This window comes from Eutrema salsugineum, unplaced genomic scaffold, assembly GCF_000478725.1.
Source record: "Eutrema salsugineum unplaced genomic scaffold, Eutsalg1_0 scaffold_8, whole genome shotgun sequence".
Lineage (NCBI taxonomy): Eukaryota > Viridiplantae > Streptophyta > Magnoliopsida > Brassicales > Brassicaceae > Eutrema > Eutrema salsugineum.
Window position 1 is genome coordinate 2,750,105 of NW_006256414.1, and position 58,565 is coordinate 2,808,669.

Genomic DNA, 58,565 nt, shown 5'->3' on the forward strand with positions numbered 1-58,565 from the left:
CACACGATTAAGCCTCCAGAAATCGGTTAATCAAATCGACGAAGAGGAACACACAATTAAGCCTCCACGATCAAGCTTGCCAGACTTGGAGAAGACGATGACGCGGCAACCTCAGCATTGCAAAGAGTAGATAGCTCGCGAGCCTTCTTAAACAACCCAGAACGCCTCTTCGAAAAGGTAACTTGCCTGCTATTCACATGATCGAGCCTCTTTATCACGATTTTTGCACAACCCATCTTAATTTGACTATCGCATAGAACATCATATAAGAGCAAGGTGCAATCTTTCGTTCGTCTTCAAATCGAAAAAATAGGCATACTTAGAGGGAGATATTGAATTTATAGTCGGCGTGAGAGAAGGAATTCCAGTCCATAGAGAGAGTGATTGATAGAGGGAGTAGGGATTAATTACAGTCGATGAGAAAACGGTCGAAGCGAGGAAGACGGTTGAGCTACGGATTGGTATTCAATTTCTGGCTTTTACTATTAGGAGCTTAACCTCACATACTCTTCTCCCTTATAAGAAATTATAATATATTTTTTCTATCTTTATATTTTGTTTTTAATTTTCTTTTTAATACAAAAGGTATAAAAAAACCAAAAAACCATTAATGAATAACCAAATTACATATTCAATTCAGAATACCGAACTCAAACCAAAATCCAATTTAAATAACCAACTTAACCGAAATGATTAAACTAAATCAATTTAATTATTTTAAACCAACCTTTAAACCATCCAATTTAATTAAACCAGAAAGCAAACCTAAACCTAAACCCTACCCCCTAAAAATCGGATCTATTCCCGCCTCCTTCGTCTCCCCTCTTCGATTCCATTATCTCCATACTCCATCATTTTCGGACTCTTCGATTCCATCATCTTCTTCCATCATTTTCGTCATCATCTTCTTCCTCTTCGATTAAATCCTCACACTCTTCGCTCACCGCCACTCACTCGCACTCACTCTCCACTCTTCACCCTTCTGATTTAGGGTCGTCGCCGTCGCCGTTTTAGGCTTGCCACCACCGCCGTTTCACACTTCCGTCATCGCCGAACAGGTATCTACTAGGCTTAAGAGTAATTAAAACCTTAATTTATGATTTTCTTCCCTCAACCCTAAACCCCAACTGATTTCTGATTTTTTGTTTCAGAATTTTTGGAGGATGTCGACTAAGAGTTCACCTTCTCAACCAGAGAGATCTGAGGCTGAGTATGCTACTGCATCAGAAGAAGGATTGGGTTCAAACTCAAATGTTGATCCATTACAACCGGTATGTAGTTTAGTACAACTAGAATTATCGTGTACAATTGAGTTTTGCTTGTGGTCTACCGGTATGTAGTTTAGTACAACTGGAATTATCGCGTACAACTGATTTTTGCTTGTGGTTGAACGAAATGTAGTTTAGTACAACTGGAATTATCGCGTACAACTGATTTTTGCTTGTGGTTGAACGAAATGTAGTTTAGTACAACTGGAATTATCGCGTACAACTTATTTTTTGGTTTTGCTTGTACCAAGAATACTAGTTGTACCAAGAATACTAGTTGTACCAATACACTTATATTCACTTATCCTATGCGTTTTGATTGCAGCAAGAGGACGTCTCAATACCGATGGAACCTCGATGTTTATTCTTCAAGCAAAGCGAGTATCGGTTATACCCGAAGCTTCAATCAAGGTGTGAAACCTTTAATTTCATGGAAGTCTTCAAGAGGCTTGATATCTCAGAGAGAAACTGGTTTGAGAACCACCCACAATTCAAGCATATTGTCCACATGTTTATCCAGAAGAATAGAATGTTAATGGGAATGTGGATGTTGCTTCTCCGAACAGCAGTGACAGACAAGCAGCGGCAGTGTTGGTTTGTTGTGAATGGTGTGCCTGTTCGGTATTCAATCAGAGAACACGGCCTTCTTTCAGGATTATTCTGCCACCATTATCCAGCCAACTATGAGCAGTTAGGGAGTATGTATTTTGTGGAGGAGCAGTTTGGAAAGACTAATATTGAGGTGAAAGAGGTGCGTGAGAAGCTGGAATCAATGGATTTCATTGAAGGTGGTACTGATCGGTTGAAGATGGTTGTACTTTTCTTCTTAGCAACTGTCATCAAAGGAAAGTCCAAGAAATATGGTGGATCCATAGACCCATTCATTCTCTGAGTGGTGGATGATCTGGATCTGTGTGAAATGTTTCCCTGGGGTCGTTTCACTTTTGATGACGTCTTAGCTGAGGTTGCACATCTGGTGGATCATTTTGGAGGATCTGTTCGAGGGAATTGGACTTTTCCGGGGTTCATATTGCCTTTAGAGGTAATGTTATATGTTTTAAATTCAGTATAACTTGTACAACTAAAAATCGTAGTATTAGTATAATTAGTATTCTTGGTTCAACTTGATATAGTGTATAGGTAGTAGTATTGGTACAACTCGTGTTTCGGGTACAACTAGTTGAACTGGTATTATTGGTAGAACTGGCATAACTAGTACGTTTATATGTGCAGATTTTGGCGTTTGAATCTATCCCGGTTCTAAAAGCAGCATTTCAAGAAAAAGTTGGGAATGCAGATGGTGATTGTCCAAAAATGTGCAAGTGGAAGTTTAAGAGAACAGGCAAAACAGGATTTTCTTTAGCTGATATTTATGAAGTGCTTGGAGATACAAAGGTTTAGGAGTCTCCTTTAATTTTATATTTATACATTATTAGAGATTTAGTTTAATTTAATTTTTGTTTTTCGTTAAACAGGATATTATTAGTATCTTGGTACCTGAAGACGGAGAAGCCAAACTCTTGCTTGACATCCTAGACAAGCATGTATGGGATGACTTCGAAGTAGGAGAGGATGATGCTGTTTCTGACCCTGTTGTTGATAGTTGGCACACGATTTTAGTCCAACAAAAGAAGAAGATACACTTGAAGGATCTGTACCTATTAGATGTTAAATCCCTAGAAGACCAGCCATTGCCCAAACCGACAGATACTGAAGCGGTAGGAAGTGAGGATGTGTTGAAGAAGATGGAAGAAGGGTTTATAAAGATTAACGAGAAAATGGAAGAAGGGTTTAGCAAAGAAACCACGCTACAAAATATGTATGCGGAAGAGTGCTGAGGCTAAAAGGACGGCTGAGCTCATTAGGAATAGGAGAAAGGGTAAACCATCGAGGCATATATCCACTCCTTATGAAAATGATGCACCAGGAGAAAGGAAAAAACGAGAGGCTGCAAAAAAAAAGTAGAAGAAACAAGTTTTTTTTGGTTTTTGTTGAAACTAGTTATTGGTTTTTGGTGAAACTAGTAGATGGTTTAGGTTGAAACTAGTAGGAGGTTTTTTATGTTTGGTGAAACAGGTTTTAGTGGTATGTTAAAACTACTAAGAGGTTTACTGTTTTAATTAAATTATGTTTTCAGATTTTTTAGTACAACTGGTATTATTGCGTACAACTATTGTTGTTGAAACTAGAACAAAATGAAATTTTCAGGCCCAAAAACCACATGTGCGCCGTCAAATTACACGAGCGCCGTCAAATTACACGAGCGCCGTCAAACTACACGAGCGCCGGCAAAATAATTATAAAAATAATTAATTACTTTTTTCGCACCGTCAAATAATATACAAAGTTGTACCCAAGTAGGTAAGTTGTACTCTCTTTTTTTTTATTACACAGAGTTGTACTTTCATAGATAAAACGATTTTATTAGTTATATCGTACTAGAAATTACATTTTTATTGTTGTACTTTTGAAAATAGTTAATAATAAGACATTTAAGACACATATAGATAATTAAATGTATAAAATTATGTTTTTTTGTTAATTTCTTATAACTATATAGCATTAGTTGTAATAGTTGTCATAGAAGTATAAGGTATATGTTATGAAAATATGATTTTTGTGTTCTCAATATTCAAAAATGCACCAAGTTGGATTTACATCATCAAAATAGATATGAAACTAAATCCTTAAACACATACTGCTTTCCGAAATGCGGTATTTTAAATAAAATAAAAAAAAGAAAGAAAAAAAAAGATCCAGTACCTGATAGTTGTACTAGTTGTACCCGATAGTTATACTAGTTGTACCTGAATAGTTATACTAGTTGTACCCGATAGTTGTACTAGTTGTACAGCGATTACTATTCTCCTTCCTCTTGCTCTGGTACATTAGGATCATTAAACAACCATGCTCCTAGTCCTCTTCCTCTTCCTCCTCCTCTTCCTCCTCTTCTTCCTCTTCCTCTCCCTCGATGTTCTCCAACTGATGGATGCCTAGTTGTGTTGATGCGTCCTTTTTTCTTAATTATTTCTGGAGGAAATATACATTTTGCTCGGATATTGTTAGGAACAACCCAGTCATCTTTATGGGGGATTGGATAGATTGTCCTGCAGTAAGCCAAACGACCAATGTTCCATCCAATAATAGTGGGAGCAAAATTCACGTAGATGGAGCTCTCTATCCCCGCTCATAAAGATAGCAGCTGCTATTGCATGCACACACGGATACTTATCGATATCAAACCTCTTGCAACTGCAACTTTTATTTCTCATATCAACCAGATAAACCTTGCCATCATGCCCAATCACATTGTACTCAAGGTGGTAGCTGTTTAACTCATGCACCGTCAAAGTATTTGCTTCCACACATCTCACATGCATTTCGTTCTCCACATATGGCACAAGCTTATGTGCCGTAGAAACTTCATTAGACGCCTTCCTATACTTGTTAAACCATTCAGCTAATTTTGCAATAATCACATCAATCATTGGTAACAGCGAGTATTTCCTTGCTTCTACAAAAAAGCCATTGATAGATTCTGCACAATTGGTGGTGTCTATGTTATACCTGTCTCCGGGAAAATAGCATCTTGCCCATTTCTCCTCACCAACAGTTCTGTCCAGATAGTCGGCTGCATCTGGATACATTTTCCTAAAAGCACTATATAGTGTCAAGAATTCATTCTCTCTATAAGCATGAGCACAAGCTCGGAACTTCTTCGCACAAGTCGCTCTATTGACTCCACTGACATTCCCTTTCACGTTTTGAGACAAATGATATATACAAACACCATTCTGAGACAATGGAAAGACCTCACGTATTGACTTGAGGAGACTTACGTTTCTATCAGAAAGAAAAACCAGGTCAGGAACATCTGGTACAACTGATCTCAACTTGCTCATAAACCACATCCAACTTGCCTCTTTCTCACCATCAACTACACCAAAAGCAATTGGATAATGATGATGGTCAGGATCCTGAGCTGTAGCAACAATTAAAACACCACCATATGCATTTTTAAGGTGGGTAGCATCCACAGCAATCACTTTTCTCATGACTCGAAAACCCTCAAGGCAAGCTCCCAAGGCAAAGAATAGATACTTAAACCTGTTTCCCTCATCCAATTCCACATAAGTGCGTGTACCAGGGTTCATGTACTCTAGCATATACAAATAAGAGTGCAACAACTGATAACTCTCCTCTGGACTTCCCCGCACATCATTAGCAGCTGCTCTTTTACCTCTCCATGCAGTAGAGTATGATACTTTAACACCAAATGCGTTTTGAACCAAACCAATCAGTTCTTGTGGTGCTGGAGTTTTAAGTTTGCCTGGATAATCAGAATGGCAAATAGACCTGACCAACTGTGGTGTGCCTTTCCTTCGATTTTTGCTTGTAACTGTAGTAGCTCGAGAACATGTATGAATCTTGATGTACGTTCTAACTGAGAAAAGATCTGAATTCTTCGTCTTTGCAGCTCGTAAATACCACTTACACCCATCTTTTGCTCCACGACATTTTAACACATATCGACGTGTATTTGACTGGATGATATCAAACTCAAAACCATTTTTACGGGAGGCTACAAACACTAATTCTTGTAATGACTCCTTTTTGCCAAATTCTTGTCCTACAACTAAATCAATACCATCTTCCCATGTATGATTCACGTACACATCTCCTTCTACAGCAGGTGCCACCTCAATATCATCATACATACCAAAGTCTTCATGCACATTATTTCCAACATCTTCACCATCTTCACCATCTTCAGCATCTTCACTAACAACATCTTCTTTCTGCGGTTCTGATGGTTCACCTTTGTAAAAAGTATCCATACCATCATTAACATCATCACCATGTTGTGGCTCTGACGGTTGCACAAATCCCTCATTTTGCTCAACATCTGTGATGAGCTCCACATGCAAAACCCTTCTACAATGATTATTATTCACTTGCATTAGATAACCAAATACATCTTCATCATTCCGAACATATGATGGCTTCTTGGGATCCAATATCAGTGGAAAGTAGCTAAGTCTAAGCTGCATCATAGCTCCATCTACCATAAGCTTTTTGCAAATTTTATCAACCAGCCCATTGTAAGTGATCTCTTCCATAGATGTCTTAATCACTAAAGTATGAATTTCAACCTCTTCTGAGTTCCACCTCATGTATTCACCGTCATTTGAATAACATCCCCCCGAATCAAAACATATGATTGTGCATCGAGTGTTACTCATCATTCTGTTAAAAGAAAAAATAAAAACTGTTAGAATATATTTATAGTTGTACACCAGTAGTACTAGTTGCACCAGTTGTCTAAGGAAAACCAGTTGTACTAAAAGCTTATGGTTACAGATCGACGCTTCTGAAGATTCATACGTATTCTAGTACTCTAGTATACTTAAATAACCAATGTAAAGCCCGAACAAACGTATACATAAGTTTACTAACAGAAAAAAAAACCACAAATATAATTTCTAAACCCTAAATGCATAAACTCGTTTTTTTGTTGAAAAAAGAAGAATTTACCTTCAAATCACGTTCTGGGTCGTCGAGATCAGCTGAAGAAATGCTGCAGGATATGTATTTGTCAAGGGTTGAAGATCGCTGAAGCTTCCAGAGTTTCGAAGGAAGATCGCTGAAGCTTCAAGGGAGCTGTAAAATTTTTGTTTTCTGGTTTCACGTACGAAGAAGAAAGAAAGAAGAAGAAGAGAGTGGGTCCCATTAACATTAGTTGTTGTTAGATGGTTGGGCTGGGTAGGTTCAAAGTAAAACCAAAATTAATTGGTGTGGGATGGGTGGGAGGTGAGAGATTGGTTTGGTTTAAAGGGAGTGGGGTCCTTCTTTAAATAAAGGGTAAAGTAAAAAGGGGGAGGTGAAAAATAGAGAGGAGTATGTAGAATAAAAGGGGAGTATATAGAATTTTTTAAACTCATTAAGAGTATTTGAGATTAAAGTCCTTACTATTACTGGTCCAATTAAAATTCTTTTATATGTGGGGTTTTAATGGGCTGATACTCAAGTTGTAATTTAAAGAGGCTTCTAAGTTTTTAAGGCTTGCCATGCATTTAGCAGAAAATCCTTTATGCATAAGCAAGTTGGGTGAAAAATATAAAGAAACATACAAAAAATGGAGGAAAATTAAATGAAAGCATTGAAAGATGGACAGATGTCATTCTTATAAATGTTGATGTGGCAGCAGGATGGAGAAAGTTCACCTAAAATCATATATATGATTATCCCGCACAATATGCAGGTTAATTCCTAGTAGTAATTATTTACGAAGAGACTATCACTAGTTCACTACCATGTTGTTATACGTCTAAGTCGAGTTTTATGAAAGATAACAAAATTTGATCTTTTTCCTTTGAAATTGCTGAAATAAATCCCAATTCAGTTTTGAAATTATTATGTTTAATTATTGGTTTATCATCTTTATCATGGTGTCTGCCATTTGCCTTTCCAACAAGTAAATAATTGCTTTCACCAATAAACATCAAAAACTAAAAAAAAAAATTCTTCTAAAAGATTCATATTAATTTTCTTGGAATATAACAAAATGAATACACATGGCTTTCCAGACGAAACCACTATAGTCACGTGTTGAAAATAACACAATGACAGCTACAATAATAATACACAACTATTTTGACAACTTAAACATGAGGTCATTTTTACTTAATCTGTTTTATATAACTAGTAGGGGTCAAATAAAACAAGATTTAAGTTTATGTGAATAAAGTAATGCAGAATCTTGAAAGATGGGCATTGAGGTCAACAGTTTTAGACGTTCTTGAGAATCAATTTCATAGCTTATTTCCTCTCGTATACATGTTCTCTTCTTCCACTAATCTAAAGAGATAATTCTTGGAGACACAAGAAGGCACATGAGGATAACGAAATTTGCCTGTTTGCTCTTGTTTACCATGCTCTTAAATTTTATCTATGCAGCTATAACGCCAACAAGTCCTTTGTCAATAGGACAAACTCTCAGCTCCTCTACGGAGGTTTATGAATTGGGGTTCTTCAGTCCTAATAACACCCAAGATCAATATGTTGGAATCTGGTTGAAAGGTATTATTCCACAGGTGGTTGTAGGCTGGCAAATAAAGAAATCCATGTTACAGACTCCACGGAAAATTTAAGTATCAGCAGCAATGGAAGTCTTCTCTTATTGAATGGCAAACATGGCGTTGTCTGGTCCAGTGGAGAGACTTTCGCATCTAACGGGTCTCGAGCATAGCTTTTAGACACCGGGAATCTTATTGTCATAGACAAAGTTTTGGGAAGAAATCTATGGCAAAGCTTTGACCATCTTGTTGATTCTATGCTCCCTTTCTCAACCCTGATGTATAATCTAGCTACTGGTGAGAACTGATCTTCTCAAAGTTTAATCCTTAAGCTACTCTGTAAGAGCACAGATGTGCAGTTGTAGTATCTAGGGGTCGAACCACAGAGACAAGAGATCACTCAATAAACCTTGTAGAGATAGAATTACACTAAGCAGAAATATATGAAATAAATGGCAATGCGACAGAAACAAATTAAGCAGCAGTAAAACGGTTTGTAAGTTCGATTGGATAAGGATTAGGTCTAAGGTGTTTTTCAGGAGATCGATGAATGCAGATCAACTTAACTAATCAGAGTTCAGTTATTAAGCATGGTTCTTGAACTCGAATCACAGAATTATAATTAACCAACTTCCGTTGTGAGAATTATCTAAGTTAAAATCCTAGAATTCCAAATTCCTTTGCAAACCCTAAAGATTTAAACCAGCTTTAATGCACAAGTTTGATATGTTCACAAAGTATCTAAACCAAATTCCTTTGTGAATAGCTACTTTGCTCACCCTAGGTTCTTTCCAGTTATTCAATTACACTTCTGTGTCAATTAAGCAACCTAAGATCTAAGTTCCAGGTGATCAATCTAGAATTAGCTTTAAGAACAACCTAAGATGAAGAACTAATAGATATGAACCCTAACAAGCAAGTTAATCAATCTTCCAAAGAAAACCCTAATTAACCCTAACAGGTGATCTACTTAGACATGGTTATTGGAACAACAAACATGATGAATAGAAAGCAATAGATTAAATCGAATTAGATAAAAGGGTTTAAAATCTTCTCTCTAAACGGACAGAGTTCAGACTTGTCTCCCCAAGCTCTCAAAAATCGTTAAAGCAAAAACTCAGAGTATCTCTCTCTCAAAAATCTCAGGTCATCGTAAAAAGAGAATAAAAATCCTATATATATCTCTAAAACACGTTTTGGGCTTCCTTGGAAACGTTTAGGCCCAACTCCTTCTTCAAATAGGAAACAAAATAGCCTTTTCCTTATTTCTTTGACAAGTGTCGAGCGTCACTCTCCATGGTATCGAGCGACACTGAAGCACACTTCCATACAAAACGAATTTGATCCTGATTAAGCTCCAAAGTGCTCCAAAGTCTCCAGTTAAGCTCCAAACGTACCTATGACATGTAAAGACTCCAAAAGACTCGAAAGACACTAAAAAGACTCTATAAATAAGACCTATACCATGGTTAAAAACCATAAAAACCATGATATATCAAGAACCGAGTGTTGACTTCTTGGAAAAGTAATACTGATCCATCACCAGGTGACTTTGTAGTTCAGATTACACCGCAAGTGCCATCACAGGCGTTTACTATTAGAGGCTCAACGCCTTATTGGAGAAGCGGTCCATGGGCTAAAACAAGGTTCCCTGGAATACCACAAATGGATGAAACATATACAAGTCCATTCATGAATCAGCGTTCAGCAAGATGCAAACGGGTAAGGATCCTTCACTTATTTACATAGAAACTTCAAACTTCCACGTATAGTGATAAGATATATCCGAGGGGTCATTGAAGATTGTTCGGCATAATGGGACCGGCTGGGAATTGAACTTTGACGCTCCAACAAACTCATTTGATTACTATGGTGTATGTGGACCTTTTGGGTTGTGTGTGATGTCTGTTCCTCCAAAATGTAATTGCTTCAAAGGCAGAGGTGTCAAAATGGGTGGGCGACCCATGGGCTATCCATGTCCAATACATTTTGGACCGGTCACGGACAAGCCCATTTTTAAACGGGCCTATTTGGACTTCGTCCAATTTCGCCCATGGACAAAACGGGCTGGACATGTTGGACATTGATCCGCCCATGGACAAAAAGTTTGTCCCACATCGACAAACTTGAAAAATTGAGAAAGGAAGCTACACCACTACAAGATCGCGTTTTACGTCGGCAGATATCGATGTAAAATCGACGTACGTAATAGGCCATTTACATTGAATTAGCGACGAATGAAAAATCGTCGTAAAACAATCGTCGTAAAATAGAAATCATCGTAAAATCGTCGTAAAATTACCAACTCAGGAAAATCGTCGTAATATCGTCGGAAACTATTCGTCGTAAAGACGACGTAAATTTTTCAACGAAAGTACAACGACATAAGTCTATCATAACAACGACGTAAAATCGATGTAAAATTACATCGATTTAACAACGATTAGGAGACGACCTATTTCAATTAAGGGAAATAAATTTATTATTGGTCAATGTTAATTCGTCGTAAATGTTCGACGTAGATTCGACGTAAAACGAATCGACGTTAATTCGTCGTAAACTATTTGACGTTAATTCGACGTAAAGTTACGACGAATTTACGTCGATTTAGAAATTAATTATTTAAATTCGATTTAATTTAATTATTGAATTTTTAAAATAATCAAATAATTGAAAATTAGATAAAAAAACATTTTAAATTAAAATTTAAACATGTAAATTAAGAAAATTTGTAGTAGTTAAATGATCAAATAAACATTTAGAAAATTAAAAGAATTAAATTTTTTAGTAAGAGAAACAAAAGTCAATATATCAAATAAAAAGTCAACAAAATAATATGAACGGTCCACGGAAGACCATCTGGACATGGTCCAATTTGGGCGTGGACACTTTTTAGCCCAATGTCCATTACAACCAGTCCAGTTATGTCCGCTAAATTAAATGGAAGACGGACGTGGACGGGCGTGGACGGCCACTTGACAGCTCTACTCAAAGGGTTTACACCAAAACACATTGAGGAGTGGAAAAAGGAAATTAGACTGGTTGTTGTGTGAGGCGTACAGAACTAGATTGTCAGGGGAAGTATACTGGAAAAGATGGAAACGTATTCCAGCGAGTTGCCAACATAAAGCCTCCAGACTTTTACTAATTTGCAAGTTCTGAGAGTACTGAAGAATGCTACCAAAGTTGCCTCTACAATTGTTCTTGCTTGACCTTTGCTTTTGTTCATGGAATAGGCTGCTTAATGTGGAACCGGGAGCTAATGGACACTGGGAATTTTTTTGCGGGAGGAGAAATTTTTTCCATTCGTCTTGCACGTCTGAACTAGGTAAGGCTTAAAAGATAACACGAAAGAGCTACTTCGTCATATACATCTTTATCTTAAAGTCCATGAATACTGTTGTTTTCTGGTAGCAACATGGGTTATTGTTAACAAAAACTTTGTCTTAATATATCTCAGGTGGAAATAAGCGTAAGAAAACCATTGTTGCGAGTACTTTGAGCCTTTCTCTTTTTGTATTGTTGGGTTCTGCTGCATTTGGTTTCTGGAGATACTGTATCTCAGATACAGAGTGAAACGCAACAGTGACACACTTGACACTACTATTTCTTTAAAGATATTTTGTTGTTTATCTGTTTCATTTGCTTGCTAACGGGTAACACAGTGATGACCTTAATATCTATCTATTTTAGTTTCAGCTATTATATCAAAGGATGAATGATCTGGAACCACAAGATGTCACAGGTCTAAATTTCTTTGACTTGCATACCGAAACTGCCACCAATAATTTCAGTATGTCAAATAAACTTGGACAAGGTGGATTTGGTTCAGTTTTCAAGGTAAGAGAATTTGTATCCTTTTTTCTCTTTTCTATCCTCTGCTTGTTCTCTCCATATGACATTCTGCAATCTGTTTGAGGGAAAGCTCCAGCCTCCAAGATGGGAAAGAAATTGCAGTAAAACGGCTTTCTAGCAGCTCGGGGCAGGGAAAAGAGGAGTTCATGAATGAAATAGTACTCATCTCAAAACTACAACACAGGAACTTAGTTCGAATTTTGGGATGCTGCGTTGAAGGAGAAGAGAGGCTACTGATTTATGAGTTCATGGTGAACAAAAGCCTTGATACTTTTATCTTTGGTGGGTCTTTTCTTGCCTCTTTCCTTTTCTTTACAGCTTCTTCTACCTAGAGCTGTTAATCTGATAAATTTATAGACTGTAATATTGTTTAGATTCAAGAAGAAAACTTGAGATTAATTGGCCAAAGAGATTCAATATCATTCAAAGTGTTGCGCGTGGACTTCTCTATCTTCACCGTGACTCAGGGTCATTCACCGAGACCTGAAGGTTAGCAATATTCTTCTAGACGAGGAGATGAACCCGAAGATATTAGATTTTGGATTGGCAGGGTTTGAGTGAACACAATATCCGGACAACACTGGCAGGGTTGTAGGAACTCTGTAAGGACATTTCTTCAAAAACAGGCTTAACAAGATTCATTATTTGATTATTTGATTGTTTGTACAGAGGATACATGTCTCCTGAGTATGCGTGGACTGGGGTGTTCTCTGAGAAGTCTGACATTTATAGCTTTGGAGTTTTGATGTTAGAAACCATCAGTGGAGAGAAGATCTCAAGGTTTAGTTATGATGAAGAGTGAAAAAGCCTTCTTGAATATGTAAGACTTCATCAGGTTTCAAAAACCTTTTCTTGCTCTTATATATTTGGCTGATATTCTGAAATTACAACAGGCATGGGAATCTTGGTGTGAAACTAGAGGTGTTGATTTTTTGGACCGAGATGTTGCTGATTCATGTCACCACTCTGAAGTTGGAAGATGTGTTCAGATTGGTCTGCTGTGTGTCCTTACAGTGGTTATGGCTGTAAGGAAGTGGAAGCATTATCTGTTAGGACGAAAGTTTGTAGTCCATACGGACCAAAAGAGTTTAAAATTCTTGCTCGAGCAGAGAGAGGTCAACATGGAATACCAAAAATGGCTTACCAAGTTATTGGGATATGACTTTGAGATTTTGTTTAAACCAGGAATTGAGAACAAGGCTGCAGACGGCTCAAGGATGGATACTCCAGTGCATTCTCAGGTTGCTACTTCGCTGTTGTCTTTAACTGTACCTACCTCTATTCAACTACAAGATTTGTATAGAGAAATTGAAGCTGCCACAGAGATACAAGAGATGATTAATCAATGGAAAGCTGGGTCACTATCACGGGAAGGTTATACAGTCGTCGATGACAAGCTATGGTACAAGATTCGATTGGTTATTCCTAAGTCTTCGATTTTTATTCCTCTCATCTTACATGAATGTCATGATGGAGTCATGGGGGGTCATTCGGGTGTGCTCAAAACGGTGAAAAGAGTGCAACAGCTGTTTCAGTGGGACGGATTGTTTAAGTGTGTCCAGAAATATGTTTCTGAGTGTCAGATTTGTCAAACTCACAAATATTCTACACTATCTCCAGCTGGGCTACTGCAACCATTGCCTCTTCCTACTCTGATTTGGGAAGATATTTCTTTAGATTTTGTAGAAGGGTTGCCAACGTCTCATGGTCATAATGTTATTTTGGTGGTCGTGGACCGACTGAGCAAGTTTGCTCATTTTATAGGATTACGACATCCATTTACTGTCAAAGATGTGGCGAACAAGTTCATCACTGAAGTGATACGTCTCCATGGCTTTCCGAAATCTATAGTTTCAGATCGGGACAGGATCTTCCTTAGCTCTTTTTGGAAGGAGCTATTTCGTCTTGCAGAGACAAAGTTGAGATTTAGTACAGCTTTTCATCCCCAAACTGATGGCCAAACAGAAGTATTAAATCGGTGTTTGGAAACATACTGGTGTTTTGCTTCGAGTCACCCGCGCACTTGGTTTAAGTATTTGGCTTGGGCAGAATTGTGGTACAACTCATCATATCACACTTCACTGAAGACAACTCCTTTTAAAGTTGTTTACGGCAGAGACCCACCCGGAATACTTCGTTATGAGCACGGCTCTACTGGAAACGTTGATTTGGAAGCTATGCTTTTGGAGAGAGATGCAATGTTACTCCAGATTAAGTCTCACCTATCTCATGCGCAGCAATTAATGAAGAATAATGCTGATAAGCATCGGCGAGATGTTGAATTTGAAGTCGGTTCGTTAGTGTTCTTGAAGCTACGCCCTTATCGGCAGAAATCTGTAGTTCGAAGAGTGTGTCAGAAACTTTCAGCAAAGTATTTCGGACCTTTTGAAGTATTGGAGCGCATTGGGAAGACTGCTTATCGTCTTAAGTTACCAGAAGATTCAAAAATTCATCCGGTGTTTCATGTTTCTCAGTTGAAAGGGGTCTTTGGTAAAGATCACAAAGTTTTTCCTCTTACTCCGTCTGGTCCTGTGATGGAAGAAGATTTGTTGGTTCCTGAGTTGTTGGTAGATGATCGATATAATGATGATGGCTATTTGGAGGTTTTGATTAAATGGCAGTGATTATCGGATGAAGACAACACCTGGGTTTTGGCGAAGTCATTTCGAGCTGCATTTCCTGAATTCAAGCTTGAGGACAAGCTTCGTGTTAAAGGGGGCGGTATTGATAAGCTTGATTCAAGATTCATCCGTAAAAAGAAGAATGAAGCTTAGAAATTTTCTATTTTTCTTTCTTAGAAATTTTCCTTTTTCAGAATGACTTTTGTGCTTTTAAATATCGTGTCTTGCTTTGAGGTTCTTTAGGCTTTGATTTTGGAATTGATTAGAGAGACGTGAGTCTTGAGGCGATACTCTTATTGAGGATTCGTGAGAAAGAGTTGTTAGTTCTCTAAGTTTAGGAGTTCTGATATCTCTTGAGTGATTTCAGATTCAAAGCTGTAATTCTATTCTATTTATTAATAAGAAGCACTATTCGGGAAAATCAGAAAGAGTTGAGTTTGCCTTACAGGTGTATCGAGGTGCAAACTTAACAGAAACATAATGGTAAATATCTCTCTATCGACCTATTGTTACTTATCTATTCATTTGCTTGCTAATGGTAACACACTGATGACTTTACTATCTATTTAACTCTGAATTTAGCTATTATATCAAAGAAAGCCTCACAAGATGTGTGGAGGAATGGTCTTAAACCACAAGATGTCTCAGGTTTAAATTTCTTTGAGATGAATACCATTGAAACTGCCACCAATAGTTTTAGTCTGTCAAATAAACTCGGACAAGGTGGATTTGGTTCAGTTTACAAGGTAAGAGAATGTTTGTCCTCTTTACTCTTTTGTATTCTCTGTTTATGCTCTCAAGATGACCAAGACCAATGTGTTTCAGGGAAAGCTACAAGATGGGAAAGAAATTGCAGTAAAAAGGCTTTCTAGCAGCTCGGGGCAGGGCAAAGAAGAGTTCATGAATGAAATAGTACTCATCTCAAAACTACAGCACAAAAACTTAGTTCGTATTTTGGGATGTTGCATTGAAGGAGAAGAGAGGCTATTGATTTATGAGTTCATGTTGAACAAAAGCCTTGATACTTTTCTCTTTGGTGAGTCATTTCTTGCCTCAGATCGTTTCCTATTAGCAGTTTTTTATCTCTGTGTAGAACAGTTTATCTGATACCTTTTCACTGTACTATTGCCTAGATTCAAGAAAAAGGCTTGAGATTGACTGGCCTAAGAGATTCAGTATAATCCAAGGTATTGCGCGTGGACTTATCTATCTCCACCATGACTCACGCCTCAGGGTCATTCACCGAGATCTTAAGGTAATCAATCTTCTCCTGGATGAGAAGATGAACCCAAAAATATCAGATTTTGGATTGGCTCGGACGTATCAGGGAACTGGATATCTGGACAACACTCGCAGGGTTGCAGGAACTCTGTAAGAACCTATTTTCAAAAACATGCCTAACAAGAGTCATAGCCATATTCATATATTAAACATGCATTCATATATTAAACATGCCTAACATGGTTTAAAACTAAAAGACTCTTAGTCATAACCATATATAAAATTTTTGCTATATATGCAGAGGATATATGTCTCCCGAGTATGCTTGGACTGGGATGTTCTCTGAGAAATCAGACATCTACAGCTTTGGAGATCTGCTGTTAGAAATCATCAGCGGAGAAAGGATATCAAGATTCAGCTATGGTGAAGAAGGAAAAACTCTTCTTGCATATGTAAGTTAGACTTTTAGGTTCTCATATACTTGCAAAATTTCCTGCTCTTACATTCTTGAGATATGTAAACTAAACAACAGGCGTGGGAATCTTGGTGTGAAAATGGAGGAATTGATTTGCTGGACCAAGATGTTGCTTGTTCAAGTCATCCATCTGAGGTTGGAAGGTGTGTGCAGATTGGTCTTCTCTGTGTTCAACACCAACCTGTAGATAGACCCAACACACTTGAGTTGCTGTCTATGCTCACCACAACATCAGATCTTCCATCACCAAAACAACCCACTTTTGTATTGCACTCGAGAGAAGAAGAATCCCTGTCTAAGGGTTTGAGCACTTTCAATGAGATCACAGAGTCTGTGATCCTTGGGCGTTAAAAGAAACAATTTGTGAAGGAAGTTGTTCAATTGAAGTGTGTTAGATTCTTCTCCATTTTTAAATGTTGATAACTTCAGCATTATCTCATTCATCATTTCTTTAATTTTCTTTAGTATACAACGATTGATGATTGATCAAAAGGTAAGCCTTGGTATTGGACCAATTAAAACTTGTTTTCTTCTTCTTTAATTAATTCTCACTAAAAAGACTTTTCAAGAAATCTGCTAAGTTAATCTGTGTTTTGCTTTCTTCTTTTACTGTGAGACGACGTGCATTCAACATATCTTGCAGAGAACACAATGCCAACGTACATATTTTAGCTTCTTGTGTTTTTATACAATAAGTCAATAAGAAACAAGCCAAAATACAGAGAAGCATAATAAGCTAAGCCAACTAATTAGTCTCCACTGGCACCACGCTCCATCTTTGTCTTTGCTTCACAGAATCGATACCAAGAATCTCAATTGATTGAGTGAGATAGGACTCTTGAAACCAATCAGATTGTTTTTTTTTTGGGTTAAAACCAATCAGATTGTTGTGTCTCACCAATTGGTGGCTCCACATTTCCTCCTTCACTAGCGTCTTCACCCTTTTTAGGGTTAGGTGAAGAGTCCTGCTTCTTTGTTTCGATTCTCTGATAAATTGATGAGAATAAAAACACAAAAGTGTTTAGGAAGAATTATATTAGACTCTCATATAAATAATATTACAAGATGTATTCTCTTATATAGAGATAAGCTAAACCTAACTTTTCTAATTTAAGATAAACATAAATGTAAATAATATATTTAGAGATCAAGGTAAATTTCCTAAACTAAGATCTTCCATAATCTTCTGGATCCTTATCAGTATGGTCGATCTCATCGATCTCCCAATACCCTCCCGCAAGCTCATATGTGATAACACGTATGAGATTGGACATGTTTTCAAAATATCGGTGTTATACTCCACCGTCGAGTCAATTGGCTTCAACACCCAGCCGTTAGGTCATTAACGACGTTTATACCCGGTCGTAGGGTTCTTCAAATAGTAGAAAGGACAAAACTCGCAACTGCGATGTCCAAAAATAATTCGCGATTGCGAAATAACAACTCACGAGTAAAAGAAGTTGAATCAAAAGAATGTCTTTGAGAGGGCAGAAAACATCATCAAATATGAACGAACCAAAATCAAAGGTCCATGCTCATAAAAAATCGTCATACATGTAATATATGGGATCATGAAATCATAAAGAGAAACACCATCTTCAGAACGTGTTCTCCAAAAAACTAGCAATTGTGCTAGCCAATTAAAAATTCAAATTGCCTTGACATGACTATTTATTGGCCGAAATAATAAAATAAGCCACAAACAGAGTTCAACTTTGGTGTCTTCAGCACCACCACATACGTGAAGAAGATAGAAAGAAAAACAAAAAACCACAATCCATGAGAATTGGATCTAGGCTCTGATACCATGATAAATTGATGAGAATAAGAACACAAAAGTGTTTAGGAAGAATTATATTAGACTCTCATAAAAATAATATTACAAGATGCATTCTCTTATATAGAGATAAGTTAAACCTAACTTTCCTAATTTAAGATAAACATGAATGTAAATAATATATTTAGAGATAAAGGTAAATTTCCTAAACTAAGATCTTCCATAATCTTCTGGATCCTTATCAGTATGGTCGATCTTATCGATCTCCCAATATTCTCTCACTCTTCATTGCCTTAACATCATCAGGAGATTTAAGAGCCATCTCTTCACCTCCCCAAATAGCCTTGGACAATTTGAAATGCTCCTCCTCATTATTATCCTTCGAAAATGGTGGTACTAGACCCTTCGCCACTTTCTTCAAATATTTCTTCCGTAAGTGCCTAATCTTGTCCATGAACTGATTCAAGTTAGCCTCGAAGCTAACAAGATTCTTGGATGATTTGTAAAATCCTTGCCTGTCTTCAAACGGACTCTTCCCTGTTTTGGTTTTGAAATCAATGATTCCACGTAGCAAAGCGAGCTCGTCTTCCTCAGACCACACTCTTGAAAAATAATGTCTTTTTTCTTCCTTCTTGGCCCGCTTAAAGCTCACGTCCGCTGATTCCTTACTCAACGGCTTCGTCCCTGATGTTGATGGCGTTGGCTTCACGGCTTTGGCTTCAGGTTCGGCTTCTTCCGAAGAACTTAATATCATTTACCTTTCTTCATCTTCTCCAGATGAACTTTCCATTCCCAACAATGCTTGTTTGTAAGCTAGAGGGTAAATGAAGTTAAAAGTTTTAACGAAAATAAAAAAAAACTTCAGATAAAGAACTTGCTGTTTATGGATGAATATAAGGGTTAAATATGAGTGGATATAATACAGTAAGACCATGTCCATCAAAGGATTAAGAAGGGTTTATGATACAATTTTTGAGATAAAAAAGCTTAATATTAAAGAGACGGTATCATCCTGACGAACCTGAAGAGACGGTATCATCTCGAAATAGAGCATCCTGATTGAAAATTATAATTTTCGAATTTAAAAAAACAAAAAATCAAAACCAAAAAAAAAATTATTATATTTTAATGAACCGCTCTTTTAAAGGTTTACTGATAGACATGTAGAAGAATGACTAGGGTAATATTTTTCATAATTGCTGGAATCTCACTGACGTAAAATAGTGGATAAGTACTATTACTTTTTGCTGGATTTGGTTAATTATATTCAAATTCCACACCCTCTTAGATGTCTGAAACGGGAAAAAGAAAAAAAAAAAAAAAGCGAATATGCACAGAGTTTGTCAGAAGAAAATCCAGTAATTATGAAAAGGAAAAATTCAACAGTTTTAATCATTTCACGTTATTATTAATCAGAACATAAAGAAAAGATATAAAACCAAAATTAATAAAACACAATAAAAAAACAAATATCACCAATACAATAAACATTATATTAACTATCTTAAGAACTTAAACATGTTGTCTTTACATAATTACAAAAAGAAGAGAAAAACGTATATAATATTTAAAATTTCATTTATTACTTTTTAAATAAAACTATTTAAATTTTTAAAAAGACTACTTTACAAATAAAAAAGTTCACCTCTATTATAGAACAAAAAATAGAATCCTTCTATATTTTGAAACAAAAATAGTAATCTCTATATTAGAAGTAAAAATAAAGGTGGGATGAAACATATTTTTTTTTAAACTATATTTTCATCTCTAAAAAGACTGAATCTATTAGCACACCAGCAAGGACTTCGAAATCCAGGAGTAAAGGTAAAGAAGTAGCAGCTGATGAACCTCAACAAGAAACCAAGAGGAGTCAAGGTGGATCTTCTAATTTCAAATCTCTCCAGAAAGCTGATGGACGCAGGAGAGGAGCGAGAGAAAGACTACAATGGCAGGCCTCTTCCTCTCGTTCAAAAGAACTACCCAAAAACCAGGTGTGGAAGAGGAAGGATTCCCAGACTAATCGGTCGCGTGAAGGTGGTAGCTCGGCCAGCGTTGGAAAGTCAGTCTTCTCCTCGCAGACGAAAAGCAAGTCCAGTGAAAGTGAAGCCCGAAAGGAGATTATACCTGGGGGAGCTAGCTTGCCCAAGAATCCATCAATCCTCATCATCGGTGTTTGAAAGGCTTGGAGATGCGGGTAAGGATTCGAATGAAAAAAGAAGCACTCTCTCACCTGCTGGCTTGGGGGTAAAGCTGGAAATGAACAAAGAAGGGCTAACTCCGGTGATGATAGTCCCAATCAATCGTCTGTCTTTGAGAGGCTGGGTTCAGGGAGCTCAGGGAAAAAAAGTGATGGATGGTATCTCAGAAAAGAAGAAGATTGAGCTCAAGTGATGAAAAGAGGTCTAAAAGGACTAAAATTGAAGATCGGAAGAACAGCTCTCCAAACCTCTCAGTTTTTGAAAGACTTGGGGATGGTTCCTCGGAATTGAAGAAGAAGAATTGTGGAGACGAATCCTCTGAGGGGAAGAAAAAAGACATGGTGAAAAATCTCATTCTGTCTCAATGACAGCTTCGGTCTCGAATCATTTTGCTTCGTATAAGGCTGGTGAGGATGGAAATAATTTGAAAGAAGGGTTGATGATTAATACCAACCCTTCAAACCCACAATGAGGATATTGAGTTTGAACTGTCAGGGGTGAGGAATACCCTTACAGTTCGTCAACTCAGGGAAATACGTAGAAAGTTTTTCCCTGAAATAATATTCCTTTGTGAGACGATGAATAAGAGATGTTATTTAGAGAATGTTGTTGGTCATCTTGGTTATCATGATTTATGTACTGTGCAACCTGTTGGGAAAAGTGGTGGTTTAGCACTTATGTGGAAAGATGTTGTTTCGGTTTTTATTTTGCAATCTAATAATCGTTGGATTGATTCCAAAGTTCAATGGGAGGACAAAAAATTCTATCTAACCTGCGTTTATGGTGATCCAGTGAAAAAAGATTGAGGATATGTTTGGAAGAAACTCTCTAGAATTGGTGTTGATCGTAAAGGACCATGGATACTTACAGGTGACTTCAATGAGCTTGTAGATCCATTGGAGAAACTTGGAGGCGCGGAAAGATTGGATCACTCTTGTATGGAATTTAGGCAAATAATGACTGTGTGTGGACTCTGGGAGATTAAGCATATTGGTCATCAATTTTCCTGTTTGTAATTCGTAATGATGAGCTTATCCAATGCCGTCTGGATAGAACTATTGCTAATAAAGCTTGGTGTGACATCTTTGACCAAGCACAAGCGATTTACCTTCAACGTGCAAGCTCTGATCACAGTCCTCTCATCACTTGTCTCCTTGAAGACCATCAAAGCAGAAAAACTGGTTTTAAGTATGACCATAGATGTTTCCACAAAGATGGTTTTAAGGAGGAAATTGCTCGGGCCTGGAAAAAGGAAAGATCGGATCATAAGGTAGACCTTATGGCTCGAATCAGTGAAAGTAGAAGGGCCATATCTAATTGGAAAAGGAAAAACAAACCCAATTCTGCAGGATACAAGAGCATTACTTCCAAATTGACCCAGTCACTAAGCAGCAGGACATCAACATGGATGAAATCAGAAGACTGAAGAAAGAGCTGCATCAGAAATACTCTTGGAGGCGCGGAAAGATCGGATCACTCTTGTATGGAATTTAGGCAAATAATGACTGTGTGTGGACTCTGGGAGATTAAGCATATTGGTCATCAATTTTCCTGGTTTGTAATTCGTAATGATGAGCTTGTCCAATGCCGTCTGGATAGAACTATTGCTAATAAAGCTTGGTGTGACATCTTTGACCAAGCACAAGTGATTTACCTTCAACGTGCAAGCTCTGATCACAGTCCTCTCATCACTTGTCTCCTTGAAGACCATCAAAGAAGAAAAGCTGGTTTTAAGTATGACCATAGATATTTCCACAAAGATGGTTTTAAGGAGGAAATTGCTCGGGCCTGGAAAAAGGAAAGATCGGATCATAAGGTAGACCTTATGGCTCGAATCAGTGAAAGTAGAAGGGCCATATCTAATTGGAAAAGGAAAAAAAAAAACAATTCTGCAGGATACAAGAGCTTTACTTCCAAATTGACCTAGTCACTAAGCAGGAGGACATCAACATGGATGAAATCAGAAGACTGAAGAAATAGCTGCATCAGGAATACCGAAATAAGGAAGAGTTCTGGAAAATGAAAAGCAGAGTCACGTGACTAAACTCGGGAGATGGGAACACCAGATTCTTCCATGCAGCAACAAAAAACAGGAGACCCCAAAACAAAATTCGTACTCTAATGGACAACCAAGGGAAGGAATAGTTTGCTACTTCTGATTTGGGATGAGTGGCTGAGGAGTATTTCAGGCACCTTTTCGCCTCTAAGGATATCAGTTATCTTAGTGAGACTCTCGAGAGGCTTTTTCTGAACCAGAATTGTATCTCTGCAGCTCAGAATGGGAGTCTCATGGCACCTGTAACCATTGACAAGGTTAGAAGAGCTGTTTTTGATATTAACCCCTCCAAATGTTCCGGTCCCGATGGTATGAGTGGTCACTTCTATCAACAATTTTGGGACAGTATAAGTGGGGACATTCTGGATTTGGTTAAGGACTTCTTTGCTACTGCGACTCTTGGGATTGATATTAACAAGATGAACATATGCTTGATTCCCAAGAAGATGAACGCAAATAAAATTTCTGATTATCGGCCCATAAGCCTCAGCAATGTTGTTTATAAAATCATTGCAAATGTCCTGGCTACAAGACTCAAGAGGACACTTCCCAGTATCATTTCCGAGACACAAGCAGCGTTTGTTAAGGGCAGGCTCATAACAGATAATATCCTGGTGGCTCATGAGTTACTCCATGCTCTAATATCAAATAACAAATGCGCTGAAGAATATGTTGTGATCAAGATTAATTTATCTAAGGCGTTTGATCAAATTGAATGGTCCTTCCTCCATAAGGCAATGCAGGTTTTGGGTTTTTGTGAGGAATGGATAATGTTATTAATGGGCTGTGTGACCTCTGTCTCTTATCAAGTTCTGATTAATGGCCAACCTTATGGGAATATTCATCTTTCGCGTGGTATTAGGCAGGGTGATCCCTTGTCCCCATATCTTTTTGTTATTTGCACTGAGATATTGGTGAAGATGATGAAAAAAGCATAGGAATATGGCAGAATATCTGGGCTGAAAGTCTGCTCCACCGGTGACGCACTTACTATTCGCTGACGACAGCATGTTCAATTGTAAAGTGGATGACACAGAGCTCTCTCAGGTTATCAGAATTCTGGATGAGTATTGCCTCGCCTCCGGACAAAGGATCAACTTCCAAAAATCTAGTTTATGCTTTGGTAAGAATATCCCTGAAGAGATAAGAGAAGGTGCGAAGAGGAGATTGGGAATCACACAAGAGGGAGGTGAAGGTGTTTATTTGGGTTTGCCAGAGTCTTTTGGAGGATCTAAAGTCTTTATCCTCAGCTACCTCAAGAAAAACATTTGCACCAAAGTTTCTGGATGGCAAAATAACTTCCTCTCCTTTGCAGGTAAGGAGATCCTTCTGAAAGCTGTTGCTCTTGCCTTACCCACTTACACTATGGGCTGCTTCCTTCTGCCGAAGACAGTCTGCAAAGAGATAGTGAAAATAATGGCTGATTTCTGGTGGAAGACGGACAAAGACAAAAGAGAAATACATTGGAAGACCTGGGAGCACATGTGCAGGGCAAAAGAAAAGGGGAAACTCAGTTTTAAGGACCTTGAGGATTTCAACATTGCTCTCTTGGGTAAGCAACTTTGGGGATTGCTCACTCATAAGGATTCGCTCCTGGCACGAGTCTTTAAGGCTAGATATTACCAGAAATCGAACCCTCTTAATGCCACTCTTGGGTCAAGGCCTTTTTACGCATGGAAATGCATTATGGCAGCCCAAGACCTGATAAAGAGTGGAGCTAGAGCCATTATAGGTAATGGTCTCAATACCTACATTTGGAGTGACCTCTTGATTAGAAGGAAACCGGCGAGTGTTGTTAATCATATGAGGTGGGCTCCTCAAACATTTCATCAGGATCCTGCAAAAATAAATACGGTGAGCGATCTCCTCTCTTCTGAATCAAGAGAGTGGAATTGGGAACTTCTAACCGCTGTTTTTAGTGATGAAGATGTCCGCCATATCATGCGCATTAGACCTGGAGGAACTTTATGTGCAGACTCTTACAGTTGAGATTTTACTAAAGATGGGAGATACACGGTTAAGTCTGATTACTGGGTGTTGATAAATGTGGTTAAGCAGAAATGGGCTCCATTAGAAGCAAATCAACCAAGTATTGACCCCCTTTTCCAAATTTCTTGGAATGCCGATGCTAGTCCAAAGGTTCAACATTTTTTATGGAAATGTCTGAGCAATGCTGTATTGGTTGCTGCAATCCTGAAGCACCGACATGTTGCTAAAGGCTCATCTTGCTTAAGATGTCATGATGGGGAGAAAACTATTAATCATATGTTATTCACCTGTCCTTTTGCTTGTTTGGTCTGAGCTGTATCTCCCGTCCTTTCGCCTTGGCATGGGGAAATGTCTGAGTCTTTCTTTGTCAACTTTCACAGAGTTTTCACAATAGCAAAAGAACATCCTTCCGAGGCCAAAGCTGTGAAAGTGGTGTCGTGGATCATATGGAGACTTTGGAAAAATTGAAATAACCTTCTATTTAAAGGTTTGGAATTTGATGCACGGGAATTGGTGAAAAAGGCTTCAGATGATGCGGAAGAATGGCATTCCAGGTTGGATGTTGAAAGTGTGCGACTGAGGGCAATCTCACCAACGGCTCCTATTTCGAAATGGTTACCACCACCATTGAATTGGTACAAGTGCAATGTGGATGCTGCTTGGAGGAAGGATGGCGATAGATGTGGAATTGGATGGATCCTTAGAGATGTTCATGGAAATGCAGTTTGGATGGGAGGAAAAGCTCTTCACCAGCTTGGTTCAGCTCTTGAAACTGAGGCTGAGGCACTTAGATGGGCGATAATTATGATCACAAACCTGAACTACTCCAGAGTTATTTTTGAATCTGATTCTAAGACTATTGTCGATGTGATGAAGGAGGAGCAGGTATGACCTTGTCTAAGTATGTTCCGGCAGGATATAAAAAGACTATTATCTAGATTTCAAGATCACCGACTTGCTTTCTTCCCAAGAGAAGGTAATTGTGTGGCTCATAGGATAGCTCAGGAGACTTACACTTTTGTTGTTAATGTCCCTAAGTTGTATTATATTATGCCTTGTTGGATAAGTCCCTTAATTGAGGCTGATAAGAGTGCTTTGTAAAAACATTTGTGGATTAGTAAATGAGAAGTTGAGCCAAAAAAAAAAATAGAGGTGAGTTGAAGATGCTATAAAATTCTAAAAATTTGTCTATTTGAAGACTATGCCTAGTTAAGACGCCCATAAAGATCTAAGTGCTGCGATTCTAAGAACCGGTGAAACAAATCGGAAACCAATCCAGACCGTCTAGAATCGACATTAATTGGCTAACTCGATCAAATCGCTCCTATAGATCTCGTAAGATGAATTCTTCTTACTTATGGCATTAAGAAGGAAGTTTCCAGAAGGAATTAAAACAACATCAATTATGTAAAAACTAGTTAACTTTCCCGTGCCTTGCGCGGGCTGATATAATTTTCATTTGATTGTTTAAAAATCTAATAGTAGTTTGAATTCATTTGTTTTTTATTCTTCAGTATATTTGTTTGTTAGATTTTCTTGCATTTTAATATTGAAAGACATGATCGTGAAAACATTATAGAATAGAAGAGAGTAAATAAAAACATTGTACTATCCAAATAATTTAGTTTAAATAGTTTTTAGATCTTTTGATCATTGTTCTATGTATTTTAAACGTAATTTTTTAAAGTACCGTATAAACTTATTCGATTTTGATCACTTTTATGTGTTTTAAACATCACAAATACTGTCATTCCATTAGTTAGTTATCTATATTTTCCTTTTTTTTAACTTTTTAGTTAGAGTTTTTTTTTTTTTAATTTTAGTGTTTTTTAACAACATTCCATTACTTTTTGAATAGTTTCTATATTTTTTTTTTTTTTGACATTTTTGTTATATTTTTTCTAAATTTTGGAAACATAAGAAATGATAAACATTAAGAGATACAGATTCTATTTTTTTATTAAAGGAAACGTTTTTGTTAATTTTTTAAAAAAATTTCGGTCATATATAATTTCTAAAACGGTTTGATTGATTATAAAATTAAACATTAAACCATAATGATTTAAACTGATTTATTTTAAATTTTTTTATAGACATCATTAGATAAGAACCAATACAAAAATAACATGTAATTGCAAAATAGGGCTTAACAGTTTTTTTACAGCCGAAATTCATTTTGGAGCTGACACGTAAATGAAAAGTTGTGAAAATCGCTGTGAGCGTGACACATCAGCAGATCACTACACAAATAAGTATATAGATTAATATGATAGATTAGTTGATACATACACTCATTTATTTTGGTATATGCTAGATTACGTTTCATAGAAGAAACCATAATAACTCTGATTAGCACAAACGGCTCGTTGGAAGGGACGATTTGAGAAATACTGCCAATTATTATCTTTCTTATTCCCAAGTAGGCCTGGGCAAAAAACCCGGATCCGAATATCCGAACCGGAACCGAACCGAAATGGAGGTACCGAATCCGAACCGAAATTTTTAAAAATATCCGATGGATCTTAAACTCTTATACCCGAAGAATCGGAACCGAACTAGTACCGAACCGAGAACCGATTGGGTACCGGAATTATCCAAAGTATAATTATATATCCTTCTAAATATTAGTTTTTTTTTGATATTTTTGATATTTGATATATATTTCTGGCTTTACAGATATATTTTCTTTATTTTTGGGACTTTTGGATATATTTTTAAGTCTTGATATATATATTTTTGAATTTTTTTTATTAAAAAAGTATGAGTCGAATTAAAAATTTGAGGCAAAAGATCCGGATCCGATTATCCGAACCGGAACCGAACCGAAATAAAGATACCGAACCCGAACCGAAATTTATAAAAATATCCGATGGATCCTAACTTCCTCTACCCGAAATATCCGGAACCGATTGGTTCCGAACCGAAACCGAACCGAATATCCGAATGGCCAGGCCTATTCCCAAGTACTTACTAGATCTTCTATCAGCGGAACTGGAATGTGCACTGGAAGTTGCACATGATTCACATTTCGAAACAGCACATCTTGATTACCTACTCTGGCTTGTCGAAACACATTAAGTACAGAGTACACATACATACTTTGAAACATATATTTTTACTCTATAAGATGCGAGTTTGATGAATTTGTTAGTAACTTTAAAAAACAACTAATTTTTTAAAAAATACAAAACCAAACTTAAACTAATTGTTGTAGTGATTGAATATGTGCTTCCTCAAATAGTAAGATCCTCTGTTTTAATTTAATCTTTCCAATAATTAGTAACTAGTTCATTTTTCTTATTTTGATAAAGCAAATATCTCTCTTTTTATATCACTTTTTGAGTTAGTAATAATCGTTCCAGTGGCGGTAATTGGACGATTGGGTTAAAAGACTTGATTAAACTAATCTCGGTTGTAGGGTCGATCTCAATGGTTAATCATATTCTCTAGTGACTAATGATTACCCTTTATAATAACAAAAATGCGCTTACTTAAATAAGTAGATGATTCGTCTCGTTAGGCTATGCAACCACAACTCTCACAATCATTACTACCCATAGATTTTTTAAAAAATCATTGGATTATTTTTGTTGTTAAAGAAATATCATTGGATTATGAATTAAGCCATAGATTTTTGAAAAATCATTGGATTATTTTTGTTGCTAAAGAAACATTATTGAATTATGAATTAAGTATGCTCTTGAAAACTAAATATGGTACGAAGGTTCCTCGGGAAGAAACATTGAGCCGTCTATGAGCTGTTGCTTCTCTTGTGCGTTTTGATCTTTGTTTTTGAAACATGGGCATGTGAGTTTGTTTCGTGGGCATGTAATTCAATCACAATTTAGTTAATCAGCGGCCATAGTTCTGTCGGTCTCGATCGAGATTTCAGCTCAGACATTTAGCAAGACATTGAAAAGGTATGTCTTTTGGAGGTTTGGATTACGCTGTGTAAGTGTTCGGTGATATGTCTGAACGAGATGATAAGGTTTCAACTGCTGGCCACAAAGATTACAGTGTTTCAGGTAAGCTTATTCTCGGTTTTTGAATAATCACTTTGTCTATCAATATGCACTATAGAAGCTTTATAACGTTTTCAAAGCAATTTTTAAAACCTGTATAGTTTGACTTATGATGAGACTAGATTCTATCATAACCCATAAGTCACCAGAATGAGAAAAAAAAAAAAAAAAAACTGGTCATTTTACTAGATTCTATGAAGAAACATGGAAATTTCTTGGCCAACGATGCCACATGGGTTATTTGATGTTTATGTTTAGATTATACTTATAACTATTCTCGTTGACAAAACAAAAGAATATAATCTACTATTGTTAATGCATACGATGTCCGGATAAGACGGACGTCTTTGTTCATCAAACGTTAAAACTTTTCTTTATATGTTCAAATCTTAACTAAGAAATGCATACGATGTCCGGATAAGACGGAAGTCCTTGTTCATCAAACGTTAAAACTTTTCTTTATATGTTCAAATCTTAACTAAGAAATCGTGTAAACAAATAAGACTAGAGTACACTTGAGAGAGATGGGTGTGGTGTTCTTTGTTTGCTCACTCTTGCTAATTATATTCTCAACTCGTGGCAATGCAGATATAAACACATCAAGTCCTTTGTCAATAGGACAAACTCTAAGCTCCCCTGGTGGATCTTATGAGTTGGGGTTCTTCAGTCCTAACAATTCTCGGAATCAGTATGTTGGGATCTGGTTCAAGAACATCACTCCTCAGGTCGTTGTCTGGGTGGCTAACAGAGATAAGCCAGTCACAAAAACCGCGGCGAATCTCACTATCAGCAGCAACGGGAGCCTGAACTTGCTTGATGAGAAACAAGATGTTATTTGGTCAACAGGAGAGGCTTTCACATCCAACAAGTGTCATGCGGAGCTTTTAGACACAGGAAATCTTGTTGTGATTGATGATGTTTCAGGGAAAACATTATGGCAAAGCTTCGAGAATCTTGGTAATACTATGCTGCCTCAGTCTTCCGTGGCTTATGATATTCCCCGTGGGAAGAATCGTGTATTGACTCCATGGAAAAGTTACAACGATCCATCGCCTGGGGAATTCTCACTGGAGTTCACCCCACAAGTCCCACCACAAGGCCTCATAAGGAGAGGCTCAGAGCCTCACTGGAGAAGTGGTCCATGGGCAAAAACAAGATTCTCTGGGATACCTGGAATTGATGCATCATACGTAAGTCCATTCACTGTTGTCCAAGATGTAGAAAAAGGCACCGCGTCTTTTTCTTATTCTCAGTTGAGAAACTACAAACTGTCGTATGTTACGCTAACAACAGAGGGGAAAATGAAGATCCTCTGGAATGATGGTAAAAATTGGACGCTTCACTTTGTGGCTCCATCTAGCCCATGTGATCTATATGGTTCTTGCGGCCCTTTTGGTTTGTGCGTGCGAACCAGTACCCCGAAGTGCAAATGCTTGAAAGGGTTTGTACCAAAGTCAGATGAAGAGTGGAGAAAAAGGAATTGGACAAGTGGGTGTGTGAGGCGTACACAATTATCTTGCCAGGCGGATTTTTCTACAAAAACGCGAGGCAAAGACGCAGACATCTTCTATCGTATGAGTCATGTAAAGACTCCGGATCTGTACCAATTTGCAGGCTTTCTCGATGCAGAACAATGCTACGAGGGTTGTCTAGGCAACTGTTCTTGCACAGCCTTTGCCTATATTAGTGGAATTGGATGCTTGGTATGGAACCGGGAGCTAGTAGACACAGTTCAGTTTTTGTCTGATGGAGAGTCTCTTTCCCTTCGTCTTGCAAGTTCAGAATTAGGTAGGGATAAAAAGCGGTTATTATGATGAACATCGATTATTGTCGGTGCTACTGCCAGCATTTCCATTTTCGTGATCTTGGTTTTTGCCGCATATACGTTCTGGAGATACAGAGCAAACAAAAATGGTGAGACACTACAACTTTTGGTCTCTTCTTTCCTTGTCTTTTATTATTCTTCATATTACTCTGTAACCAAAACCAAAGCAAAAGAGGCTTACGCTGAATCTCTCAGATATACACTAGATTGCTAGAATTCTTATGTTGTGTACGGCCTTACGTCCCCTGGGACAGTCTCAGGTAGACAGTTTCTATGCAGAGTTTATATCATCTGTTAAAGATTGATGTCCTCCTAAGGGTTGATTTGATCACTTATGTTGAGTGTTCAACCTTGGATGCTAAAGTGATACAAAGTAAGAACTAATACGTTCACGTTTGTTACCAGCAGTACCAAATTTTATGTTCATCAATACTTCAGAAGAAGCACGGAAGAATGACTTGGAACCACAAGATGTCTCCGGCATAAATTTCTTTGAGATGCATACTATACGAACTGCTACTAACAACTTCAGTTCCTCAAATAAACTCGGCCAAGGTGGATTTGGTCCAGTTTATAAAGTATGTGACATTCTGTTCTATTTGCTTCTTTTCGTTTCTATTCGGTATTTCTCTTGTTCCCTAGATTACTGACTATCTGCAACCTTGCTTTCAGGAAAAGTTGGCAGACGGGAAGGAAGCTGTTAAACGCCTCTCTAGCAGCTCCGGACAGGGTACAGAGGAGTTCGTGAATGAAATAACACTAATCTCAAAACTACAACATAGAAACTTGGTTAGGCTTTTTGGATGCTGCATCAAAGGGGAAGAGAAGCTATTGATTTATGAATTTATGGTGAACAAAAGCCTCGACGCTTTTCTATTTGGTCAGTCCTCGATGCTCAATCATTTCTCCTTTTCCTTACGTCATATGCTAATTATTATTGTGTCACTGTCTCTAATATGTTCTATCTTATTGGCTAGATTCAACTCTAAAGTTGGAGCTTGATTGGCCAAAGCGATTTGATATCATTCAAGGTATTGCGCGTGGACTTCTCTATCTCCACCGTGACTCACGCCTACGGGTAATTCACCGAGACCTGAAGGTCAGCAATATTCTTCTGGACGAGAGATTGATCCCCAAAATATCAGATTTCGGATTGGCTCGGATGTTTCAGGGAACCCATTTCCAGGACAACACTCGCAGGGTTGTAGGAACTCTGTAAGAACTATTTTTAGAAGAAAAAGAAAATGCTAAACAAGATTTTATAGTCATAAAACATGTACTAAACTATATGATGTTTGCACAGAGGATATATGTCTCCTGAGTATGCATGGGCAGGTGTGTTCTCCGAGAAATCAGACATCTACAGCTTCGGAGTCCTACTGTTAGAAATCATCAGTGGAGAGAAGATCTCAAGGTTCACCCATGGAGAAGGAAAGACCCTCATTGAATATGTAAGTGTTAGACTTTTTTTAAGGGTTTTTCAATCCCTTGCAGAGTCTCAAAACGTTCCTTGCTCTGACTTTCTTAAGATCTGAAACGAGACCTCAGGCATGGGAATGTTGGTGTGAGACAAAAGGAATGGATTTTCTGGACCAAGATCTTGGTGATTCGTATTGCCCATTACAAGTTGGGAGATGTGTTCAGATTGGTCTCATTTGTGTGCAACATCAACCTGTAGAGAGACCAAACACACTTGAGTTGCTGACTATGCTCACAACCAAATCAGATCTTCCATCACCAAAACAACCCATATTTGCATTGCACACTCGAGAAGATGAATCCACCTCTATTGATGTGATCACCGTCAATGGGTTGACACAATCTGTGATCCAAGGGCGTTAGGTAACGATGGGTGATCATCCAAATTTGTGGAATTGAAAGTATGTGGATCTTCTCTGATCCTATAAGCTAAAGTGATCATCTTTTCAATTTGATGTTTTTTTGTTTTACTGTTTGGAATAAGAACAGTATGTGTTCAATGAAATGCCTTGACGAGATGTGTAAGGTTTCAAAGGAAACTCGTATCTAACAACTTGCAAGTCCCCGTCAAAGAAAACAAAACTATTAGCTCATTTCTACAGTGTTATTTAGGTGAGCTTGTTCTAGGTTACAGTGTCCAAGCACCATATGTATCACATGAGCTCGTTGTGTCTTTTTCTACATTTTCGATAGAAATGAGCTAATAGTTTGGGGGCCTTTTGGTTTGTCTGTGATGACTGATGAGATCAAGCACCCCAAAGTGCATATGCTTCAAAGGGTTTGCACCAACGTTTGCTAAGCTCTTGATTGACTGATAGCAAAGTAGTACCCACATTTGTCTTGCACACAAGAGATGATCAATCTCTATCTAAGGGTTTGATAAGCGTCCATGAGATGACACAATCTCTTACCCTTGGGCGTTAAAAAACTATGGGCTTGACTGGTTTACACGCAGCGGTTATGGTTGCGAGTGCGGGAGTTTGCGGAAGCGAACGATTGCGGTTTTTGAGCGTTATTGTTTGCACGATTGGTTAAACTTTTTAAGACGGATTCGTTTTCCGAGACATTTTTGATTGGCAAACCAGCGGTTGTTTTAGCGGTTAAACATAAAATTATCAAAATAAACATCATATATAATTTAAAAAAAACAACAGAAAACTATATTATTATGATTAATATCAAAATCACTAATTCAAAATAATTAATAAAAATTATAAATAAATACTATATAATTATTTTAAAAACTAATAAATTTTATAATAATATATTTTATTTTAATTATTGGGAATATCACCCAAAATTGTCTCTAGTAATGTAATAGACTGAAAAAATTTGCTCTAATACGTGGATCTTTTGGATTTGTCTTATGCATGATGTAAAATTTCTTCAATTGATCTAATCGATTTTTTGCACGATCCCAACTCAAATCAACTCCAAATTGCTCATTAGTATTCTTCAAAATATGTTCTTTCTGGAGTGCACTCAAAAATCTAGGATATTTATCTTGAGTTTATTTTTCTACAATGATCTGTTGAAGTAACGCACATGTCATCTCATTTGATCATGTAGCTTTCTGAAGAACAAAAAAAAAGAATTATAACAAACTAAATTTTTAATTAATAAGATACATATTTATAATTTCTTGTTTTAAAAGTGGAAACAGAACAATTAATATAAATGAATTAAACTAAAGTATTATGGCACTTATGCTTATATCTTAATTTTCTTCAACTGATATGAAAGCCATGATTAGAGACTAGAACTTGATAGAAAAAGTGAGAGGTTAGAGTTTATATATATAAGAAAAGATTAATAGGGTTAGGGTTTTATAATTATTTTTAACATGATCTTTTCTTTTTTTTTTCTAGCCTGATTTTTTTTTTATCCAACCGCTACCGTCCGCAACCGCAAACGCTGGCGAGAAGTAGCTTTTGGATTTCAGCGGTATAAAACTATATGGAGCGGTTTGCAGTGATTTCTATGATAGTGATAAAACGTCACTAACCGCTACCAACCGCAAACAATGCGTTTGCGGGTGATAGCGGGTGAACCAATCAACACCTAAGTGTGATGGAAGTTGTACAATCGAAGTGTGTTTGTGATAGGAACAGGGGAAGCTTGTAACCAGAGAAGAAATGAGTAAAGAGACGAGTAAGCAAGAGCTGGCACATGCTCAAGCAAGTTCCAAACTGTATAAGAGAAGCCTTTGTTTCTGTATCGTATAGAATGTTCTGTTAGTTGTGAGTTTTCAATAACTATAAATAAGATAATCGAGAGTTTGGAGTGCTTGTTGTTGGGGAAAGCGGCCGATACGTGCCTCAACCGCACATATTGGTACCATTTCATGCATGTACTTTTGTGTTGTGCCTACACGTTCCTGTACTTCATAAATTGTGTAAATTGATACCCGAACCGTATTTTTTTTGGCCAAAATCTACATTGACTTTTGATCTGTTAGTCAACCCCTGTTTAATTGTTAACGGTTGCTGACTCATCTGCCACGTTGGAACAGAACATTCGTATATCACAAAACGACGTCGTTTTGTAAAATTCTAGAAAAAAAAAAAAAATTATACTCACTGAGTGTCGAACCCAACACTTCAAGCATTTAACAACACCAGAAACCACTAGACCAATTCGATTATTGGTATTTAACCGGGATGTTATATTATATATAGAAACAAAAATCTTTTAATAGAAAAGATTTAATACGACGTCGCTTAATTATAAAGGGCTTTTTAAAACTTGTAGCCTCGAGTATTCGAACCCAGCTACTCAATCACTAAACCAATGCCGAAACCAATAGACCAATTCGATTGAATACCATTCAATCGATAGGTTATAGTATATATAAACAAACGAAAACCTTTTATTAGAAAAAATGAAAACGACGCTAAAGTTATAAATGACTTTTTAAGAAATCTCATCTTCTTCGTCGTTCTTTGTCGAAAATTTTAAACCCAAAATCAATCAGACTTCACTATAGAAGCGTTGGGCATACCTGGATTCGTGGACGAAGCCTTGTGACTCAATGACGATGCCTAATTTCGAGTTTTTCCCCAAATTTTAAACACAGAGCTCGACAAAGCTCAACGAAGAAGATGAGATTTTTAAAAAAGTACTTTATAACCTAAGCGACGTCGTTTTCTTTTTTTCAATATAAGATTTTTGTTTGTTATATATACTATAACTTTTCGATAGAACATCAATTAATCCAATTGGTCTAGTGGTTTTGGTATTGGTTTAGTGATTGAGTGGCTGGGTTCGAAATCCCGAGGCTACAAATTTTTAAAAGCCCTTTATAACTAAACGACATCGTATTAATCATTTTCTAATAAAAGGTTTTCATTTCTATATATAATATAACATCGGCATAAAATACGATTAATCGAATTGGTCTAATGGTATCGGTTATGGTTAAATGCTTAAGGTGTGGGATATGAATGTTCAACGTGGCAGATGAATCAGCAACCGTTAAAAATTAAACAGAATTGACTAACGGATCAAAAGTCAATGTAGGTTTTGGCCAAAAAAATATGGTTCGGATATTAATTTACACAATTTATAAAGTACAAGTACGTGCAGGCACAACACAAAAATACAGGCATGAAATGGTACCAGTACGTGCGGTTGAAACACGTATCAGCCGCTTTCCCGCTTGTTTTTGAGTTGTTACAAACGTGATGAGTCTGTGTTAGGGTTTTTAGTTTGTGGATTGTCTTCTTCACTCTTAACATACTTTGATTTAAATAAAATACTTGTAACACATATTGTTTCTCCTTATCCAAATAAATCAAACTCAACATCCATGTACTGTTGTTTGAAATGCATGTGCTCTTGATGCTCCAATATCTCGTTGACTTGGTCAAAATATTCCCTAATTATTGTCATGAATAAGTTACTGCGACAAAACAAAAAAGTTTGAAGATATCAAGTTCCAATGGATCGAAAGAGAAGGAAATCATCCTGCAGATATTCTCGCTCAGGAAATCAAGATTTCTTTTATAGTTCCTTTGTACCATCTGTAATTACTAACGCATTGCATTGTGACTACAGTATTTTATTTCCTAGTAATAATATTCAGAAGTTAAAAAAAAAAGACAAACAAAAATTGAATTTTTGTGGCATTGCTTGGTGTCGTTTTCTCTTGCGTTCTTTGGCATTTATGCTCCGGTTGGGTCAAAGTCGTCAACTTTTGGGTTCAAAGCGTAAATACAAAATTATACAAATACCAGTGATAAGTCGTTTAAGTCTTCCTCTGTACTTAGGTCTAGTTACTGTTACTTTGAATGCTGGATTCTCGTTAAAGTCGTCGATTTCGGCTAGGCACACTTATGCCCAGATGATGGGACTTGTATAAATCGGCCAAAATTTCCGTGAAATCGCTGTCTCAATCGTGTGTTTGTCCATGTCTTCCAACTTCTGTATTAGGCACTGCAAATGTTCGATGAAATGCCTAAACGAGAGGTACAGCCTCTTCGTAGTTTTTGGATTTTATACTTTGAAACTTCTAAGTTGTTTATATTGTTCCTTCTTGGAGAATGCAAAAGATGCAATCTTTCTTTGCTTTGTAGAAGTTTGACATATGAGTTGACCAAAACGAGAAGAAAAAAATAAAATATCAAGTACTACACGCTATTTTCTGTGGACAGCAATTTAAAAGTTTCCTTGTCAGTAAGGTCTATTCTTCTTTTTTTTGTTTCTCTCTTACACTCGTCAACATGGTTTGCTTTAATGCTTATCATATTCAAACAAGTAGTCTGAACATAGAATATCCTAGCGGTTTATAGTTACTCTACAGGGGTCTAAAAGAAATTCTTTTTACTCTTGGTCTCAACTCTCTGATTATCCTCCTAAAGCTTTTGCTCATATGTTCAACTTTCCAGAAAAGATTTTGCAGAGAAAGAGAAATACACATGAGAAAAATGGGTATGGTTTTATTGATTTGCTTGCTCTTATTAATCCTATTCCAAACTTGTTGCAATGGAGCTATAAACACAACAAGTCCTTTGTCAATAGGACAGACTCTGAGTTCCCCTGCTGGATTTTTTGAGTTAGGCTTCTTCAGTCCTAACAATACTCGGAATCAGTATGTTGGGATCTGGTTTAAGAAGATTAAACCTCGGGTAGTTGTGTGGGTGGCTAACAGAGATACTCCAGTGACAAACTCTGTGGCAAATCTCACCATCAACATCAATGGGAGCCTGATATTGCTTGATGAGAAACAGGATGTTATTTGGTCAACAGGAGAGGCTTACACATCTAACAAGTGCCATGCGGAGCTTTTAGACACAGGAAATCTTGTTGTGATTGATGATGTTTCAGGGAAAACATTATGGCAAAGCTTCGAGAATCTTGGTAATACTTTGCTGCCTCAGTCATCGTTGATGTATGATACTCCCAGTGGGAAGAAGCGTGTGTTGACGACATGGAAAAGTGACAGCGATCCAGCGCCTGGGGAGTTCTCACTGGAGATTACACCACAAGTCCCCTTACAAGGCCTTATAAGGAAAGGCTCGATGCCTTACTGGAGAACTGGTCCATGGGCAAAAACAAGATTCACTGGTTTTCCACAATTTGATGAATCATATGTGAGTCCATTCAGCGTTATCCAGGATGTAGCAACCGGCACAGGATCTTTCTCTTATTCCATGTTAAGAAACTTTAATCTATCATATATTACCATGACTCCTGAGGGGCAAATGAAGATTTATTGGGATGATGGCATTAGATGGATGCATCACCTCACGCTTCCAGAAAGCTCATGTGACATATACGGTGCTTGCGGGCCTTTTGGACTGTGCGTGAGAGCCACTACCCCGAAGTGCAAATGCTTGAAAGGGTTTGTACCAAAGTCTAATGAAGAGTGGAGAAAAGGGAATTGGACAAGAGGGTGTGTGAGGCGTACACAACTACCTTGCCAGGCGAATTCTTCTATAAAAACACAAAGCAGCCACACAGACATCTTCTATCGTGTTACCAATGTAAAGACTCCGGATCTGCACCATTTTGCAAGCTTTCTCGATGCAGAACAATGCTACCAGGGTTGTCTAGGCAACTGTTCATGCACAGCTTTTGCCTATATAAGTGGAATTGGATGCTTAGTATGGAATGGAGAACTCGTAGACACAGTTCGATTTTTGTCTAATGGAGAAACTCTCTCCATCCGTCTTGCGAGTTCAGAATTGGGTTAGGGTGAAACACATCTCTTCTAGAGATTTTAATATTCGACCTTCTTTATAATGTTCTGAAGCAGAGTGGTTGAAAGTTTTGTTTTCTGGTGAATATCTCAGCTGGAAGCAGTCGTATCAAGATCATTGTAGGAACTACGGCCAGCCTTTCCATTTTCGCGATCTTGGTATTTGCAGCATTTATGTTCTGGAGATGCAGAGCAAAACAAAATGGTGAGACACTGTAAAACTTAGCAGCTTTATTTCTCCTCATTTTTTCCTCTTAATCTACATTAATTGTTATAAGATATATCAAAGCTTGATTCCTAAGGGCTAATCTGATCACTTCTATTGGACACCTTTGGATGCTAAACTGTTACAAATCAAGCCACTAATATATGCACATTTGTTTCTCGTAGAACCAACTCCTGTTGGCATCGATACTATACAAGATGCATGGAAGAATGATTTCGAACCACAAGATATATCAGGCATAAAGTTTTTTGAGATGCATACCATACGAACTGCCACCAATAACTTCAGTTCCGCAAATAAACTTGGTCAAGGTGGATTTGGTCCGGTTTACAAGGTACGTGACAATCTATTCCATTTGCTTCTTTTTTGCTCTTCTGTATATTTCTTGTTCTCCAGATTTATCTGAAACTTTACTTCCAGGGAATTCTGCTAGATGGGAAGGAAATAGCAGTTAAGCGCCTTTCTAGCAGCTCAGATCAGGGTACAGGAGAGTTCATGAATGAAATAACACTAATCTCAAAACTACAACATAGAAACTTGGTTCGGCTTTTGGGATACTGCATCGAAGGAGAAGAGAAGTTGTTGATTTATGAGTTTATGGTGAACAAAAGCCTCGATATCTTTCTCTTTGGTATTTCCTTTATTCCATTTACCTCTTTATTTTCCTTTTCCTTCCATCATATGATAATAGTTAATGAGTCACTATCACTAATCTATTTTAACTTATTGGCTAGATTCAACTCTAGCGCTTGAGCTTGATTGGCCTAAGAGATTCGATATCATTCAAGGTATTACGCGTGGACTTCTCTATCTCCACCGCGACTCACGCCTTAGAGTCATTCACCGAGATCTGAAGGTTAGCAATATTCTTCTGGATGAGAAGATGATCCCAAAAATATCAGATTTTGGATTGGCTCGGATGTTTCAGGGAACCCAATATCAAGACAACACCCGCAGGGTTGTAGGAACTCTGTAAGAACCTGTCCTCAACAACATATGCTTAACAAGGATTCATACTTTATCATCATATATTAACTTGATTTCATATTTTTACAGAGGATATATGTCACCTGAGTATGCATGGGCAGGATTGTTCTCTGAGAAGTCTGACATCTATAGCCTCGGAGTTTTAATATTGGAAATCATCAGCGGCAAGAAGATTTCAAGGTTCACCTTTGGCGATGGGAGCAAAGGTCTTCTTGCATATGTAAGTGATACATTTACTGTTATTTGATATGATTCTAATCAAGTGCAGACATTTCCCGTTGCCATTTCAAAACATTTTCGTATTCCTTATTTCAGGCATGGGAATCTTGGTGCGAGACCGGCGGATTTAATTTCCTGGATAGAGATCTTACTGATTCGTGCAATGCGTTTGAAGTTGCGAGATGTGTTCAGATTGGTCTTCTCTGTGTCCAACACGAAGCTGCAGACAGACCAAACACTCTCCAAGTGCTGTCCATGATTACTACAACAACAGATCTTCCAACTCCAAAACAGCCAATATTCGCAATGCAAACTCTTGACAATGTGTTAATGTCAGACACTAAGTCTAATGATCTTATCTCTGTCAATGAGTTAACACAATCTGTTATCCAAGGACGATAAGCTCTTATTATAGATATATATTCTTCTGTATGTAGATTCATGAACCTATGATTTTGATATCTTGTAGAGCGGATTAAACTGATCTCTGCAAAATTTTAATCTTTTGTCAGTCCTTGGGTGGTTGATTCTCTTCCTTTTTTTGATTCTCATCGCAAACTCCACTATAATCGAACAGGGTTTTCACATGCTACCATCATTTGATCTTATAGGTTATACAGAAACTGTGATGCAAGAAAAAACACGAGGTAAAGAAGATACAAGCTCATGTAGAAGATGAAGTCGTGAAGATGCCTTATCCTCTGTTTTTTGTATCGGCAACAGACTCGCAACTAACTTCTTCTCCTTATCCTCTGCGTTTTGTAACCAGGCCTCTTTTAATAATTGGCCCAAGAGTCTTCTTCTTTATCTTGTATACAATGCACATAAGCCCAAACATTTTGGCCCGTTTAACTTAAACCGGAGTAAACTGGTATGACCCGGAAGCTTGATTCGTTTGACCCGAAGACAACCAACTCACAATCATCTTCCTAATTTCTCAATCAAAATACAAAAGTCCTTCTCTTATGCGTTTTGTTCTTCTTTGAGACTTGTGTGAAAGCCATGTGAATGTGTTTTGTTTCGGATAAAGCGTAAAGTGCCTCTTCAGCAATTTAATGGCGTAATGTCTTCTCTTAGCTAGGCTTTGAAATTGTATGTCTTCGGAGGTCTGGATTACGCACTGTAAGTGTTCGATGGAATGCCTGAACGAGATGTAAAGTTTCAGTGGTGATGTTTAGACACGTACAGTGTTTCAGGTGAGCTTCTTCTAGGTTTTTGAAATCTTCATTTTACAGCTTGCAACTTTGTTTGTCAATATGCAGTTTAAAGCTACTAAATCTGTATCCTCATTTGGAAAATGAATAAGCCGCAAAGTTATTTGCTAAGTAGGTTGACTTATGAGAAGACTAAATGAGAGAAAAGAAGAAGTCAATTACTAGATGCAAACTTATATGAAGAGTAACATGCCATTTCTTGGTCAAGGCTGTCAATATATTAGAATTTAAATGCGTATGCTTAGATTATAAAAGAAGAAAATATAATCTTTTATTGTCAATGTCAATGCTCCTAGTATATAGAGGATATACCGAAAGTATTTAGTTCCTAGGTCTCAGTGATCTCTGTTCAAGTTTTCAGAAGAAATCTTTCAGAGAAATAGGAATACGCATAAGAAAAATGGGTATAGTTTTCTTTAGTTTCTTGCTCCTACTAATGGTATTCCCAACTTGTGGCTATGCAGCTATAAACACATCAAGTCCTTTGTCGATAGGACAAACTCTGAGTTCCCCTGCTGGATTCTTTGAGTTAGGTTTCTTCTGTCCTAATAATACTCGGAATCAGTATCTTGGGATCTGGTTTAAGAAAATTGTTCCTCGGGTGGTTGTGTGGGTGGCTAACAGAGATACTCCAGTTACAAACTCTGCGGCAAATCTCACCATCAGCATCAATGGGAGCCTGATATTGCTTGATGAGAAACAAAAAGTTATTTGGTCAACAGGAGAGGCTTTCACATCCAACAAGTGTCATGCAGAGCTTTTAAACACCGGAAATCTTGTTGTTGTTGATGATGTTTCAGGGAAAACGTTATGGCAAAGCTTCGAGAATCTTGGTAATACTTTGCTGCCTCAGTCATCGTTGATGTATGATACTCCCAGTGGGAAGAAGCGTGTGTTGACGACATGGAAAAGTGACAGCGATCCAGCGCCTGGGGAGTTCTCACTGGAGATTACACCACAAGTCCCCTTACAAGGCCTTATAAGGAAAGGCTCGATGCCGTACTGGAGAACTGGTCCATGGGCAAAAACAAGATTCACTGGGTTTCCACAATTTGATGAATCATATGTAAGTCCATTCAGCGTTATTCAGGATGTAGCAACCGGCTCAGGATCTTTCTCTTATTCCGTGTTAAGAAACTTTAATCTATCATATATTAACCTAACACCTGAGGGGAAAATGAAGATTTATTGGGATGACGGCACTAAATGGATGCATCACCTTACGCTTCCAGAAAGCTCATGTGACGTATACGGTTCTTGCGGGCCTTTTGGTTTGTGCGTGAGAGCCAGTATCTCGAAGTGCAAATGCTTGAAAGGGTTTGTACCAAAGTCAGATGAAGAGTGGAGAAAAGGGAATTGGACAAGAGGGTGTGTGAGGCGTACACAACTACCTTGCCAGGCGAATTCTTCTTTAAAAACACAAGGAAGAGACACAGACATCTTCTATCGTATGGCCAATGTAAAGACTCCGGATCTTCACCATTTTGCAAGCTTTCTCGATGCAGATCAATGCTACCAGGGTTGTCTAGGCAACTGTTCTTGCACAGCCTTTGCCTATATAAGTGGAATTGGATGCTTAGTATGGAATGGGGAGCTCGTAGATACGGTTCAGTTTATGTCTAATGGAGAGACTCTCTCCATCCGTCTTGCAAGTTCGGATATTGGTAAGGATGAAACACATTTACTGTAAGAGGTTATAATTTTCTGATTACATTGGAGGATTCAACATTCGTGATAATTATCTGTAGCAGGATGGTTTAAAGTTTTTTTTTTCTGGTGAATATCTCAGCTGGAAGCAGTCGAGCCAAGATTATCGTTGGTACTACAGCCAGCTTTTCAGTACTTGCAATATTGGTCTTTGCCGCATTTATGTTCTGGAGATACAGTGCAAAACAAAATGGTGAGACTGACAAACTTAGCAGCTTTATCTCTCTCTGTCATTCTCTTTCCTTATCCCCATTTTTTCCTCTTAATCAATTTAAACACTGATTGGTATAAGATCTGTGAAAGCTTGATGTCTCCCTAAAGGCGGGGCTAATCTATTCACTTTATTGGAAGTTAAGCCTTTGGATGCTAAACTGCTACAAATCAAGCACTAATACATGCACATTTGTTACGTGTAGAATCTGCTGTCATCGATACTTTACAAGATGCATGGAAGAATGATTTCGAACCACAGGATATATCAGGCATAAAGTTTTATGAGATGCATACCATACGAACTGCCACCATTAACTTCAGTTCCGCAAATAAACTTGGTCAAGGTGGATTTGGTCCAGTTTACAAGGTATGTGACATTCAAATCCATTTGCTTCTTTTTTTTTTCTTCTGCATATTTCTCGTTCTCCAGAGTTATTTGTAACTATTCTTTCAGGGAATTCTGCTCGATGGGAAGGAAATAGCCGTTAAACGCCTTTCTAGCAGCTCTGGTCAGGGTACAGAAGAGTTTATGAATGAAATAACATTAATTTCAAAACTACAACATAGAAACTTGGTTCGGCTTTTGGGATACTGCGTAGAACGGGAAGAGAAGCTATTGATTTATGAGTTTATGGTGAACAAAAGCCTCGATATCTTTCTCTTTGGTATGTCCTTTATTCCATTTATTATTTCCCTTTCCTTTCCTTAATCATTTGGCAATAGTTAATGTCACTCTCACTAATCCATTCTATGTTATTGGTTAGATTCAACTCTAAAGCTGGAGATTGATTGGCCAAAGAGATTTGATATCATTCAAGGTATTGCGCGTGGACTTCTCTATCTCCACCGCGACTCACGCCTTAGGGTCATTCACCGAGATCTGAAGGTTAGCAATATTCTTCTGGATGAAAAGATGAACCCGAGAATATCAGATTTTGGATTGGCTCGGATGTTTCAGGGAACCCAATATCAAGACAACACTCGCAGGGTTGCAGGAACGCTGTAAGAACTTGTCTTCAACAACATGCTTAACAAGGATTCATACTTTTATCATCCTATAGTAACTTGATGTAAACTATTTGATATTTGAACAGAGGATATATGTCTCCTGAGTATGCATGGGCAGGGTTATTCTCTGAGAAGTCCGACATATATAGCTTCGGAGTTCTGATGTTGGAAATCATCAGCGGAGAGAAGATTTCAAGGTTCACCTTTGGTGATGAGAGCAAAGGCCTTCTTGCAAATGTAAGTGAATGATTTGATTCTCGTCAAGTGCAGATATTTAGAGTCAACATTACAAAACATTTCTTATTCTTATATTCAGGCTTGGGAATCTTGGTGCGAGTCTAGGGGATCGGATCTTCTGGATAGAGATCTTTGTGATTCATGCAACGCATTTGAAGTTGCGAGATGTGTTCAGATTGGTCTTCTCTGTGTTCAACACGATGCTGCAGACAGACCCAACACTCTTGAAGTACTGTCTATGATTACTTCAACAACAGATCTTCCAATTCCAAAGCAGCCATTATTTGCAATGCAGCCTCTAAACGTGCAAAATCTAAACGATGTGTTAATGTCTAAAGATCAGGTCTCTGTCAATGAGTTAACACAATCTGTGATCCAAGGACGATAAGCTCTTAATATATACTTCAGTCTGTATATCCATGATCCTAAGATTTTGAGACCCCACTTTTTATTCTTGTTAAAATACAATGTTTCGTTGAGTTGGTGAAAAATACGCAAAAACAGTGTGAATATTGTTATTAACTGTGAAACTTATTATCATAATGATAAAGTAGTCATTTTTATTGGATCATGTCGTCTTCTCTTGCGTTCTCGCTAGTGAAAGTCTGCGACTTTGGTTACAATCGTTGATGCCCAGATGGTCAGAGTGATTGATCCGCCATAGTTTTCTGGGTAAGAGCTGTCTCTTTCTGTAAAGGACATCAACATCGTCTTTGCATTCAACATTGAAACTTTTGGGATCATGCACTGAATGTGTTCGGTGAAATGCGTGAATGAGATGTCAACTTTCAAAGTCTATGCAGTAGGGACCAATATTTGAAGCCGCCCCATCAGACGTCATACCTCAAAAGTCTTTAGGTAAGTTTTTTTTTGGCTCTTCATTGCTTAAGATTTAACAAAGAACCATAGCTTACGATTTCAGATCTTTCAAATCACTTGAAAAGTTCGTATTGGTTTCTTTATTTCAAAACTGACGAATCTACACATTGTATCATTAAGGTAGAAGAAATTTAGCAGTTGCAAAAGCGTTCCCGTGCTCTGTTTTGCTTTTTTTTCTTCTTTTTCTTTTGCCTTCTTTGGTTACATTCCTAGAAGATGTGGAATGTGAAGGCTTGTTTGTGTTGTGATTGGTTAGATGGAAAGTTGTTGACTTCATTTATGGTTAAGGCCCAGAGATGGGAATATTCAAACTTATCTGCTGGAGCAACATGGAATATAAAATAAGAAAAATACAATTTTTTTTTGGTTTATTTGGTGTGATGGAGAGATTTGATTCTGATGGCGTGATGGTCAACGTGGTCTATGAGTTTTCTTTTTAATACTGCGGTCTAGGTGGCTTAATATAATAATCAACATATATAACTTAAAGGAGTCTCCATGGATACATACTAGAGGTTTTCATTTTTGGTAAAGATGTACCCGAAGGAAGTTTGTTCTGTTATTCCATTGACTTTATACAGATAAGCTTCTTTTTCATCGACTGAAATCTTGAGAAGAGCTCTTGTGTATCATATGGGAAAGTTTGATATTGTTTTCGTTGCTTCTTTTGTCTTCCTGCTGATCAGAATCCCAAGTTTTGGCTATGCAGCTATAACCAGATCAAGTCCTTTGTCGATAGGACAAACTCTAAGCTCCCCTGGTGGATCTTATGAGTTGGGGTTCTTCAGTCCTAACAATTCTCAGAATCAGTATGTTGGGATCTGGTTCAAGAACATCACTCCTCAGGTCGTTGTTTGGGTAGCTAACAGAGATAAGCCAGTCACAAAAGCCACGGCGAATCTTACTATCAGCAGCAATGGGAGCCTTATCTTGCTTGAGGGAGAACAAGATCTTGTTTGGTCGATAGGAGAAACTTTCTCATCTAACGAGCTTCGTGGCAAGCTTTTAGACAACGGGAATTTTGTCCTCACTGATGAAGTTTCCGGAAGAATCTTATGGCAAAGTTTTGAGCATCTTGTTGATACTATGCTACCTCAGTCATCTGTGATGTATGATGTTCTGAATAACAAGAAACGTGTTTTATCTTCTTGGAAAAGTCCTACAGATCCTTCACCTGGAGAATTCGTAGCTGAGCTTACGACACAACTGCCTCCGCAAGGCTTTATAATGAGAGGATCCAGGCCTTACTGGAGAGGCGGTCCATGGGCAAGAGAAAGGTTCACTGGCACACCTGAAATGGATGAATCAAATGTAAGCCAATTCGACGTTTCCCAAGATGCAGCAGCCGGCACAGGTTTTTTGACTTATTCATTGCAAAGAAACTCAAACCTGTCGTACACTACACTAACATCAGAGGGATCGTTGAAGATTCTTTGGCATGATGGCTCTCGTTGGGTAAATGACTTTGAGGCCCCAGTAAGCTCATGTGATGTTTATAATGCATGCGGACCTTATGGTCTGTGTGTGAGATCTAATCCTCCAAAGTGTGAATGCTTGAAAGGGTTTATACCAAAATCAGACGAGGAGTGGAATAGGAGAAACTGGACTGGTGGTTGTGTGAGAAGAACAGACTTATCTTGTCGTGTTAACTCTTCTGTAACAACACAAGACAATGATCCAGACGTCTTCGACATTGTTGCAAATGTGAAGCCTCCAGATTTTTATGAATATCTAAGCTTGATCAATGCAGAGGAGTGCCACCAGCGTTGTCTTGGAAACTGTTCATGCATGGCATTTGCCTATATTGAACAAATTGGATGCTTGGTTTGGTATCGAGAGCTTGTTGATGTAATGCAGTTTTCTGCTGGAGGAGAGATTCTTTCCATCCGTCTTGCAAGTTCTGAGTTGGGTATGAAATGAAACAGAGCATAAGTATTGTTCTTAGTACTTCTAGATTATTTTCGAGTTTCTTCGAGAGGTTCTTGTTTGCTGCAGCATGGTTAACAGTTTACTTTTATGGTGTTGTATCTCACAGCTGGAAGCAATCGAACCAAGATAATCGTAGCTAGCACTGTCAGCATTTTTGTTTTCATGATCCTTGTCTTTGTTGCATATAAGTTCTGGAGATACAAAGCAAAGCAAAATGGTGAGACACTAAAATGCTTAGTTGCCCTCTTTCTCTTATTTTCTTAAAGTCATATATAAGCCTTTGAATGCTAAATTGCTATAAATTTAGTACTGACACTTGGATGTTTGCAATTCAAAGATTCAACTCCTACATCCATGGAGACTTCACAAGATGCATGGAAGAAAGAACTGAAACCACAAGATGTTTATTTCTTTGAGATACAAACCATATTGACTATCACGGATAACTTCAGCATGGAAAACAAGCTTGGTCAAGGTGGATTCGGTCCAGTTTATAAGGTAAGATTCAACGTTGTGCTTTATCTGCTCTTTTCCTTGCCCATGCTTTATTCGTGTTCACTAGACGATTATCTCCAACTTTACTTCTAGGGAAAGCTGCAAGATGGGAAAGAAATAGCTATAAAACGTCTTTCGAGCAGCTCTGGACAGGGTCTAGAAGAGTTCATGAATGAAATCATACTCATCTCTAAACTCCAACACAGAAACTTGGTCCGGCTTATGGGATGCTGCATTGAAGGAGAAGAAAAGCTATTGATTTATGAGTTTATGGTGAACAAAAGCCTCAATACCTTTATATTTGGTAAGTCTCTTATTGCGCTCATTTGTGCATCTTTCCAAATCCTTTTCGTCAAAATATACTCTTTTTATGTGTTTTGCTCACTCACATTTTTATGATTTGGCTAGATTCGACGAAAAAGCTTGAGCTTGATTGGCCCAAGCGGTTCGAAATCATTCAAGGTATTGCTTGTGGACTTCTCTATCTTCACCGTGACTCATGTCTCAGGGTTGTTCACCGGGATTTGAAGGTCAGCAACATCCTTTTAGATGAGGACATGAACCCAAAAATATCAGATTTTGGATTAGCTCGGATGTTTCAAGGAACTCAACATCAAGCCAACACACGCAGGGTTGTTGGAACTCTGTATGTATCTGCCTTTCTTTGATAACAAGATCAATCAAAGTCTTTTACTTTCTTATATCATCAAACTGAGAATTGTTTTGGTAAATTGAACAGAGGATATATGTCCCCGGAGTATGCATGGACAGGAATGTTCTCTGAGAAATCCGACATCTATGCATTTGGAGTTCTATTGTTGGAAATCATCACGGGAAAGAGGATTTCGAGCTTCACCATTGGAGAGGAAGGCAAAAGTCTTCTCCAATATGTAAGTCATTTACGTTCTCTATCTTTCTTAAATCTTGATTATGGATCTAAACGTTTCTTACATGCTTGTGTTCATCAAATTTTCAGACATGGGATTGTTGGTGCGAAAGTGGTGGAGCGGATCTATTGGATCAAGATATATCCAGTTCAGGTTCTGAAATCGAAGTAGCGAGATGTGTTCAGATTGGTTTGCTCTGTATTCAACAGCATGCTGTGGATAGACCCAATATTGCACAAGTCATGTCGATGCTTACTACAACAATGGATCTTCCAAAACCAAAACAACCTGTCTTCGCATTGCAGGTCCAAGAGAGTGATTCAGAGTCTAAGACTATGTATTCTGTGAATGATATAACACAAACTGCTATATTTGGTCGATAAAAGCATTGCTTATGCAATGATTTCACCATGTTTACAGAACTAAATCGATTGTAAATTGTTGTAAATGAATTTTTGTAGTTCATATAAGCTTAGGATGTGTTGAATCTCTCTGCTAAAAAATGTTGTCACTCTTTACTCTTATGCCAAGATATTTTCAGATAAATTGAAAAATGAATTCAAGATACAAGATGATTTCAGATAAATCTTGAATATAAAGCATTTTTAGTTACTCATATATACAATTAACAAAAAAAAAAATGTTTTATGAAGATTATCTTATTATGGAATATTTACAAAAAATATAGACAAATATATACGTAAATGCAAACACAAGTGAATATTGCAGACAAAAACAGCATTTAATTTTACAACGGGAGATAAGATTACCTCAAAAGCACGAGTCTTTGACTCTTTGTGTCTATGAGAGAGATAGAGAGAATGTTAGGTCTCAAATATTCAAAGACACGAGACAAATCCAGAGTGTTGCTATCTCTCGAAGGTTGTTTTTTTTTTTTTGGTTTCTTGCGTCATCAGAAAGCTCGTGACTTTGGATCTTACCGCTTACGCCCAAATGATCTCAGCGTGATCGATCACAATTACTTGAAAAAAAAAAAACAAACTTTTTGTCATTCTTTATTCTTCAGCTATAGTGATTGGTAGGAAAGTTTGACTGCTTCTTACACTTAGAGACGCACTGATATTGTTTGACGAAATGACTGAATGAGGTTTAGCTTCTTATGGGTCCAAATACAAAACTTGGTGGCTCAACAAATTTACTCAAGCTGATTGATCTATGCCTGGTTTATATGAGAAAATGATATTTTGAAAGAGATATCTGTAGCACCCAGGTAACTTCTGCATATGGCCCCTGTTTTTGTGCTAAGCTCTCTCACAGAAAGTGACAAAGTGTGAGAGATGAAAAGTATTTTTTCAGCGCTTGGAGAGAAAAATTGACTTCTAGTTAGACTTAATGCATTAAATTCTTACAACGTCTTATTTTTTATTCTGTTTGATTATAGTAAAGAGAGTAAAGGACTGATAATTGTTTAGTGACACATTCATGCACCAGATAGAAAAGATAACTTTGAAAAAGTCAAGTATTGTGATCTAAGATGTGGTCAACTTTAGGTGTCTTAAGTAGCAGACTCTTGAGTTTTTAATGTTTTATAGATGAAATTAAAAAGGAGGATTGCTCTCTCAATTCCTTGAGCTAAAAAAAAAAAAAAAAAAAAAACTTCTTTTTTCCTTCAAGTCTCAAGATGGGTATCTTTGTATGCTTGCTCTTGATAACAACCATGTTCTCAAGCTGTGGCTATGCAGCTATAACCACATCAAGTCCTTTGTCTGTAGGGCATACTCTGAGCTCACCTGGTGGATCTTTTCAGCTAGGCTTCTTCAGTACTAACAGTTCTAGGAATCACTATGTTGGAATCTGGTTCCAGAAAGTCACTCCTCGGGTTATTGTTTGGGTGGCTAACAGAGAAAAGCCCGTCTCAAGCCCCACGGCGAATCTCACAATCAGCAGCAATGGAAGTCTCATCTTGCTTGATGGCAAGCAAGATCCTGTGTGGTCATCTGGAGGAGATCTTACATCTAACAACTGTCGTGCTGAGCTTTTAGACACCGGTAATCTTGTCCTCGTAGATAATGTTACTGGAAGATATTTGTGGCAAAGTTTTGAGCATCTTGGTGATACTATGCTACCACTCTCATATTTGATGTATGATACTCCTCACAACAAGAAACGTGTGTTGACTTCCTGGAAAAGTGAGACTGATCCATCACCTGGGGAATTTGTAGCTGAGATTACACCACAAATACCCTCTCAAGGCCTTATATGGAAAGGCTCGTCACCCTATTGGAGAAGCGGGCCATGGGCGGGAACAAGGTTTACTGGGATACCAGAAATGGATGAATCATACATAAATCCATTGGGAATAGTCCAAGATGTAGTCAACGGCACAGGAGTTTTCGCTTTTTGTGTACTGAGAAATTTCAATTTGTCATCCATCAAGCTAACATCTGAGGGATCATTGAGGATTCAACGGTATAATGGAACCACTTGGATTAAGCACTTTGAGGGTCCGGCAAGCTCATGTGATCTATATGGTACATGTGGACCTTATGGTTTGTGTGTGAGGTCCGATACTCCGACGTGCCAATGCTTGAAAGGGTTTGAACCAAAGTCAAATGTGGAGTGGAGAAGTGGGAATTGGAGTCGTGGGTGTGTGAGACGCACAGGCTTATCTTGTCCAGAAAGCTCTTCTGCAAAAACGCAGAGCGAAGACAGAGACGTCTTCTATCATGTTTCCAACATAAAGCCCCCAGATTTTTACGAATTAGCAAGGTTTATCAACGAAGAAGAATGCCACCAAGGCTGTCTCAGGAACTGTTCTTGCACAGCCTTTTCCTTTGTCAAAGGAATAGGATGTTTGGTGTGGAACCGGGAGCTATTGGACACGGTGAAATTTACTTCTGGAGGAGAGACTCTTTCCCTTCGTCTTGCACATTCTGAATTGAGTAAGCCATCATAAAGAGCTTTTCTTATACTCATATAATCTCTAAACTTTCTTTACAATCTTCTTTCTCGATAACAGTGTGGTTTACAGTTTAGTTTTCTTGAAACCCTTTCAGCTGGAAGCAAGCAAATCAAGGTTTTCACTGTTAGCACTCTCAGCCTCTCTGTTTGCTTGATCTTGGTGCTTTCTGCATATGGGTGTTGGAGATACAGAGTGAAACAAAATGGTGAGAGTCCAAATAGCTGATTTCTCTTGAGATCCCTACATATTATCCTGTTATGGTTCCTTGTTTACGTGAGCTTACCTTGTTTCTGTGTAGGTTCAAGTCTTGTATCCAAAGACAATTTAGAAGGCGCTTGGAAGAATGATTTGCAATCACAAGATGTCTCAGGTTTAAATTTCTTTGAGATTCATACCCTACAAACCGCCACAAATAGTTTCAGCATGTCAAATAAACTCGGTCAGGGTGGGTTCGGTACGGTTTATATGGTAAGAGATATGGTTCCTTCTGTTTGCTCTTCTCCATTCTGATGTTTTTTGTTCTTTACATGACTGTCTGCAACTATGATGCCTTCAGGGGAAGCTTCATGACGGGAAGGAAATAGCTGTAAAGCGTCTCTCTAGCAGCTCTATACAGGGTAAAGAGGAGTTCATGAACGAGATAAAACTCATCTCGAAACTACAACACAGAAACTTGGTTCGGCTTCTGGGATGCTGCATCGATGGAGAAGAAAAGCTCTTGGTCTATGAATATATGGTGAACAAAAGCCTTGATACTTTTCTCTTCGGTAAGTCCCTTCTTGCTCTTCTCCTCCCATTAACATTATAAATTCTTGACGCTGATCGGTTTCTGCCGTACAGATTTGAAGAAAAAGATTGAGATAGATTGGCCTAAGAGATTCAATATCATTCAAGGAATAGCACGTGGACTTCTCTATCTCCACTACGACTCATTCCTCAGAGTTGTACACCGCGACCTGAAGGTCAGTAACATTCTCTTGGATGAGAAAATGAACCCGAAAATATCAGACTTTGGATTAGCTCGGATGTTTAAAGGAAATCAACATCAAGAAAGCACTGGCAGTGTCGTTGGAACTCTGTAAGAAACCAGTCCTATTCTTATGACATGCTCAGTGCTCAGTCAAAAGTCTTTCATGTTTATACTCAACTTGACTAACTATTTGAACAAATGTGAACAGAGGATACATGTCTCCCGAGTATGCTTGGACAGGGACGTTCTCTGAGAAGTCCGACATTTACAGCTTCGGAGTTCTAATGCTCGAAATCATCACCGGCAAGGAGATTTCAAGCTTCAGCCATGGCAAAGACAGCAAAAATCTCCTTTCATATGTAAGAAACATATCCATATCTTAAACACTTGCAGGGGTCTAGATTTCATTCTTGATTCTTATATGTTTTTGCGGTTTTTGATTTGTTATAACAGGCGTGGGAATCTTGGAGCGAAACCGGGGGAGTGAAACTACTGGATCAAGATCTTGCTGATTCTGATTCAGTTAATTCAGTTGAAGCAGGGAGATGTGTTCATATTGGTTTGCTATGTGTTCAACACCAAGCTATTGACAGACCAAACATCAAACAAGTGATGTTAATGCTGACTTCAACAACGGATCTTCCTAAACCAACACAACCAATGTTTTTATTGGACACAAGCGATGAGGATTCTTCTCTGTCTCAACACTCCAATGATCTCTTCTCTGTTGATGAAAGCAAATCTTCCCAGGAGCTAAATGCTTTCTCTTGAATATTGTTGACCAAATCTGATACTTCCACTGTGACTTCCATGTGTTTATTCAGATTGTGAATAAAACCAAGTTATGTAAGTTGGCTTTATAATACTAAAGAGGTTATTGTGAACTTTTAACATCACCATTCTCTTCGAATTTTTAGTTCATTTTAGCCTTGTAGGTAATCTTTTTACCTGGATTTAGATTTGTTATAGAGGCTTTAGAGACTCCAAACTAGAAAGAAGGTTTTGACCAAACCACAAAGAAGAAACTAGTCAATGATTTGTCTTTTTTTTTTCTTTTTTTTTGTTCAAAAGGATTTGTCTTCTTCTTCTAACGGATTTGACGTTAATCGATGGCAGAGGATAAGCTATCAAAATGATTGGCTGCACAAAAGCTGAGGAAATCTTTGTCAAATGAGTAGGTTTATTGTCGTATATGTGAGAGAATTTCGGAGAGTGAACAGGTTTACACTTTAAGTTCTCTGTTTTATCGAGTTACATAAAAGGTTTAGTGAGATTCATACATATTGTATATAAATGTTCTAGGTTCTTAATTTTGCTTGGATTAAAAATGGTGTCGGACTAGTTAACAGACCAATCCTGTAAAACTAATACACTACTTGAATCATATAATGTTGTTATGAGTGAATTGGTGAAATTGCCAAATTTCTGTTTATAAACACAAAAATGACCATATCTTTTGAAGTAGATGACACTTAGCCGAATACCGCTGAAAATAACATTCTACCGTCTTCAACCTTTTCCTCTTATCTTTCATGTGCAATAAGAAATGTTTGTGCACCCTTTCCTCTTTTTAGATTCTATAATTTCGTGTTAATTGATTTAATTTAAGCCATTTTACGAAAAAACATATTTAGTTTTTTTGCATGTAACATAGTTTGCATTTTCAAAAATAAACACAAAAAAAATCGAAAATGAATATAAGTGAGCGCTTGTATTTAAGGAAAAAAAAAACAAAATAACATGTTATTTGTATTATAGTTATTCTGTGAAACAAACATAGAATATAGTTCTACAACCACAACCAATTAATCCCTACAATTTTTTACAATGCAAATTCTAAAACAAAAATAGTAGGACCATAGTTTCCGGAAGTTACGAAGCTGCCATTAAGCGAACAAGTGTTAACATAACCATATTTGTGTGCCACCAAGTGCACATGACCCCCAAATCTTACTCACAACACTATGAGTTTAAGTAACAAGAAGACACATTTTTAATTCTCATATGATCCATCACTCTCACTTATCTCTCTCCATATAATTGAAGTGTGGTAGATGGGTGAGATCACTCTATCTCTACACAACCTCACATGCTTCTTTATCACTTGATTCCATGTGCTTCCATCTTTTCTTATATACTTCCAAGAATACATGCATTTATACAAAACTATTCCCCATATTTTGTTTTCATTTTTCTAATCAAATCCCTAAGTTTGGATCTTAACGTATGTCTTATGTCTTATTTGGGCATTTAGTTAGTTTCAACTTTCTAATTAAATCCCATAGCTTGGATCTTAATGTATGTCTTATGCCTAGTTTATATGTTTTGCCTTTCTAGATTGACTTTTAATGATAATTTCGCAGAAAATCTGTAAGGATCAAGGTAAAGAAATGCTTGATTTGATCATTGAACTCAAATAAATTGAGTGTAGTGCAATTTGATTTAGAATTGATATCCTAAAAGTGGAAATATTGCGAAATTATCTTTACTCTTATATTAAAGAGTTAAAAGCCAACCTTTTTTTAAGATGCCCACTACTAAAAATCCCCTCTTTTTGTTTGCATTTCACCAAATTATAAAGAAAGAATAATAAAAGAAAAAAGAGGAAGAAGAAAAAAAGAAAAGAAATGTTCTAAAGCTATATTAATATTCTTGTAGTGGAATTTGGAGGTCACATGGTATTGAGATTGGGATTAGTGAGAAGAGAATTAACAAAAACACCTTTGTAAAAAAATATACACTCAAGAAAAAATTCACAAAACTATTAAAAGAAAAAAAAATTAAAATTTAGGCATGCCAAATACCACTGAGTATGCTGCGGAATCTGTTCATAGACAGCTTCTTGACAAGTTTCCTAGCATCTGAACCTTCAGTTTCTGCTAGCTTCTCTATGCTTTTCAAATACCCTGAAGTCACAATCTTTCTTCTCGCACTATTGCAGCTCGTTAAAGACATCAAAATCGATATCAAAAACTTTGTGTTGCCCGAATCGCTTCCCACATTGCTCCCATCTTCATGGTCTAGCAACTTGAGAATGTAGCTAATGTTAAAGTCGTCTTGCGCAAACTTCTTCCTGTTCCTTGGAACCGAGATCAAACAGTATAGCGACACGCTCGCCATTTCTCTTACATCAAACGATTTGGCGTCAAGAAACTTAACCAGCTCTGGCATAAAACCGGCTTCTCCCATTATCCTCTTAACATCTTCTTGTAAACTACATAGCCTAGAAGTAACCTTCAAGGCTGATTCTTGAACAGAAATCTCCCCATTTCTTAAAAGATACAACAAATGTTCCAAGAATTTACAGCTCATCAATGCATTCAAACAACCGGCAGATCCGAAACATAAGTTATCGATTGCTCTCAAAGCTGTCTCCTTAGATTTCGAAGAAGACAACGAATTGGGATCTGATAATACACTCACTAGCTCCTGTATTCCTCCTTGTCTAACCAAGATTTCGAGTGTTTGTTCGTCTTTACAACACATACTTAACAAGAGATCAATGGAATTTACCTGAACGGACTCTTCTTTCGAACCAATAAGCTTGACAAAAGTGGTCATCGTATCGTCTTCTTCGATCATATACCTCTTGATTTCTTCAACACCGACGAGGTTTCTCAACACTCCACAGGAGGTAGCTACCAATTCGCCGCTAAATCCACTGCAAGAACATATCTTTAGCAATGCTGAGACACCTCCATGAGCAGAGACAGACCAAGCATTCTCTGAATTCTCAGTTAATATCTTCAAACACCTTGCGGACGCTTCTCTACCAACATCGTGCCCATTCTCAAGAACCCTAACCAAAGGACCAATCACACCCGATCGGATCAAAACAGACCTGTAAGAAGCAAACCCAGAAATAAAAAACACAGCTTTCGCAGATTCCTCTTGAATCCCCATCTCAGAATCAAGAAACCCAACGAGGGTATTAACCATATCGCTGATTTCGATCACAGCCTTTACATATCTATCGTCCTCTTCCATGGCTTCGTTAAGCTTCACCAAAGCTTGTTTCTTCATCTCCAGATCCCCAATCTTCATTCTCGTGAGCAAATCCCTGATGTAAAACCTCATGTCTTCTATGCAAGCATTAGCACCAGGCTTGGACACGACGATCGCGAATCCGTAGCTGAGAATCCCGGCGGAGTAAATCCGGGAGAGATTCCTCGTGTGCCGGTCAAATTTCCCGGCCATGAGGTCTAAATCGCTCTGCATCAGGAGCTTCCCACTGTAAGAGACGTTCACGCAGCGAGTGGCGAGATCGTAGCAGTCTCTGAGAGAAGCGATGACGGCGGAGATTAAGCTGGAGAGAGATGGGTCGAATCCTGAATCGAGATTCTCGAGAGCGGCGAGACCAGAGTAAAGCTCCTCGAGCTTGGTTCTCATGAGTTGCCATTTGACGTTGAAGGATTTGATTGAGTGAGAGAGTGAGATCAGTGAAGATATCGCCTCGATTGCTCTCCCGATGTTAGCCTTCGATTCCTCACCGGTTTCTTCTCCCATTTTCCTCGGAAAAAAATCTTCTTCTTCTTTAAGTGGTTTTAAAGCAGAAACTCATCTCGAAATGAAAAATCTCTCTCTTTTCAGAAACTGACGAATTTGGTTCCTACCACAAGGAAAACGATGGGAAGAAGAAGACTTTCACAGGTAATTTCGTTGGGTTATCAGCAATGGTTATTGGGTTTTGAGCAGAGAGAGAGAGAGAGAAAGAGTTGAATCAGAGTTTGGCAATTTGACGGGCTGGCCTTCTCGGTGGGGTTGGAGGCAGTGACATGTCGAGGAAGATGAAGGTAAGGGTATTATCGTCATTTATTATTTTCGTGGTTAGACGAAAAAGCGTATTTGGGAAAGGTAAGTTGGTTCTTCAAATGGTTTTGGTGACGAGCACGAGGAGGCTAGAGAATTCGATTCCTTTTTTTTCTCATTTTTCTAGAAGTTTTGAATCTCAAACAATTCTCCATTATACAAACTTTTGTAGATTAATCATGTTTTTGGAGAGATTAAGAGTGGTGAATTTTCAATAAATTTTATAATAGTTCACCGATAAATACTATATCATCATATATATAAATATATTACACTTAATTTTAAACGAAAAATCCACAAAGAAATAAAACCATGCATTTTGTTAAATGGTTAACATCTATTTCTGAATTTTATTTTCCTCCTATTTCAGTTCCTCTCAATTTCACTCTTGTATTAGACCATCCTTATGTATAAGTTCATGTACGTAACAAGCCTTTTTTTTTGTCGTGTACGTAACAAGCCTAACCATATTTGTTTAAGGTTTTGAGCAAATAAAGTAGTATACAGTAAATACCAATATACTCTTCTTATGAAAATATTTTTTTTGAAATTTTGACAGTTGCATTTTGTGCAACCTTCTTTGTTTCCTCTTTATGATATCAAACTAAAACTATCTTGTTTTTTGTGACAACTTCAGTTTCTTTCTTTTTATTTTTGTTTTGCATTTAAATAAAGCTCTATAAGCTATCTTTTTATCAATCTTTTCATCTCAATAAGCCCTTTATCTTTTCGTTTTGCAACAACAAAAAAATACCAATACAAAATAGAGTGAAAGTGTAACGCTATTTTGTAGAATGTATCTTTAAAAAAATTTAGAGAGAATTATGTTTAACCGAAAAAACATTAGTTCTGGTCCTAACAAATTTAGATAATTCGAGTACAAATCTTAATAAACTTACCCCATATTTTGTTGTTTTATAATTTACATTTTAAGTGAAAATAAAATTGATGTAAGAAATTTTTTTTTTTGTTTAATTGGTAGTGATCAAGAGAACTTGAAAGTCACTCATAACTCATATAAAATCCACCCCTACAAATCTATTATATAGTTTTTTTTTTTAATTTTCTTTATATTAGTTTGAATCTTAACTCCAAAGGACCATTTGATATATGCACGAGCACGAGAAACCCGGGAGTGGAAATGGTTATGAATGGTGAAGCTGGTAGACATATAGTACAAGTACTTTTCTTATCTTATTTCCTATTGTTTTTGTTATCTACATTTCACTTTTCTTAGTCAGCATACGTACTTATAGTAATCAATTAGTACTGTTAAGCAAATCGCAAGAACATAATTTACAAAAGAACAAAATCAGATGATCATGATTTATTCCTATACGCCAAACAATATGCTTTAACATTCAAAATATAAGAAAAAATAAGATAAAGAGAAAAAGTGAAAGCAGGATTTTAGGTCTAAAAAATTTGGTAGTAATGTAAGAGTGTTACGACTCCTTCATTACTCGTTTTATTTGGGACAAACTATCTAGATAGTATATATCAAATTAAGTGTAAAACTTGTTATTAGCATATAGTGAGGAAATTTGAAATCTTTCTCTACTCTATTTAAACATTGGATAGATTATTGATAATATATTAACTTGTCCGAAAGGCGAAAAGTAGAGGAGGACGATATTTTCACGGTAATGCATTACCAGGTATATTTATATGAATAAGATGTATAAGCTTTTTCATTCATCTACTTTGGTATTAAGTTATGGGATATACGTATACTATATCTGTATATACTATAATTTTCAAACCTTTGATCTTATAACACGAATAAGATGTACAAACAGTT

At 37.5% G+C, this 58,565-nt stretch overlaps 8 protein-coding genes and 1 pseudogene across 9 annotated transcripts; 6 read left to right on the top strand and 3 right to left on the bottom strand.

The window, feature by feature from the left end:
* Positions 1 to 4,351: 4,351 nt before the first annotated feature.
* On the bottom strand, positions 4,352 to 6,442 carry LOC112087762. The gene has a single exon (XM_024157635.1). The coding sequence runs from the start codon at positions 6,440 to 6,442 to the stop codon at positions 4,352 to 4,354; it is 2,091 nt and encodes a 696-aa protein (XP_024013403.1).
* A 2,144-nt stretch (positions 6,443 to 8,586) lies between these two features.
* Positions 8,587 to 16,867, top strand: LOC18009508 (annotated as a pseudogene).
* Positions 16,868 to 18,549: 1,682 nt separating this feature from the next.
* Positions 18,550 to 19,047, bottom strand: LOC112087764 (probable transcription factor At1g61730). Its single transcript, XM_024157639.1, has one exon. It carries the CDS (start codon positions 19,045 to 19,047, stop codon positions 18,550 to 18,552), a length of 498 nt encoding a protein of 165 aa, XP_024013407.1.
* Positions 19,048 to 28,352: 9,305 nt separating this feature from the next.
* On the top strand, positions 28,353 to 32,392 carry LOC18009627 (G-type lectin S-receptor-like serine/threonine-protein kinase At1g61390). The gene is given in 7 exon segments (XM_024159943.1): positions 28,353 to 28,561; positions 29,147 to 30,472; positions 30,789 to 30,961; positions 31,056 to 31,263; positions 31,361 to 31,598; positions 31,687 to 31,834; positions 31,932 to 32,392. Coding segments are annotated over 7 exon segments (2,445 nt in total). The 5' UTR covers positions 28,353 to 28,503; the 3' UTR covers positions 32,226 to 32,392.
* A 3,774-nt stretch (positions 32,393 to 36,166) lies between these two features.
* LOC18009625 (G-type lectin S-receptor-like serine/threonine-protein kinase SD1-29) lies at positions 36,167 to 40,007 on the top strand. Its single transcript, XM_006391942.2, has 8 exons — positions 36,167 to 36,329; positions 36,749 to 38,051; positions 38,156 to 38,266; positions 38,452 to 38,621; positions 38,708 to 38,918; positions 39,022 to 39,259; positions 39,344 to 39,494; positions 39,590 to 40,007. The coding sequence occupies exons 1-8, from the start codon at positions 36,303 to 36,305 to the stop codon at positions 39,893 to 39,895; spliced, it is 2,517 nt and encodes an 838-aa protein (XP_006392004.2). The 5' UTR covers positions 36,167 to 36,302; the 3' UTR covers positions 39,896 to 40,007.
* Positions 40,008 to 40,376: 369 nt separating this feature from the next.
* LOC18009621 (G-type lectin S-receptor-like serine/threonine-protein kinase SD1-29) lies at positions 40,377 to 44,440 on the top strand. 2 transcript variants are annotated; one of them, XM_024159932.1, is made up of 8 exons: positions 40,377 to 40,689; positions 41,172 to 42,371; positions 42,497 to 42,607; positions 42,831 to 42,994; positions 43,082 to 43,292; positions 43,392 to 43,629; positions 43,722 to 43,872; positions 43,952 to 44,439. In XM_024159932.1, exons 2-8 carry the CDS (start codon positions 41,570 to 41,572, stop codon positions 44,258 to 44,260), a joined length of 1,986 nt encoding a protein of 661 aa, XP_024015700.1. In that variant the 5' UTR covers positions 40,377 to 40,689; positions 41,172 to 41,569; the 3' UTR covers positions 44,261 to 44,439. The 2 variants fall into 2 exon arrangements, with proteins under 2 accessions (XP_024015700.1, XP_024015694.1); XM_024159926.1 differs by lacking the exon at positions 40,377 to 40,689 and having other exon boundaries at positions 41,108 to 42,371; positions 43,952 to 44,440.
* An 896-nt stretch (positions 44,441 to 45,336) lies between these two features.
* LOC18009648 (G-type lectin S-receptor-like serine/threonine-protein kinase At1g61370) lies at positions 45,337 to 48,566 on the top strand. The gene is made up of 7 exons (XM_006391944.2): positions 45,337 to 46,660; positions 46,787 to 46,897; positions 47,018 to 47,178; positions 47,269 to 47,479; positions 47,584 to 47,821; positions 47,915 to 48,065; positions 48,152 to 48,566. Exons 1-7 carry the CDS (start codon positions 45,385 to 45,387, stop codon positions 48,443 to 48,445), a joined length of 2,442 nt encoding a protein of 813 aa, XP_006392006.1. The 5' UTR covers positions 45,337 to 45,384; the 3' UTR covers positions 48,446 to 48,566.
* A 1,073-nt stretch (positions 48,567 to 49,639) lies between these two features.
* Positions 49,640 to 52,851, top strand: LOC18009644 (G-type lectin S-receptor-like serine/threonine-protein kinase At1g61360). The gene is made up of 7 exons (XM_006391945.2): positions 49,640 to 50,965; positions 51,080 to 51,190; positions 51,284 to 51,453; positions 51,542 to 51,752; positions 51,826 to 52,063; positions 52,164 to 52,314; positions 52,409 to 52,851. Exons 1-7 carry the CDS (start codon positions 49,705 to 49,707, stop codon positions 52,724 to 52,726), a joined length of 2,460 nt encoding a protein of 819 aa, XP_006392007.1. The 5' UTR covers positions 49,640 to 49,704; the 3' UTR covers positions 52,727 to 52,851.
* Positions 52,852 to 54,583: 1,732 nt separating this feature from the next.
* LOC18009660 lies at positions 54,584 to 56,681 on the bottom strand. Its single transcript, XM_006391946.2, has one exon. It carries the CDS (start codon positions 56,459 to 56,461, stop codon positions 54,743 to 54,745), a length of 1,719 nt encoding a protein of 572 aa, XP_006392008.1. The 5' UTR covers positions 56,462 to 56,681; the 3' UTR covers positions 54,584 to 54,742.
* Positions 56,682 to 58,565: the final 1,884 nt, after the last annotated feature.

What these genes read in the sequence shown, in the direction of transcription:
- LOC112087762 (XM_024157635.1), bottom strand. Translation starts at nt 6,442, where the DNA reads ATGAGGTGGAACTCAGAAGAGGTTGAAATTCATACTTTAGTGATTAAG.
- LOC112087764 (XM_024157639.1), bottom strand. Translation starts at nt 19,047, where the DNA reads ATGATATTAAGTTCTTCGGAAGAAGCCGAACCTGAAGCCAAAGCCGTG.
- LOC18009625 (XM_006391942.2), top strand. Translation starts at nt 36,303, where the DNA reads ATGTTCGATGAAATGCCTAAACGAGAG. An exon ending in ATGAAATGCCTAAACGAGAG is followed by an intron (nt 36,330 to 36,748) that starts GTACAGCCTCTT and finishes TCAACTTTCCAG; the next exon opens with AAAAGATTTTGCAGAGAAAG. An exon ending in GATTTGGTCCGGTTTACAAG is followed by an intron (nt 38,622 to 38,707) that starts GTACGTGACAAT and finishes CTTTACTTCCAG; the next exon opens with GGAATTCTGCTAGATGGGAA.
- LOC18009621 (XM_024159926.1), top strand. Translation starts at nt 41,108, where the DNA reads ATGGGTATAGTTTTCTTTAGTTTCTTGCTCCTACTAATGGTATTCCCA. An exon ending in ATACAGTGCAAAACAAAATG is followed by an intron (nt 42,608 to 42,830) that starts GTGAGACTGACA and finishes TGTTACGTGTAG; the next exon opens with AATCTGCTGTCATCGATACT. An exon ending in CCTCGATATCTTTCTCTTTG is followed by an intron (nt 43,293 to 43,391) that starts GTATGTCCTTTA and finishes GTTATTGGTTAG; the next exon opens with ATTCAACTCTAAAGCTGGAG.
- LOC18009648 (XM_006391944.2), top strand. Translation starts at nt 45,385, where the DNA reads ATGGGAAAGTTTGATATTGTTTTCGTTGCTTCTTTTGTCTTCCTGCTG. An exon ending in ATACAAAGCAAAGCAAAATG is followed by an intron (nt 46,898 to 47,017) that starts GTGAGACACTAA and finishes TGCAATTCAAAG; the next exon opens with ATTCAACTCCTACATCCATG. An exon ending in GATTCGGTCCAGTTTATAAG is followed by an intron (nt 47,179 to 47,268) that starts GTAAGATTCAAC and finishes CTTTACTTCTAG; the next exon opens with GGAAAGCTGCAAGATGGGAA.
- LOC18009644 (XM_006391945.2), top strand. Translation starts at nt 49,705, where the DNA reads ATGGGTATCTTTGTATGCTTGCTCTTGATAACAACCATGTTCTCAAGC. An exon ending in ATACAGAGTGAAACAAAATG is followed by an intron (nt 51,191 to 51,283) that starts GTGAGAGTCCAA and finishes GTTTCTGTGTAG; the next exon opens with GTTCAAGTCTTGTATCCAAA. An exon ending in GGCAGTGTCGTTGGAACTCT is followed by an intron (nt 52,064 to 52,163) that starts GTAAGAAACCAG and finishes AAATGTGAACAG; the next exon opens with AGGATACATGTCTCCCGAGT.
- LOC18009660 (XM_006391946.2), bottom strand. Translation starts at nt 56,461, where the DNA reads ATGGGAGAAGAAACCGGTGAGGAATCGAAGGCTAACATCGGGAGAGCA.